The sequence below is a fragment of the Aegilops tauschii genome, chromosome 1, assembly GCF_002575655.3.
Source record: "Aegilops tauschii subsp. strangulata cultivar AL8/78 chromosome 1, Aet v6.0, whole genome shotgun sequence".
Lineage (NCBI taxonomy): Eukaryota > Viridiplantae > Streptophyta > Magnoliopsida > Poales > Poaceae > Aegilops > Aegilops tauschii.
The window spans coordinates 440,409,988-440,482,076 of NC_053035.3; the positions used below are offsets into that span (position 1 = coordinate 440,409,988).

The following is a 72,089-nucleotide window of genomic DNA, read 5'->3' on the forward strand; positions in this document are numbered from 1 at the left end:
TAGAAAATTTTGAATTTCCGCTACGTTCCCCAACAATAATATGGATATTAATGGCGCACCATGTGTAGGTACGCCATTAAACTCCAAATACTAATACATTTTTTTTTTAAAACCAGTAATGGCGCACCAGGGGATAGTGCGCCATTACTAGTTAAACTAGTAATGGCGCACCACACCGTCGGTGCGCCACTACTAACAATTTTTTTTATTTTTTTCAAAGTTTGTAATGGCGCACCGTGGGTGTGGTGCGACATTACTAACGTTGACCAAAAATTCCACCGAATGCACCCCCCCCCCTCGTGGACCGCCTTTTCAGTTAAAAAAATAAAAGAAAATGACGGAAATGTCAAAAAAATAAAAGAAAATAAGTTTCCCATGTGATATGTGGTCTACTTGTTGGGAAAATTTACAAATATGAATTTTGACTTTATTTGCAAAATCTCTCTGGAACTTGTAAAATGGGCATAACTTTTGCATACGAACTCGGATTAAAAAGTTTTTTATATGAAAAATCATCTACTCAAAAAGTTACATCCGAATTCAAACATTTTTAAAATCCCCAAAAACCTAACAGAAAAAAGTTACGATGCTTTTAAGATCTAGAGGCAAAAAAAATCGAAAAAATTTCAAACTTAGTAGTGGCGCACCATTTGCCAGGTGCGCCACTAGTAACAGAAAAAAAATTAGTTTCGATTTTTTTTGGAACAAATGTTCAAAATATGATACGTAATATGAACGGAAGTTTGAAATATTTTTTCAAAATTTTAGCACACTCATGAACATGAACAAATTCGTAGACATCAATAAGGTTTAATAGGATTGATATGCTAGATATATCAACAAGTGCCTGTTAAGTAAGCTGGTGCTGGGGTTGGATAGAACTCTGAAGTTAAGCGTGCTTGGGCTGGAGTAGTGTGAGGATGGGTGACCTTTCGGGAAGTTTGACCACGGAGTGCGATTTGACTTCAGATTAAGCATATTGACCCGAGATTTGAAAAAAGATCATGAATTCAAACAAAAGTTCATTGGTCATTTTGAAAAAATGTTCAGTAATTTTATATAAGTTCATAGATTTTAAAAAAAGTTTCACAAATTTGGAGAAGTTCGTCAAAAGTTCATCTTTTTTTAAAAAAAGCTCATCAATTTTCAAAAAAACGATCACAAATTCAAAATAAATCATCTTATTTCGAAAAAAGTTCAAGGATCTGAAAAGAGCTGATCAATTATGAAAAAAGATCATCAAGTTGAAAAAAAGTTCATCAAATTTGAAAAGAAAATCATGTTTCAAAGAAATTTAATCAATTCTGAAAACTTCACAAATTTGAAAAAAAGTTCATCGATTCGAAAACAAAGTCACAAATCTGGAAATAGTTCATGGATTTAAAAAATATGAAAAACAATTAAACAATTTTTGAAAATAGTCATGAGTTTAATTTTTTTAATGGATTTTGGTAAAAATTTCACAAATTTGAAGAAAACATTCACACATTTAGCAAAGAGAAAAGAAAGAAAAAAATAAAAATAAAAGAAAGTACCAAACAAAGGCCTTTAGTCTCGGTTTGTGCCACCAACCGAGACCAACGGCCTTGCACAGCGGCGTGGTGGTGGGAGTTTAGTCCCACGTCGCTAGCTGAGAGAGAGCCGCACCTGTTTATAAGGTGCGGTGCGCCTGAGCTGTTGAGCTCCTCTGTAAAGCAGGCTTATAGGCCTAGCCTCTCTGTACATGCCTATGGGCCTACTGGGCCTGAATCCTGGCCCATGGATGGGTTTCTAGTCGTATTCAGGCCGTGGTGGCCCAGTAGGTGGCTTAATTTTTATTTTTCCCTTTTTTTGTTTTATTTATTTTGTTTTGTTTCTACTTACAACAAAAAACTTATTTATTTTGTTTCTAATTACTTATGTATTTTACTTTATGATAATTCTTTTTGCTATTAAAGTTTCTAACAAAAAAAGTTCTTTATGAAAATTCTTTTTGCTTTTAATGATTTTGAACAGAAAATACTTTGATAATTTTAGTTGCGTCAATTTTATATAATTTTAGTTTCAATAATACTAGAGGTTGCTTATAATATTTTGAACAGAAAATACTTTGATAGTTTTAGTGTCATAAATTTTATTTATGTTATTAAAGTTTATTTTATTTTTTTGTTTCTACTTATATATTTTATTTAACTTTATATTATTTTGTTTCTAATTACTTATTTATTTTCTTTTATGATAATTCTTTTTGCTATTAAAGTTTGTAACAAAAAAGTTCTTTATGAAAATTCTTTTTGCTTTTAATGATTTTGAACAGAAAATGAACTCTGAAAAGGTTGAAAGTTGGCATGGTATCATCATTTCATCCACATATCATGTGCCAGATAGTTGAGAGGGTTACGGCAAAAACTGGATGCACTTCGTGTACAAAACGGACAATCTCTTTCGAAGTATCAGGATTTCATACGGAAACTTGTTTGTTACAACAGACATTTCAAATGAACTACGAAAAGGTTGAAAGTTGGCATGGTATCATCATAATAGTTGTGGAGAAAGTCTTCACTTTTTCTTCGTTTGTGTCCTTTCCTTATTGCGCTGTAACCATGGATAATTTTCATCATTTATCAGGATGCTTGGGTCAGCCTTGACTTTGAAGGGAGGAATTTCATGAAACTTTTCATAATCTTCTGACATGTCTGTCTTGCCCTCCACTCCCACGATGTCCCTTTTTCCTGAAAGAACTATGTGGCGCTTTGGCTCATCGTATGATGTATTCGCTTCCTTATGTTTTCTTTTTCTCGGTTTGGTAGACATGTTCTTCACATAGATAACATGTGCCACATCATTGGCTAGGATGAACAGTTCGTCAGTGTACCCAAGATTGTTCAGATCCACTGTTGTCATTCCGTACTGTGGGTCTACCTGTACCCCGCCTCCTGACAGATTGACTCATTTGCACTTAAACAAAGGGACCTTAAAATCATGTCCGTAGTCAAGTTCCCATATGTCCACTATGTAACCATAATATGTGTCCTTTCCCCTCTCGGTTGCTGCATCAAAGCAGACACCGCTATTTTGGTTGGTGCTCTTTTGATCCTGGGCGATCGTGTAAAATGTATTCCCATTTATCTCGTATCCTTTGTAAGTTAATACAGTCGAAGATGGTCCCCTGGACAACGAGTACAGCTCATCACAAACAGTGTTGTCACCTCTGAGACGTGTTTCCAACCAACTGCTGAAAGTCCTGATGTGTTCACATGTAATCCAGTCGTCACACCGCTCCGGGTGTTTGGAGCGCAGACTGTTCTTGTGTTCATCGACATACGTGGTCACCAAGGTAGAGTTCTGTAGAACTGTGTAGTGTGCTTGAGATAAAAAATATCCGTCCCTGCATATTATTGAGTCCCCTCCAAGCGTGCCTTTTCCAGTTAGTCTCCCCTCATACCGTGATTTAGGGAGACCTATCTTCTTAAGGCCAGGAATGAAGTCAACACAAAACCCAATGACATCCTCTGTTTGATGGTCCATGGAGATGCTTCCTTCTGGCCTAGCGCGGTTACAGACATATTTCTTTAGGACTCCCATGAACCTCTCAAAGGGGTACATATTGTGTAGAAATATGGGGCCCAGAATGACAATCTCGTCAACTAGATGAACTAGGACGTGCGTCATGATATTGAAGAAGGATGGTGGGAACACCAGCTCGAAACTGACAAGACATTGCACCACATCACTCCTTAGCCTTGGTATGATTTCTGGATCGATCACCTTCTGAGAGATTGCATTGAGGAATGCACATAGCTTCACAATGGCTAATCGGACATTTTCCGGTAGAAGCCCCTCAATGCAACCGGAAGCAGTTGCGTCATAATCACGTGGCAGTCATGAGACTTTAGGTTCTGGAAGTTTTTCTCTGGCATATTTATTATTCCCTTTATATTCGACGAGGAGCCAGTCGGGACCTTCATACTAAGAAGGCATTCAAAGAAGATTTCCTTCTCTTCTTTGGTAAGAGCGTAGCTGGCAGGACCTTCATACTGCTTTGGAGGCATATGCCGTCTTTTTCGTGCAAACGTTGTAGGTCCTCCCGTTCCTCAGTTGTATCTTTTGTCTTCCCATACACGCCCAAGAAGCCTAGCAGGTTCACGCAAAGGTTCTTTGTCACGTGCATCACGTTGATCGAAGAGCGGACCTCTAGGTCTTTCCAGTAGGGTAGGTCCCAAAATATAGATTTCTTCTTCCACATGGATGCGGGTCCCTCAGCGTCACTCGGAACAGCTAGTTCGCCGGGACCCTTTCCAAAGATTACGTGTAAATCATTGACCATAGCAAGTACGTGATCACCGGTATGCATGGCGGGCTTCTTCCGGTGATCTGCCTCGCCTTTGAAATGCTTGCCTTTCTTTCGACATTGATGGTTGGTTGGAAGAAATCGACGATGGCCCAGGTACACATTCTTCCTGCATTTGTCCAGGTATATACTTTCGGTGTCAGCTAAACAGTGCGTGCATGCGTGGTATCCCTTGTTTGTCTGTCCTGAAAGGTTACCGAGAGCGGGCCAATCGTTGATGGTTACAAACAGCAACGCGTGCAGGTCAAATTCCTCCTGTCTATGCTCATCCCACGCACGTACACTGTTTCCATTCCACAGCTGTAAAAGTTCTTCAACTAATGGCCTTAGGTACACATCAATGTCGTTGCCGGGTTGCTTAGGGCCTTGGATGAGAACTGGCATCATAATGAACTTCCGCTTCATGCACATCCAAGGAGGAAGGTTATACATACATAGAGTCACGGGTCAGGTGCTGTGATTGCTGCTCTGCTCCCCGAAAGGATTAATGCCATCCGCGCTTAAACCAAACCATACGTTCCTTGGGTCACGTGCAAACTCAGCCCAGTACTCTCTCTCGATTTTTCTCCACTGCGACCCGTCAGCGGGTGCTCTCAACTTCCCGTCTTTCTTACGGTCGTCACTGTGCCATCGCATCAACTTGACATGCTCTTTGTTTCTGAACAGTCGTTTCAACCGTGGTATTATAGGAGCATACCACATCACCTTCGCAGGAACCCTCTTCCTGCGGGGCTCGCCGTCAACATCACCAGGGTCATCTCGTCTGATCTTATACCGCAATGCACCGCATACCGGGCATGCGTTCAAATCCTCGTACGCACCGCGGTAGAGGATGCAGTCATTAGGGCATGCATGTATCTTCTGCACCTCCAATCCTAGAGGGCATACGACCTTCTTTGCTGCGTACGTACTGTCGAGCAATTCGTTATCCTTTGGAAGCTTCTTCTTCAATATTTTCAGTAGCTTCTCAAATCCTTTCTCAGGCACTGCATTCTCTGCCTTCCACTGCAGCAATTCCAGTACGGTACCCAGCTTTGTGTTGCCATCTTCGCAATTGGGGTACAACCCTTTTTTGTGATCCTCTAACATGCGATCGAACTTCAGTTTCTCCTTTTGACTTTCGCATTGCGTCCTTGCATCGACAATGACCCAGCGGAGATCATCATCATCGGGCACATCGTCTGGTTCCTCTTGATCTTCAGCAGCTTCCCCCGTTGCAGCATCATCGGGCACATTGTCTGGTTCCTCTTGATTTTCAGCAGCTCCCCCCATTGCAGCATCACCGTATTCAGGGGGCACATAGCTGTCATCGTTCTCTTCTTCTTCGCCGTCTTCCATCATAACCCATATTTCTCCGTGCCTCGTCCAGACATTATAGTGTGGCATGAAACCCTTTTAAAACAGGTGGGTGTGAAGGATTTTCCGGTCAGAGTAAGACTTCGTATTCCCACATTTAGGGCATGGACAACACATAAAACCATTCTACTTGTTTGCCTCAGCCACTTCGAGAAAATTATGCACGCCCTTAATGTACTCGGAGGTGTGTCTGTCACCATACATCCATTGCCGGTTCATCTGCGTGCATTATATATAATTATGTGTGTCAAAAGTAAGAAAATCAGACAAGTATCTATCTAAAGTAAGAAAATCAGACAAGTATCTATCTAAAGTAAGAAAATCAGAAAGAAGATAAGAACAAGAGGCTCACCACGGTGGTGCCGGCGACAAGATCGGCGCGCGCGATCAAAGGCGGTGAAAACGGGGACGGGGTGTGACGGACTGCTAAATCTAGACAAATTTCGGGAAAAATGGAGCTCCGAGGTCGAGTTTCGAGAGGAGAAAGCTTAACTAGTGTGGTTCGGGCATTTCGTCGAACACCTCATGTGCATAGGAGGTGAGCTAGAGCACCCAAATGCACTCCCCTCGCCGGCCAGAAAAAACAGAGCATTGTGGAGTGCTCTGCCGCGGCGATGGGTATATATAGGCAAATTATTTGTCCTGGTTCGTGGCAGGAACCGGGACTAAATTCCCCCTTTATACCGGTTCAAGGCACGAACCGGTACCAATGGTTGTGGGCCAGGAGCGTGGCCCATTGGTCCCGGTTCGTGCCCAGAACCGGGACAAATGGATCCAGACGAACCGGGACCAATACCCACGAGGCCCCGGCCGGCCCCCTGGGCTCATGAACCGGGACTAAAGCCCCCATGGGTCCCGGTTCGTGAAGAACCGGGACTAATGGGTTGGCCAAGCCCGAACCAAAGCCCTGTTTTCTACTAGTGGGCCAGGGTCCGAAGGGAGGGGGTCGAGTGTGATTTAGTGATGTTATCTTATTCTATTTTCATGGATTTTTCCCCGGTGTATTGAGATTCACATGAATAAAATGAATTGCGTGCATCGAACCATTCAAAGGGTAGGATAATGATCCTTCCGCTGTGTAAAAGTGTCGACAAGTCTTTCATATTTGGTCGCATCGACTTTTAGCTACCCGGTGATGTAGAAGCATGTTTCACTTCAGATTGAAATAGCTCGGCCTGACCTTGATCACGAAAATAGTAGGTTCCACTAAACAATTAAAAAAAAGTTATCTTCTATTACTCACCTGTCACCGTTCACAATTGCACATGTACTTAGAGCCATCAACATGGCACGGACAGACTTGAAAATAACTTCAGCATATGTGCAAACTTATTACCCCTGATCCCTGATCACCATTGATATATAATAGTGTCATCTTTGCAGTTCCTTTCCCAGAAGTCAGTTCAGGGTGCGTGTATGCACGCACACGTGAGATTCTTGCAACTTGTGATCCTAATCCAACACATGTTAGGACCTTTTGTTTGGTGAACGTCTGAAGAAAGAATCACTTGGAGTGAGTGGCATCGTGAAAACATTTCTAACATGCGAAGTCAGTCAAGCACGAATGGCTTGCCTGGGGTTGCACTTGCAAGTCAGTTGACTAAACACATTCCTCGCGCGACCGCGTCCGTCCCCCGCAGGCGGCTGGCCGCGCCGTCCATCCCTCTTCCCCAGCCCCACCCCCACCTTCCCTCTCCCCGCCGTCGCTGGCGTGCGTCGCCGGGCTCGGCTCGGCGGCGGCGGCCCACGGCTTTTCCCCTCCTGCGGCGGATCCTGCGCGGCGGCGCTGCTTCAGGAGGTGCGTCCAGGCGGCGATGGTGCGGCACGGCGGTGGGCTGGCTCGCAGCTGGCGTCGGTGGTCGGAGGCGTGGGGCCCGGCCGTTGGTGGCGGAGCTCCGCGGCGGCGCGGGCTCGGCCTAGATCTAGGCCCCTTCGGACCCCATCTGGGCTGAGGCGTGCCGGCGGCTGCGATCTGCGGCGTAGCTTCCTGGAGGCGGCGGTGGGGCGTCGGGATAATGGGTGGTGGCGGCGTCGTCGTCGGCTTGCTGCAGCGTGGCGGCGGAGTCTTTGCGGGCTCGATATGAGCCCGGCCGGGCCCGGGTGGCCTAGTTTGCCTCCTGCCGCGGCCTTCGGCCGGCTACCACGATGGCGCTGGAGGAACTGGCCTCTGGTGCGACGGTGGTGGAGGTTGTCCCCTCCCACTCGGCCGCGGTGCTGCCGCCCCCGGCTCCATGCGTTCTCATTTTCCGTCCTCTAGGCCTCGCGGTGGTGGCCTCAATGAGACGGCATGGGTGGCTTCAAGACCGTGGTGGCGTAGGCACACTACAAGAGATCAGGCCTACTGTGACGTGCCAAAATATGTCATCGAATAGCTAATAACGTCACAAATTACCATTGAGTGACGTTTTATGGGCGTCACAAGCATCGTCACGGAATCCCCGTCACAGATTACTCCTAGTGACGTCGCGCGCAAAAAAATGTCACTGGAATTGGGACCTTCAGTGACGTTTTCTAGAACGTCAACAACTTGCTATTTCCGTGACAGTCAATTAATGTCACATGTTAGGAGCAAATATGCCATATTGTACTATATTCAATGACAGAGCAACGTCACTGACTTCATGCCACGTCAACACCAAGCAGATTATACCACTACTAGCGTCGCTACTTTCATTATTGATGAAAATGACATCATCAAAATATATTTCTTTTATTTCAAATAATTTACAACAAATTATCAAATCTACTATATTGCAAATAAGATAAGAGTGAAGTCACATTATAATTGAAATGAAAGACAAATCATATTATACATTCAATCGTCTCAGCCAAATCATCCACCAAGTAGAAGTGATAATAAAAATAACACTGACTCAAGTTTGACACGACAATAGACAAGATAAAAAGTAATATTTTCATAACTGAAAGATCACATGTGTTGTCCTAATTATTGCAATGTATGATTCAGCAACTATCTTTCTATCACAAAAGGATGGCCTTCATGCACCATCAAGTTTGGGCTGACTTGCTTGCTGAGTTGCTTGAGCACTTGAGAGAATACCAATCAGGTTATCCGTCTCATGTTGCTTCTTTTCCCAAGCTTCATTCTTCTCTTGTTGGCTCTTCTTCACAACTTCCAATTCTTCTTGATGCTTTCCTCTACATCTCTTCAAATGCTATGTCTTGTGCTTCAAGTCTCACAGGTAACTCGTCCTTGTGCCTATAAATTGATGAAACACAACAGTGTGTTTCATCTTAATGATATAAAAACATACAAGATAACAAGGTCTAAGAGTACGAGTAAGAAGCTTACAAGCGGTCAAATTATGAATATGAGTTCATTATTAAATGTGAGGCAAGCAAGAATAACTCATAACGGTTCAACATGTACTCCCTCTACTAAATATAAGTCTTTTTAGAGACTCCAATACGGACTACATACAGAGCAAAATGAGTGAATCTACACCCTAAAATATGTTTATATACATATATATGTAGTTCGTATTAAAATTTCTATAAAGACTTATATATAGAAACGAAGGGAGTATAACCAAGTGCTAGATTTCAGCAACCCAAGTTACATGAAGCAACTATGCTAGCACAACAATTTTTTTAGTTCAAACTCTACCAGCCTACATCATTCTGCTAAAAACACATATTGATATCTGGATTAAAAAAGCTAAAATGTTATTCCCATGCCTTCGTGTTGCAGCAGCAACAAACCATATTTGTCATTACAACATTTTTTATGTTAGTTTGGACGATTGGATTTGGATCAACCCATACATGAACAACATAGCACTCCTTAGTGCAACTTTCAATAGAAGAACTGAAGATGAAGTCTTATTCACACACATTTGTTTTTTTCACTATCATGAGTGCACTGTGCACACAAAAGGAGGCAAACAGAACAACAAAAACACAAAGAGAAACAAGGCAAGTACCTAGCATTTGCATGTTTTGCCTCTCTATCCTTCTATTCAATTCTTTCTTCTAGAACTCGGATTTCTACTGATGAAGAAGAGCTCCCAGACCTTCAGGTACCTGCTGGGTCAAACACGTTAGGTAAAACAAGGCAGCGAGTCAACATTCACTTATGCAATGTCAACAGTAGTTCAAATAGGAATGTAGCGAACAGAAAAATCATAATCTAGATTACTTAGTACAAGAGTAAAAGAGTGGAGGAACAGAAACTATGAATCAATATTTAGTTAGTTATTTGTTATACTTATAGTGCACAGCGACATACGCATGATACGAGCAATGCAGAATTAAAGCCACTTAATCACAATTAAGTACATATTATTGAAGATGTATGTTCACACGATATATTACCATTGCTTTCGACATAGGAAGAGCGGCCTCCTCTTCATCTCCTTTCCTTCCTCCCCTTTCTTTCAAATATGCCTCGCCCTTTATTTTCCGTTCCGCAAGATATGCCCTGCTTGCTCTCTCAGTCTCCAGAACTGGTGGCATGATTTTAGTAACTGAAGCTGGACAAGATGACAGGGAGTGAACTGAATGAATTGCCAAAAGACCTAGATTGTGTAAAATAATGTTAAACATGCGACACTGCTAACAAGCAGTTCATGTCAGATTACATAAACAGAAAATGAAGATTTCATGCGTTGTGATGTAACAAGTGAAGCAAGCAACATGCAGGATGTAACCGCGGCACTGTCAAGGAGAAGCAGCCAACAAGCCTAGAAAAACAAGACCAGGAAGTTCAGAACAAAAAACAACAAAAATAATAACATTACTGTAGGTGCTGGCATAGTTCAGAAAACCAGAAAGTTTACTATACTCTTTCAAAACTAAGCCTCGATGGATGGTGCTCTATGTTTCTAAACTAGGAGCAGCTTATTCAAGGAGTGGACACTCCACTTACAACTAGACCTTTATGTAGCAAGTTAACAATCAGCTTGATTTTACCAGTTTAGTATGTCAGGATACAGTCACAAACTGAAGTTTAAGATTATGCATCTAAAGGAAAATTGAATGTTGGTCAAAGCTTATTTTTCGAAACTTGCAATGCATCTCCCAATTTCCATGAATTTAACTACCATTGAATCATTTTTTCACCAAGAGACCATGATTCCTCAAGGAAAAAATAAAGGAAAAGTCGTACTAGCTTGAAGTGTCGACATATGAGGAACAGAACAATCCAAAAGGAACAAATAAATTTACAGTAACCATAGGCAGCCATGCAAATATTGTCTACAGAAAGGTATGTCACTAGTGACTAATTCCTGCGTCTCTGCACTGGAAATCATGCAAGTGTAATCGATGATAATGGATCATAAGACCCAATGAAATGTACATCGACCATCCTAACATGCCATGGTGTCTGGCAAAAATTCAAATCTTCACAGTACCTGTGCCTACTCAAATATACAAACACCAAAATTCTAATCTGGGAAAGCCCATGAACATCATCTTCACACTAACATATAATTTTCTGTATGCAAGAGTATCCATACAAGCACATACCAAACAAACAGCATCTGTAATACGGCATCCGAACTGCCATCATGATTACATATATTTAATTTATATATACAATGTAAATAGTTAATAAAGTTGTGAAAGATATGAGAACCATCAAAAATCTTACTCTGATATTCTCACCATCGGTTTTCATTCTGTAAGTGTGAAGCAGGATATAGTGGAACCTGATAAAAATGCAAAAAAGATGACATTGTCAAACCACTGATTACAAAAGGTAACAAGGGCAAAGAATGTGAGTACAAAAAGAACTCTAGTTAAGCAAAATTTCAAAATCATTAATCTTAATTACACAACTGATAATTCGCTGATTTACTGCAATAGAATTTAGGCACGTCATTCTCCTTAGACACAGTTGATCAGGGGCTCTATCATACCCCTTTGTATCAGGACTGGGCAATAGCCCATTGGTTATTGGGAGCACTAGCGACTCCTTGGAGCCTAGTTCAAATCCCTATGGGCGAAATTAAAGCGTGTTGATTTGTTTTGTAGGATGAACTAGACATGCCGTAAAGAGATTTCTCAACTAAGGTCGTGCATCTGATAGTTAACTGAATTTTGCGTAATGTCTAACTGATTGCAGTAGCATATATTCAGATTCAGGCCTTTTTTTTACCATAGCAGCTGCAGCAAACGCAAAACCAGGTTCACTACTGCAGTTTTGCACAAACCTATCAATAGGATATCAAGTAAAGTTATCTAGTAGGAAGCTCAGACTTTTTACCATAGCAGGCTGTGGAAAATCCTAATTACAGAGAAGGGTGGGAAGATGAGTAGTATGCATGAACCCTAACCATTGAACATCAAGGGGTGGCGGGATGAGGAAATCACAGAGAGACGTCGCCGATCGCAGGGGAGAAGAGAGCCGGGTGCTCGCAAGGCGGGTTGATGCGGCAGATCTATGTTCGGCGGTGCTGCGGTGGGGCGGCCTCCTCCAATCTTCCGTAGCCGGTCGCTGCAATTGGGGGGAGAAGAGGGCCGGCTTCTCGCGGGGTAGGATGTTGGCGTGGATAGGAGCTCAGCCGGTGGGGCGGCCTCCCCCGATCCACCGTCGCGATCGCTGTAATCGGGGCTGCAGTCGTGGGGAGAAGAGAACCGGTTAAATCGGGGGAGAAGAAAATGCGGGGTAGGCGGTGGCTCTTCGCGGGTGAAATAGAAGGGAGGAAAATTGGCTGGGTCCTTGACGGGTGGGGACACAGGGTGGATGCGGGAAAATTTAGAGAAGTGGGGGGAAATAATATTTGGGTGGAGGGAGAGAGTTTTTTCGTTGGGGAGATGGTTTATTTTCAGAATTTAATTTCCACTTTAATTCGAAATAAATAGCAAATGATTATTACAAAATGTAAATCTTACATACACACTATGATGTGGTATTTTTCATGTAGTTTTTTTGGAATACTGTAAATAAATATGTGGAAGGTTGTACACCGGGGGTCTTAACTATGTGATTTGGTTCCTAAAAAAAACTATGTGATTTGAAAAAAAATCAAATGAGTGAAGCTTTGTTTTAACTCTTTTAGTCTAGGATGTATAAAACCCTTTTATAGATGTATAAACTCCTCTTTGAACACGAGATATTGTTGGCGGTGGCATGTGCAAATAGACATGAGGTCGTTCGATCACTCTACCCAACACACTAATCAATTGTCCTAAAATTGGACCTATTGTTCCTCTAATTATCCACGATACACATCTTTTTTCGCCGGCCACTACCTACCATTTTTATTTTTGAGATAAAACCAAGCAACTACAACGCCATATGCATCACTTCACGAATGCCCGTAATATCCTTTTTCTGCCACTGACTATTTATATTTGATATTACAAAATAATTACATCACTCGATGCCTGTGAAGAAACAATGGCGGGTCCCACTGTCAACATTGACGTGTGGGTCCTACCATTCAATAAGTTGTGAAGCAGTTGTGGTGGGTCCCGTTGCTAGATGTTACATGACAAAAAATGAGCATCACACATTCTTAATATTCGATGACTCTAATAGGTCCGTCATCAAAATTACCAAATCGTCACAGAAATTGGCAGACAAGTGGCACTCAACCGTGGAGGCGATTTTGTGACATTAACCGTCACTGATTAATGGAGATCGGTGACTCCACCTATAAAACGTCATACATCAGGTATTTGTGTGACGTTGTCCACCCCCGTCACGAGGATTTTCGTCACAGTATCTCATTTTTCTTGTAGTGGCAGGTGGGTGGCGTGCTGGGTGGAAGACTCCGGAGCGATTGGGTAGTGGTGTTCGAGGGGTGGGAGAAATCCATGTCGGCTCGTCCGACTCCGACGTGGTGACGCCTGCGGGTGCCACCACCACCCCCCCCCCCCCAGAGGGCGTCGGGTGACCCCTTTCACCTTCTTCCTCCGCGTGCCGGGGGAATCCCTAGGACAAGTCCGGGCAACATCGTCATTGTCGTCGCTCTCCTTCTGAAGGTGTTGCTTGATACGCGGCGCTCCGGAGTGTTGGGTGCGTGGTGGGATGACTTCGGAGGGTGCAGCGGTGGCGGGTCATTCACGTGTCGTCAAGCTGTCATTGTTGGCATTTGTTTCTCTCTCGTTCTTCTTGTTTTATCTTTATGCTTCATTTGTTGTTCACCCCAGCAATACGGTGATGATTGCTTTGTAATACAAAGTGGGAGGAAACCCTATTTTGAAAGAATGGCTTGCCTGGTCACCGTCCGTCGAGGCGAGAGATTAGCTTGGCCCGAGAGCTCAAAATCGAAAGCCTAGGCATGCGCCTGTTGCAGCCTGGATGCTACTCGGTCGTTTCAAAAAGAAGGAACTTATAGATGAGGAGCGAGGTGCAACCAAAAAGCTGCGTCCCGTCCGACAAGATGAACCGGCACCTCCTTGTCCCTGGGCGACACAGACCTGGAACAAAGCACTCGTCCCATACGACCTTCCGGCCTATTATGTTTCTTCGTTCTTCTATCTTCTTGTTCTACTAATAAAGAAAATAGGTATTCTTAGTCTGTCATGCTATTTTATAGAAAACCCCTGATGTTTCTGACATTAAACCCGCATATTATATATCAAATGATTTTTCATATCTTCTAAACCCTAACTCCAAATTTAATATGTTATATATGGAATTTGATTAGAAAAATATATAGAATCTGAATATGATATTATTTACTTGTTAACCATTAAAAAATATATTATTTAGGGTGCAATCTTAATCAACCGTGCATTATACGTCTTTCTTTCATATCGGTACTGATCCGGATTATGGACACACATCTCAGCAAAATCGGGATTGAAGACGAAATTGAAGGTCACTTGCCCGTTTCTTTGTACATATTAAATTTACATGCAAGCCGTGTTTAAATAAAAGACATGTGAAATTTTGAACATATGCTTTTGTAGGAAAAGACCATCTTTGTTTGGGCCGTAGCTACAAATACTTAGATTATAAACCATATTTTGAAAATTAAGAGTGTGTGGTATTCATTTCTCCCGTTGCAAGGCAGGGGCCCTTTTGCTAGTAAATTCTTATGGAACGTAACTCTATTCACATGGTCCTCAAGCGCCCTTCCAAACAAGAGTTGCAAGACTCGCTGCTGGTGTTAATAAAAGCGTGTTCTTAGGATGTGGCAAAACAGTATCCGACACAGGCGCCTCAAGAAAAAGACTGTGATTTCCAGAAGAAAAAAAAAGGAAAAAAGAAACATGAAAAGAGATTGTGTGTTAGGAAGGATGTGTGGCAAGAAAATACAACATGTTTGATTTCAGATACAAGGATAAATATAGGCAACCGCTAGGCACTGGCACGCCGGCCGAAATATTCGGCCGGTCCGTTTTAAACCTTTAGATTAGAGTGCTGATGGCCGTTAGATAGCCACGAGCGCTCGCACCCCATCTCTGAACTACGCGCCTCTGTCCATGTGCGCAGCGCAGCTCCGGCGAGGGCAACGGTCGCCGGCCACTCACACCTCACCGCCTTGCAGCACCGCCCTCCGTTTCTCGCTGAAGAAACCTTCCCCACTCGTCGATTTCGGTTGCAGCTTTGTCATCAAAATCGGATGCAATTTCCCCGGCTGTCCGGTTGCAACTCCTTGCCATCGACTCTCATGGTTGCAGCATCCCGGTGCGCCGCTCGTCGCCCTCGCCGTCGAGCTCGCCGCACAGGCTTCTGCAAACAACGTCATCAGTCAACCATGAATGGATGTTGCAAAACATTTCGTCAGTTGTAGCAGAAACGTCACCGCCGCCGTCGCGGGTCGCAACTCCGCCGTGGATGGATGTAGCAAAAAAATTTGTTGGTCTTAGCAAAAACCAAAAGCTGTTGCAGCAAAGACGTCACCGCCATCGTCGCGGGTCGTAGCTCCGCCTTGGATGGATGTAGCAAAAAGTTTCATTGATCATAGCAAAAACCAATAGCGGTTGCAGCTTTGTGCTATGTGGTTGCAGCAAATAAACATCGTGACCCGGTGGTCGCCATGGCTACCGTCGAACTAAGAACAAAAGTCCGTTCCAGCAATTCTGACGGCTGTTCCAGCAAACGACGTGGCTGAAGGCAGGACACGTGTTTGTGTGGAGTCAGAGAGCAAGAGGAGAAGAAAAGAGATGTGATCGAGACGAAAGGACGATGGAGGATTCTGGAAGAAAGAGGAAGGATAAGGAAGCTCTGCTGGGGTCCACAAAACACATGGCTGGTGTAGAGTTTGTTTTGGTGAGTCGGCTCTTTAACATCATTGGAAATGTAATGTTTATGGTCTTCTTTCACAACAATCCAGTGACAAAACAGTGGTTTGTATTCTGCCATTAAGGAGGTGAGCCACCAGATAGTTGTCTCTGGAAGAATGATCACCGATTATCCACTTTCTGCCATAGAATCGACCAGGGGTCTTTAGGCAAGCGGTGTGTTTTTTTAACCATCGTATCATCCAATCCTGATACGCTTACTGGGTAAACTGAAGACAAGAGTGTAAGAGACAGCGATCCTGAGAATATAACCATCGAAGATCTCTAGCACAGTTGTGCTTGTTACCCTGAATCCTCTAACCCAAACTCTTGTGAAACTGAGGGAACAGAGTGAAATAAACTTCCCTGGTAAAGCACCTAACAATGTGCATCTACTGGCGATAAGTTTAGTATTTCCATAACTGGTCGATCTAGCCTTAGGCTTCTTATTGGTTGATGCTGGTACCCAGCATTGGAAAAAAAAAACAATATGAATGTTTTCATGGCTGGCATGTACCCATCATGATCTCAAGGACATGGGACAATTACAAGAACAGTACGACTGAGCAGATCAGCAAAAAATGGGATATAAAACAGTTGACAGTGGAGATTTGATGCATTTCACACTCGAATGAAGAGAAGAAAATTAGCAAAATACGATAGAACATGGCGACGCAAATCAGGCAGCATCTTCCTCCCAGCTAGCACGACACTGGCCTCGTACATTTTACTTACTAGTACTTCTAGACCATAGCACTATACTCATGGCTGACAGCATGTTAATTCATCATACATCAATGGGTCACAGGTTAGATAGCAAGATAAAATGCTGAAACTTTCTACACCTAACAGGTCCAGCAAAATATAAATCCAGCTTGGCGTTCACCAAGACCACCAGACATGTTCTTTGTATTGAAACAGAATAGCTGTGGCAATCATTTCTGGAGGAAGTCTCTCATCTTCTTCCACCAAACCACGTACTCCCTCTCATCCTTGCACATCATATACTCGTGCAGCCAGTCATGCAGTGAGTCCTTGATCCCCCTCACCTCAAGACACCCGTGCAGGGACTTCCGAATGCTCTCCTTCAGAACACTGTAGAAACAGTGAGCAACTAAACATCAGAACAAAACCGTAAGATGCAATGTGCTTCAGCAGTAATCTATGTACTTCAGTAAACAGAAGACACGGGTGAATAATCAGCAAGGGGAGAAACACATACTAGAAAGAAATATTAACCTTGTGACCAAGGATCCATGTTAGTATCATTCAAGGTATTACCATTTTATTTGATTATTATTCAGCAGCCCTGGTTGGAGCTTATCATGACGATTGAAATTGGAGGAACAATACAACCTAGATGAGAAAACTTGAACTTACGAGAACTGTGGCCCCTCGTTCGCATACTTAGCATCAACGCTGCTGCGATTCAGCATCCTCATATTTTCAATTGCCAGTTCCTTATCTTTAAAGTTGCACACAAATTCCAGGACTGGAACTTCTGGTCTTTCAACAGTGACAACCATCTGAATCACAGGCTTAAATGAGTCAATATGATACTCAGCATGAGAGTCATCATTGTTCACATCTTCGTCAGTATCAAAATTTGTGTAGATAATTGCTTTGACTCTCTCTCCTGCAAGCTCTCTTTTGAGAACTATGGCTTGATCACCAGGGTTATCAATTATCTCAAAGGGGAAGTCTTCTGGTAGTTCAATGAGCTGTTAAAAACACAAATGAAAACAAGTATTACAGTCATGTCATTTTTTTAAAATATCAGAGAAATATTTACAGAAAAAGGTTCTTTTGAAGCAAAACTAAAGCGTTTCTGCCAAGTAACAAGACAAAACAATCTGGTTCTTGCATAAGAATAGCAAGGTATAGTATAGGACGTCATAGCCTTGTACCCATCTTTACATGATCGCAGCTATAAGATTTTTCACACTGATATATATAGCTTATAACTAGAGTTTATGGATCTCGGACAACAATTAATACTATCGTAATACTCAACCTGTTGCAAGGAACATGTACATTTCAAATGTTCACAAACTTTCTCTATTAATGTCCAATTGACTCTTTAATAATGCAGCAGATCAATAACTTGAACATCTCAAAAACTAAGCTACCAAAGTCAAGTTTGTGAACCTGTTAGCAATGTACTGCCAAGTTTGATTTTTACCATCGGCACCGCTACCACCTTAATACTGTAGTGTTTAATGAGTTCTTTAATGTTGTATAGCCAAAAGCAGAGATTGCAAGTACTAGTTTGTACCACATAATAGGCTGCCTTAAACCGATACTCACCTACATACAAGATCAGCAACCTACTAACTTTGGCTTCCAACTGTGAGCTGTAACCAGCAAAATAATCACCTTAATTTTGGTTATGTTCCTAATATTTTCCAAATATGCGGGATCAAGGCATTTGTCCCAGTAATCACACAAGAAAGAACAAAGCTCAGTAGCTGATAAATGGAGTCGCAACGAAAAGAAAATGCAGGGGCGGTGTTAGGGAAGTCAAGAACCTTCGCGGAGGCCTCCGCCGGCAGGAAGACGCGGTCGATCTCGTTGCCGATGAGCCGCTTCAGGTTCTCGTCCGGGCAGATCTCGGAGGGGGCCACCGAGGACTGTGACGCCAAGAAGCGGCGGCTGGTGATCCGTGAAGGAGGGGAAGCGGCGGCGGCGGAGGCGCGGAAACGTGCCAGCGAAACGGGTGCGCGGAACGTGGCGGAGGAGGGGGCGCAGCGCTGGGACAGGGCGTAGACCTCGACGAACAGGCGTCGCGGCGGAGGAGCCCGGCGGCGAGGGACGCCGACGACATAGTGGCGACGCTTTTTTTTTTTGGGAGTGTTTGCTGGATTCGACGACGGCTTGTCGCTGCGAAGACTAGGGTTTTACCGGAGTTTGTTATAGGGCCGGAGAATGGAGACTTGAGGAAAGGTGGTAAGAAAGGCCCAGCCCAACCCAGTTCACTTGAGAACGACCCTCCAGCCATACAGCTCATTCTTCATTTTTTTTGCTGGCCCCCAAATACAGCTTATTTCTATTTCTCAAAAACAAAAACATACAGCTTATTCCTATTGTGTTCTATGACAATGCAACACACTTTCGCCGCATACTCATAGAGGAGGTTCTTCAGGCGGTTTAACTCTGGAGTACTAGTTAGTGTGCATGTGCAACACACGTCTCCCTTAAAAAACATGTCAATGCAAAATCCAAACTATGATTACATGATCATATATTTTGCTGTTCTTTGTCTCGCTCAAGATTGCTCCAAATTCAAAATTATATTTTTCACTGTGAAATTTTAATATATTTGAGAGACTTTACGATAAGACCAATTGAGTAATCATATATTAATAGCAACGGCTGAGAACAAATATTACCACACCGTACCCAAACAAAAACGATCAACAAAATAATCAGGAATGACACGTGCTTCTCTTCTCACCTTGGAGTAACATGAAAAATAATAATTATATTATTACTTATCATCTCCTTAATATCTTTACTATAAAAAACATAAATGATGCAAACTCTGTCTTTGATGTAACAAAATAATAAGCACCACCTGCAAATATACAAGTACACAGAGTCAAAGTGACAAAGTCTAGAGATTTAAATTAAGATTTTACTCACCTCTACACCACCGTGGTGGTAGCTTCATCTTGCCGCGGCATCGCAGAAACAATCATCTTCAGCTAAAATGGCCCTTGTTTTTCTACTCTGAAATCTTTTGATATGCAATGGTGTTGGCAACAAGTATCTTATAAATGGTGTTCTTGTTGAAGTGGAATCTTATCAATGTGTGCATATAACGAATGAGGTTGTGGGCATGCCTTGATCAACCGGTCAAATATAACTTCCACCTCGATGTAAAGTTCCTTGTTCTCCATGAGACAATAGCATTCATCTCCCCATACGGCTGCACGTGAATATCCGCATCATCTGATTAGCATATACAATTCAAGTTTCTCCAAGTTGCATCAAAGGAACCATGCTTGATTGTTAGAAATATAATGTTCCGTGTAAAGCTAGTTGTCGCTATTTTCATAGCAGCAATTAAAGAGTTGATGTTCTTCTCATAGGCTCAAGAGTATCTTCTCGATCAGAATACAGTGGAAAAGAAGAGAAATAAGTAACCAAGTAAGCATCATAGGGAATTTCTACATTGTTCTTTCATTTTGTAAACCATTAACAGTTGGACTCTATAAAAACTGTATACTGTAAAGTTCGAGTCATTTACCCAAAACCACCACACTTGGGGTTAGGGTAACAACTTGGTACCACATTGAAGGCAGGGCACAAAAAACCACCGAAAATGCGCCTAATGCGTAACGCGGAACACTGACACTCGAATTTAGTCGTGAAAACAACAAAACCGACAGGTAGTGCCCGCCTGTCAGAGCTGATGTGGCAAAGACCAAGCACCAAACAAGCTTTGACCAGCTGAGGTGGCAAATGAGACGCGGACCCCGCCTGTCTGTGACTACATGATCATCTTTATCCCTTTTTTTCTATGCGACATTACATCGAGCACCAGCGGGGGTTCTCGCGCCCGGACAGAAGGATGCCCATGGATGCGCCGGGGATGGCGGCGACGACGCGAGGTCGCCGGCGCCCAAAGGGAGCTCGCCGTCGAGATTATTGTTGCGGGTAGTCCTCCCCTGTCCCGCGCCGGGGCTCCATGCCTGCGGCCAACACCCTGCCACCGGCGGTGCGCCCGTACGACAGAGCCCCAGGAGGTGGTGTCGGGGGGAGAGAGAGATGGGAGGAGGAAGAAGGAGATGGGTGGATGACACGTGGGGCCCATGCCTCCTCTGCTAGCTCATTTGCCACCACAATTGGTTAATCTATTTTTTGCATTTAGTCCTTGCCACGTCAGCCCGACAAATGGGCCCAACTTGTCAGTTTTGCTGTTTGTGTGAGCTTATCAGACAATCAGTGCTCCGTGTTACAGGTTAGGCGCAATTCTGGTGGTTTTTTGTGCCCAGGCTAGAATCTGGTACCAAGTTGTTACCGTAGCCTCAAGTGTGATGGTTTTGGATAAATAACTCGCAAAGTTCAAAAGGTTAACCTTGTACTCCTTCTCTCAAACCATACATATGGAAGAAATGAGTTGAAAAAATTCAACATTAGGTGCTAGCAACTACCGGCCAAAAGGAATTAGATGGTGCCCATGGTGCCCGCACGGGAATCGGCCCAATAAAGAAACAAAAATAGCTGAAGAAATCAAGCATTGGACACATATATATGCCGTCGTCCCGCCACACATGTCGTCGAGGGTGTTGAAGCACAAGCCGTCTAGGGTGCTGTTAGACTGTATATACGTAGCCCGTATACATATTGTATTGTATCTTTTGATACCTCTATATATATAATGAGATAGCCACACCCTGTTTAGGGCGTCGAGCAGTTTCTCAAAACATACGTTTTACATGGTATCAGTTTAGAGTTATGATGTCTTCCGCTGCACCCGCCGCCTCCGTCGCATTGGCCCCCGCCGCCGCGGCCGCCTCCTGCGCCGGCCTCTGCCGTCGCCGTTCCTTGCCTCCCGGCCTCTAGCTACGGCCAGGTGGCACAACCAGCCTCCCGGTGGAATCCCTTCGGGCTCCCAGATCGGATCGGGGCGTGGCCATGACGATCTGCCGCCGCCGGTCTCTTTCGGCGGCCCGTCTTCCTCGACCACCGCAGTTGCGCCGCCGCCCTACCAGGGTCCGCCGCCCGCGTATGGCGCCGCCCCTGCCTCGACCTACGTCGCCCCGCACCCGTACGGTGCCTCGTCATCGGCCTATAGCCCCCCGTGGTACAGCGCCCCTGCATCAACCCATGGTGCCCTACCACCGCCACGTCCGCCTAGCCGGCGCCTCTCTACGGCGCGCTGCCCCCACAGACCTACGCGGCGGCGTCGCACCCTCAACCCTACGGGGCGCCGCCGCCTTCACTGCCCTACGGGGCCGCGCCTCCTCCGTCACCAAGGGACCCGGCGTCGCCGTACGCTGGTCCTATGACCGGCTGTGGCGCACCTTTGGCGATCGGCCCGCCCCAGGAGACGGATCCATCGATGGGTCTCTACGCGCCACCGACACAGGATCGTGCTGCGGCGCCATCGCCGTTTTATTTCTCGCACCTCCTTCCGGTGAAGCTCACGCCGGACAATTACCTGTCATGGCGGGCTCAGGTGCTTCCTCTTCTCCGCAACCGCTACCTAGAGGGGTACGTCGATGGCTCCATCCCGTGCCCTCCGCCGTATCATCCGGCTTATCATGTATGGGTGGCCCAGGATCAGGCAATCCTCTCCGCCATCCAGTCGTCGCTCACTCCGAGCGTGTTGTCGCTGGTCATCTTTGCCGCGACGTCTAGGGATGCTTGGTCGGCGCTTCATAGCAGTTTTGCCTCAGTCTCATGCGCGTGCTCACTCTATACGCATCGAGTTGGGGGAGACCAAGCTTGACGGCCTCAGCATCACGGACTACTTCAACAAGATGACTGGTCTCGCCGACACGTTGGCCTCGATCGGTCAGCCGCTTGGTGATGAAGACTTCACCACCCATGTACTCAACGGCCTTGATGACGACTATGATAATCTCATCAAGAATGTCCATGCTCGCGAGGCTCCACTTCCGCCCCGTGAGCTCTACGCGCGCCTTCTTGGCCGCGAACAACGCATCAAGGCACGCCGTGCCTCCCCGAGTTTTGCCTCCGCCAACGCCGCAACTTGTGGCAAACCCCAGAAGCCGTCGCCGCTTGGTGGTAAAACGGCGGCCTCGCCTTAGTCGGCTCCGCGGGGCGCGGCGCCTTCCACCGGCGGCAACCGGCCGGTTGCGTGTTGTCCCTGTTGCGGCGCTCAGCAAGCCTGCCAGCTGTGTGGTATTGAGCACCACATTGCCTCCCGCTGTCATCGTCGCTTCAAGCAAGATTTTCTGGGCCTAGGCAACACTACTAGGGAAAACCTTATACATAGAAATTTAGCAACAGCGCGGGTCAAAAAAGGGCGCTAGTGCTAGATAGCAGTAGCAATGCAGAAAAAACCGCCCTGCAGATACAATCGTAGCAGTAGCGCGTGTAGCTGTAAAAGCGCTACTACTAATATTCCCATTGGTAGAACGATAGGCTACGCATAGTAGTAGCGGGCTTGGAGGAAGCGCGTTTCCTAAGAAGAGCGCTACTGCTAATGGAAATAAAATAAAATGAAAAACAAATAGAAAAGTAAATGAAAATGAAAGAAACAGAAAAAGGAGAAAGAAAAAAATAAAATGTAAAGCAAAATAAATGAAAAAGCGAAAAAAAAGAAAGGCATAGCTGTAGCGTGTGTTCGTAAGAGGCGCTATAGCTAACGTAGCTGCAGCGCGTTTCCTAGACCCACACTATAGAAACAGAAAAGGAAATCAAAAAATGGGAGAAAATTACATAGCACTACAAGACATATGTCAACTTGTGACCCTAACTATTGGCCACTGAAAGGTCACTGTTTTTCATTTGCGACCCTTTTTTTACCAAAAACAGAAGGTCAAAAGCTGGCAGTCATAAACTGAAATTAACGACCTTCTGTAAAAGGTCGTTGGTTCTTCGACCAAAATTTTGGTCACTAGTAGCCTCCCCAGACCACGTAGGCATCCAGCGTGGCAAGCTGATGTGGCACAAGAATCAGCCCGGTCCAATTCGGTGTTTATATGGGCCAAGCCCATTAATTCAGCCCATTTATATATTTTTTCCTATGAATTTTTTGTCAGCTTCATGGATCAAGCCCAACGTTGCAGCCTTTTTATTTTTGGGCCAGGGCCTTTTTGTCTCAACAATTTCATTTTTTCTTTTTTTTTATAGAGTGGGTTCACTAGTCAGGTGGGTCCCCATTGTCAGGTTCTAGTACTAGGTCCTAGCCGTCGAGGCAATATTCTTCAATTTAAATACCTAGTAATTAAATTGGCACATAGAATACATGAAATACTTCAAATGTTATCAACCATCGAAGTGCTACATCATATAACACACATACAAATGTGATCAGCATCAAGTTTACAATCAGATAATTACAAGCTCCACAAGTGTACAATCACACGAGCCAGATTCTGCTACATCATATAACACACATACAAATAGGAGCAGCATAAAGGACTCCATTACTCTTAGAACTAGCTCAAATGAGCTAGAACTATTCTTCCTCCGACTTCTTTGTACTGATGCTCACGAAGAAACATGAAAGCCCAGCATCTGCACGTTACAAAACAAAATATTTAGGAACAAAATAGAAGTAGATCTAACAACATATTTAACAATAAATAACAGAATAATGAAGTTCATGAGACATTTTAGAATCAACTTGACAATGTTTGCATTGGACACATCCAAAACTAAAATTACTAAGATATATCATCAACAGCCATATAGCTTTGTTTAATATTACTAAGATATATAGCCATTAGTTTGTTTTAACATGGAACCCAAGAGTATGTGACTCTAGCACCCTGAGAAAGATGTTAATATGCCATCATACTAGCTGATAGACAAACATTCCAGGAAGAATTGATGCTTGTTTAACAGGTACAATCGATACTGCTATCTCTAACAGACAAATTTAAAGTTTTTAATACATTTTTTCTATTAGCAAATCTGAATATGTTACTTCCTGATTCATGGCTGCATAGTCCAGCTAGCTACACCAGTTTGCTCTCATGCAAAAATTAGAAAAAAAATGTATCATTGGTAATTATGCAACTCTGTTTGGAGTCATTTCTCCAAACAGTTACTGCTGTTATAGTTACTGCTGTATCCTAATTAATAGTACTTTACAGTAGATAAACATTTGTTGATGCTAAAAAAGACAAAGGCTTGTACCATGACATGTCCAGCAAGCCTAATTAATAGTGTCAAACTGTAGCAGGACATAAAAGAACAGTACAGTAGTAACTTAAGCATGCTCCCCTGTAGACACACACACACACGCACACGATCAATTCAAACCCAAACAAATCAAATCACGCTCTTCATCTGGACCGCTACAGATCCATGTATTAACGCTTAGCATCAAGCATTAGGCCATGAAGCATCTGTCCGATTTGTTCAATAAGACGAGTACATACCTGACTCTAGGTCGATGTGGTGGATGGGGCTGTACTTGAACATCTGGTCCAGGGACGAGCCTGCTAATCCAAATCGAACAAACAAATTCATTAGGAGGGGATCGGAGAGACAAGGAAGAAATGAAGTAAACATACATACATGTCTATATATAAGCAGCAGAAGCAAGTAATATAAATACATCCTCTTTCTTCCTCTACAACACTAACTAGAGCAACATCAATCATTGTACACAAGGAGCAGCAGCAACAAGCCGATAAAGAAAGCTCAAGATTTGTGTCTTTTGCAAGTTTTAGCACACTAGTACATGCATTAAAATGGAAGCGCCGCTGCTGGGTTGCAACAGCCAACAAACTATAGGGTTACCGTCAAGTTAGCATTACAGAAAGCGAAAAGGAAAGTGGAAAAGACATGGCAACCTATAGTTATGCGGAGAACATCGACAAGTAGCCAACAGGATGAGCATTGTGCAGTTTAATAACACAGTGTATTAATCTGAATACACGTGAATAAAACTAGCAGTGTTATTAATACACTGCTAAATGAGCATTCAGGATGCTTATTATACATGTGAACAAAACTAGGCCAAAACATAGTAAAAAAACTGCTAAATGGACACTAGCAGTAAAATAAGCATTGTGCAGCAAAAAAAGCAAGCAGGAGCTAATGGCCTAGGAACTACTAGTAGGACAGTGAAACGAGGTGAGTATGGTAGATCTAGGCGGGTGGATACATATGAACTAGTATAGGCAGGCAGCAGCATCTCTTCTCTGAATCTCATGTCCCCGCCCCCACGGTGACCGATTTACTAGCTGTTGTTTGCAAGCAGCGAATCACCGGATGGTCTTGTCACCGTTCGTCTGGCCATCAGGCTACAGCAGGGAACAATGAGGTGTTTAGTTGGATGCAGATCATAATTTCAGAACACATCAAAACTGACCGTGGAAAGCATGATAATGGCCTAAGTAGATCTGAGATTTCACACAAAAGTGGCAACTAAACTAGTGCAGAAGTGTATTCATTTCTCCTGAAAAATGCGATCCTAGGACTCCGATTGCATATCAGATCTAAAATACAAAACGAAATGACTAAACATCACAGGTCGGAGGCTTAAATTAGGGACTACGAACAGTTCATGTTCCTGACCAATTCAGAAGGGTCGCGCGGATCGAACACTAATTGCCGCATCCTCGCGTGAAAACAACTAGACCTACACGGAAAGGTAATCGAGTAATCCCATCACAGCTCAAATCGCGCATCAATTACAGCCTAAATATTCCAAACCAGAGAAGATCCATGACGGGAAACCCTCTCCAACCAATCAACACATCTGAGAAACCGCATACGAGTCGACATGAGAAGGGGCAAGAGGCGGGAGATGGGGTATGACGAACCTGGATGCCGTGCTCGAGGCAGTAAAGTTCCCAGCACGCGTTGCCGACCTGGATGCCAGCGTGCACAGGAAAGATCCATCAACTGGGAAAATCATGGCTCCACGGGAGGCTTGAGCCTATCAGCCTCCGGACCCTGTCCTTCTCCGTGTTCTCCAGCAGCCCCTGCATGCATCATCCACAACAGCAGACCACCACATCAACCGCAGCTCAAGGAAAGGATTTTACAACAATATTAGGTTGCAAAAACAACTCTAAGAGACTGACATTGTAAGTTCATTGACATTCACAAGCCATTTGCATTTTTATTCAAAACTGTGCAACACCATTGACATTACTTTCACAACAGAAACAAGAAACCATGGTGCATTGTAAAATGACTACATTGAAGTTTTGAATCACTGGATTTAGAGAAACTAGAGAACATCCCGCTGGCATGTGTACAAAAGCAAGTAACTAATCCAGTATTAATTATGTACAATGGGATATGTGCAAAGCAAGCTTTCCAGCGCCAAATTAGCAACTCCACTGAGAAAAAGCTGCTGACGAATTGATGTTATAGTTTCTGAATTCATAACGGGTGCACGGCAGCTACGACTTGCAAATAAGTAAAATTTATGCACCAAGTAACATACAGAACTGATATTCAGCTAGCATTCATGTACAGTATGATGCAACTCACATACTGAACTAGCAACTTAATTGTTCAGTTTACTCCTTCACCATGGCAAAAAAAACATGTTATAGTTTCTGAATTCATAACATACGCATGACAGTCGTGACTTGCAATAAGTAAAAGTATTTTCTTCTACAACTACGTGTAAAAACAGAGGATGATGTGTTGTAAAACAGTCCCTAATCACCATCTCCCAGAACTACCCATGTCTTGAGCATTCAGCTAACCCTAGGCCAAGCTACAAAGGCAGATGCCGACGTAGAGCTTGCCCATGGTTGGGCGTCTCCTCTCCCTGCATCCAAGTCGAGTTGGTGATGTTGCAGCCTTGCAGGCGTGCAGCTGCTCCTGCACATCGGGGAGGGGAATGGAAGGTAAGGGGAAGAAGAAAATGAAAAGGAGAGGAGATGATTGGGGGTCTGACCTTGATGGCGTCAGGGTAGCGGTGAAGCTGCATCGCTCATGTGAGGGAGACAAGATGAGGTGAGGAGGAAGACTTCCCATCGATAGCGTCCCGGTGCTCGAGCAACGACGGCGTGTTGGATCTGCAAGGGAGACAAGATGAGGTGAGGAAGAGAGGGAGGGAGATATGTGACGAGGACAAATGGAGGGACTCACCTGAGTCGCCGGAGCAACGCCGGAGCCACGCCGGCGAGGTGCCGGAACGCAAGAGGAAGATCTGGTCGGGGGAAAGGGAGCAACGGAGGTAGTGGAGCTCAGATCTGTCCTGCATGGATCTGCTGCTGGAGGTGGCTGGGTTGGGGGAGGAAGAGAAGGGGTCGCCGGCTGTGGAGGAGGCCGGGGTTGGGGGAGGTCTGCGGCGACGGCGGCTGGGTTGGAGGGGATCGATCCAGAGAGGGGGAAGAGGTGGGTTGGAGGGGATCGATCCAGAGAGGAGGAGGAGGAGGAGTCGTGGGGATTTTCCCTCTCGTGTGAGAGAGAGATGGATCTCGCTGCGCGCGCACGGATCTCGCCGGTCGTCGATTCCCGCCTGAGGTCGCCGGAGGTGGCGGCAGGCAGTGAGGGGTGGAGCGCTAGGGTTCAGTTCGAGAGAGAGAGAGGAGGGCACGACGGGTTGGGTGGGGTTAGCAAGAGAGAGAGAGAGAGAGAGAGAGAGAGAGAGAGGAGGGGGTTTGCTGCGGTTGGTTGGATGGATCGACGGACGGATGGATGATGTATGGATGGACAGATGTTTGCCATGTCATCAATCCATGCCATGACTGATTGCACCAAATAGAATGAAGCTTATGTAGTATTGTTTTTTTAACCTCCTATTCCGGATAAACATTTAACATGGCACCCTTTTATACTTTGTTAAAATGAGTCAATATTGTGCACATGTGTGTATCTTGGGATGACAAACAATGTTGGTTTGGGGGGCTTTCATGTTCCTTGCACAAATAATAATTTTCCATTTTTTGAGTGCCCAAAGTGAGCTTTTTTTTATGAAGGACCTACCATATATTTGTTGCAAAATTGGACCAAATCAATTTTCTAAATTATTAGGTCATATTTCATGTATAATTGACCAAATGGTTGGGTGTCAAAAGCCTTGATCCACCTCTGGTGAAAAAGACAAATTCCCGCCGATTCAGTAGGAAGCGGGTCAAATTTGAACTGTAGCTGCCTCATAGTTTGCTCTTTATTTTTTCCAAAAATCATTTATAGGTACATAAGTATCTATTTAATCAAAGAAACACAAAAAAAACAAGATTCAACCACTAGCTAGGAACGGTCAAGCCCACCGTTTTGACCGCATTTCGAAATGGGCTTAAAAAATTCAAAAAAAATCAAAAAATTAGGAAACCTTCGCATTGTGTCATTATATGTGGCCAAGTTCCCAGGAAAAATAATAAACTTGTAATACGGCAATTATTTTAAAAAAAGTGTTCTCAGAAACGAGCTATCGCGTGTGGAGATCAATGGCTTTCAAGCCAAATGATCAATCTTATGGCCACATTCATGGCATAGTTTGTTCAAATGATCTCATATTGTGCACAAGGGTGCATATTGGAATGGAAAACAATGTTGCCTAAGGAAGTTTTCATTTTCTTTGGAAAAAAAAACCATTTTCCATTTTTCAAGTGCCCAAAAGGAGGTTTTTTTGTGAAGGACCTCCCAAATAATTGTAGCAAAATTGGACCAAATCATTTTTCTAAAATACTAGGCCATATTTAATGCACAAATGACCAAATGGTTGGGTGTAAAAAGTTTTGATCCACCTCTCGTGAAAAAGACCAATTTCCGCCGATTCAGGTGGAAGCGGGTCAACTTTGAACTGTAGCTGCCTTGTAGTTTGCTATTTATTTTTTCGAAAAATCATTTTTCGGTACATAAGTATCTATTTTATCAGAGAAACACCAAAAAAATTCAAAGATTCAACCACTAGCTAGGAACGGTCATTCCCGCCGTTTTGACCGCATTTTGAAACGGGCTTAAAAAATTCAAAAAAATCAAAAAATTAGGAAACCTTCGCATTGTGTCATATATGTGGCCAAGTTCCGAGGAAAAATAACAAACTTGTAATACGACAATTATTTTAAAAAAGTGTTCTCAGAAACGAGCTATCGCGTGTGGAGATCAATGGCTTTCAAGCCAAATGATCAATCTTATGGCCACATTCATCGCATAGTTTGTTCAAATGATCTCATTTTGTGCACAAGGGTGCATATTGGAATGGCAAACAATGTTGCCTAAGGAAGTTTTCATTTTCTTTGGACGAAAAAATCATTTTCCATTTTTCGAGTGCCCAAAAGGAGGTTTTTTTTTGTGAAGGACCTCCCAAATAATTGTTGCAAAATTGGACCAAATCATTTTTCTAAAATACTAGGACATATTTAATGCACAATTGACCAAATGGTTGGGTGTAAAAAGTTTTGATCCACCTCTCGTGAAAAAGACAAATTTCCGTCGATCCAGTTGGAAGCGGGTCAAATTTGAACTGTAGCTGCCTTGTAGTTTGCTATTTATTTTTTCCAAAAATCATTTCTAGGTACATAAGTATCTATTTAATCAGAGAAACACCAAAAAAACTTCAAGATTCAACCACTAGCTAGGAACGGTCATTCCTGCCGTTTTGACCGCATTTTGAAACGGGCATAAAAAATTCAAAAAAATCAAAAAATGGGAAACCTTCGCATTGTGTCATTATATGTGGCCAAGTTCCGAGGAAAAATAACAACCTTGTAATACGGATTTTTTTTTGAAAAAGTGTTCTCAGAAACGAGCTATCGCGTGTGGAGATCAATGGCTTTCAAGCCAAATGATCAATCTTATGGCTGTTGGAAATATGCCCTAGAGGCAATAATAAATGGTTATTATTATATATCTTTGTTCATGGTAATTATCTATTGTTCATGCTATAATTGTATTGTCCGGAAATCGTAATACATGTGTGAATACATAGACCACAACGTGTCCCTAATAAGCCTCTAGTTGACTAGCTCGTTGATCAACAGATAGTCATGGTTTCCTGACTATGGACATTGGATGTCATTGATAACGGGATCACATCATTGGGAGAATGATGTGATGGACAAGACCCAATCCTAAGCATAGCATAAAAGATCGTGTAGTTTCGTTTGCTAGAGCTTTTCCAATGTCAAGTATCTTTTCCTTAGACCATGAGATCGTGCAACTCCCGGATACCGTAGGAGTGCTTTGGGTGTGCCAAACGTCACAACGTAACTGGGTGACTATAAAGGTGCACTACGGGTATCTCCGAAAGTATCTGTTGGGTTGGCACGGATCGAGACTGGGATTTGTCACTCCGTATGACGGAGAGGTATCTCTGGGCCCACTCGGTAATGCATCATCATATTGAGCTCTATGTGACTAAGGCGTTAGTCACGGGATCATGCATTGCGGTACGAGTAAAGAGACATGCCGGTAACGAGATTGAACAAGGTATTGGGATACTGACGATCGAATCTCGGGCAAGTAACATACCGATTGACAAAGGGAATTGTATACAGGATTGACTGAATCCTGGACATCGTGGTTCATCCGATGAGATCATCGTGGACCATGTGGGAGCCAACATGGGTATCCAGATCCCGCTGTTGGTTATTGACCAGAGAGGCGTCTCGGTCATGTCTGCATGTCTCCCGAACCCGTAGGGTCTACACACTTAAGGTTCTGTGACGCTAGGGTTGTAGAGATATGTGTATGCGGAAACCCGAAAGTTGTTCGGAGTCCCGGATGAGATCCCGGACGTCACGAGAGGTTCCGGAATGGTCCGGAGATGAAGAATTATATATAGGAAGTCAAGTTTCGGCCACCGGGAAAGTTTCGAGGGTTACCGGTATTCTACCGAGACCACCGGAAGGGTCCCGGGGGTCCACCGGGTGGGGCCACCTATCCTGGAGGGCCCCGTGGGCTGAAGTGGGAAGGGAACCAGCCCCTAGTGGGCTGGGCGCCCCCCATGGGCCTTTCCCCATGCGCCTAGGGTTGCAAACCCTAGGGTGGGGGGGCTTCCCACTTGCCTTGGGGGGCAAGGCACCCCCCTTGGCCGCCGCCCCCACCCTAGATGGGTTTGGCCGGCACCCCCCCTCCCAAGGGGGCCTATATAAAGGGGGGAGGGAGGGCAGCAACAACACAGCCTTGGGCGCCTCCCTCCTCCCCTGCTACACCTCTCCGTCTCGCAGAAGCTCGGCGAAGCCCTGCCGAGACCCGCTACATGCACCACCACGCCGTCGTGCTGCTGGATCTCCATCAACCTCTCCTTCCCCCTTGCTGGATCAAGAAGGAGGAGACGTCGCTGCACCGTACGTGTGTTGAACGCGGAGGTGCCGTCCGTTCGGCACTCGGTCATCGGTGATTTGGATCACGGCGAGTACGACTCCGTCATCCACGTTCATTGGAACGCTTCCGCTCGCGATCTACAAGGGTATGTAGATGCACTCCCTTCCCCTCGTTGCTAGTATACTCCATAGATGCATCTTGGTGAGCGTAGGAAAATTTTAAATTATGCTACGATTCCCAACAGAGGCATCATGAGCCAGGCCTATGCGTAGTTACTATGCACGAGTAGAACACAAAGAAGTTGTGGGCGTTGATGTTGCCAATTCTTCTTGCCGCTACTAGTCGTTTCTTGTTTCGGCGGCATTGTAGGATGAAGCGGCCCGGACCGACCTTACACGTACGCTTACGTGAGACAGGTTCCACCGACTGACATGCACTAGATGCATAAGGTGGCTAGCGGGTGTCTGTCTCTCCTACTTTAGTCGGAACGGATTCGATGAAAAGGGTCCTTATGAAGGGTAAATAGAAATTGGCAAATCACGTTGTGGTCATACGTAGGTAAGAAACGTTCTTGCTAGGAACCTACAAACCACATAAAAACTTGCAACAATAATTAGAGGACGTCTAACTTGTTTTTGCAGCATGTGTTATGTGATGTGATATGGCCAGAAGATGTGATGAATGATATATGTGATGTATGAGATTGATCATATTCTTGTAATAGGAATCACGACTTGCATGTCGATGAGTATGACAACCGGCAGGAGCCATAGGAGTTGTCTTTATTATTTTGCATGACCTGCGTGTCATTGAATAACGCCATGTAAATTACTTTACTTTGTTGCTAAACGCGTTAGCCATAGAAGTATAAGTAATCGTTGGCGTGACGATTTCATGAAGACACGATGATGGAGATCATGGTGTCATGCCGGTGACGAAGATGATCATGGTGCCCCGAAGATGGAGATCAAAGGAGCATAATGATATTGGCCATAGCATGTCACTATTTGATTGCATGTGATGTTTATCATGTTTTTGCATCTTATTTTCTTAGAATGACGGTAGTAAGTAAGATGATCCCTTATGATAATTTCAAGAAAAGTGTTCCCCCTAACTGTGCACCGTTGCGCAGGTTCGTTGTTTCCAAGCACCACGTGATGATCGGGTGTGATAGATTCTAACGTTCGCATACAACGGGTGTTGACGAGCCTAGCATGTACAGACATGGCCTCGGAACACACGCAATACACTTAGGTTGACTTGACGAGCCTAGCATGTACAGACATGGCCTCGGAACACGGAGGACCGAAAGGTCGAGCATGAGTCGTATAGAAGATACGATCAACATGGAGATGTTCACCGATCTTGACTAGTCCGTCTCACGTGATGATCGGACACGGCCTAGTTAAATTCGGATCATGTATCACTTAGATGACTAGAGGGATGTCTATCTGAGTGGGAGTTCATTAAATAATTTGATTAGATGAACTTAATTATCATGAACTTAGTCTAAAATCTTTACACTATGTCTTGTAGATCAAATGGCCAACGTTGTCCTCAATTTCAACGCGTTCCTAGAGAAAACCAAGCTGAAAGATGATGGCAGCAACTATACGGACTGGGTCCGGAACCTGAGGATAATCCTCATAGTAGCCAAGAAAGATTATGTCTTAGAAGCACCGCTAGGTGAAGCACCAATCCCTGAGAACCAAGACGTTATGAACGCTTGGCAGCAGCGTGCTGATGATTACTCCCTCGTTCAGTGCGGCATGCTTTACAGCTTAGAACCGGGTCTCCAAAAGCGTTTTGAGAAACATGGAGCATATGAGATGTTCGAGGAGCTGAAACTGGTTTTTCAAGCTCATGCCCGGGTCGAGAGATATGAAGTCTCCGACAAGTTCTTCAGCTGTAAAATGGAGGAGAATAGTTCTGTTAGTGAACACATACTCAGAATGTCTGGGTTACACAACCGCTTATCCCAGCTGGGAGTTAATCTCCCGGATGACGCGGTCATTGACAGAATCCTCCAGTCGCTTCCACCAAGCTACAAGAGCTTTGTGATGAACTACAATATGCAGGGGATGGAAAAGACCATTCCTGAGGTATATTCAATGCTGAAATCAGTGGAAGGGGAGATCAGAAAAGAACATCAAGTGTTGATGGTGAATAAAACCACTAAGTTCAAGAAGGGCAAGGGTAAGAAGAACTTCAAGAAGGACGGCAAGGGAGTTGCCGCGCCCGGTAAGCCAGTTACTGGGAAGAAGTCAAAGAATGGACCCAAGCCTGAAACTGAGTGCTTTTATTGCAAGGGAAGTGGTCACTGGAAGCGGAACTGCCCCAAATACTTAGCGGACAAGAAGAAGGCCAGCAACACCAAAGGTATATGTGATATACATGTAATTGATGTGTACCTTACCAGTACTTGTAAGTAGCTCCTGGGTATTTGATACCGGTGCGGTTGCTCATATTTGTAACTCAAAACAGGAACTGCGGAATAAACGGAGACTGGCGAAGGACGAGGTGACGATGCGCGTCGGGAATGGTTCCAAGGTCGATGTGATCGCCGTCGGCACGCTACCTCTGCATCTACCTACGGGATTAGTTTTAAACCTCAATAATTGTTATTTAGTGCCAGCTTTGAGCATGAACATTGTATCTGGATCTCGTTTAATTCGAGATGGCTACTCATTTAAATCCGAGAATAATGGTTGTTCTATTTATTTGAGAGATATGTTTTATGGTCATGCCCCGCTGGTCAATGGTTTATTTTTGATGAATCTCGAACGTGATGTTACACATGTTCATAGTGTGAATACCAAAAAATGTAAAGTTGATAACGATAGTCCCACATACTTGTGGCACTGCCGCCTTGGTCACATTGGTGTCAAGCGCATGAAGAAGCTCCATGCAGATGGACTTTTGGAGTCTCTTGATTACGAATCATTTGACACGTGCGAACCATGCCTCATGGGTAAGATGACCAAGACTCTGTTCTCCGGAACAATGGAGCGAGCAACCAACTTATTGGAAATCATACATACCGATGTGTGCGCTCCAATGAGTGTTGAGGCTCGCGGAGGATATCGTTATGTTCTCACTCTCACTGATGATTTAAGTAGATATGGGTATGTCTACCTAATGAAACACAAGTCTGAAACCTTTGAAAAGTTCAAGGAATTTCAGAGTGAGGTTGAGAATCAACGTGACAGGAGAATAAAATTCTTACGATCAGATCGTGGTGGAGAATATTTAAGTCACGAGTTTGGTACACACTTAAGGAAATGTGGAATAGTTTCACAACTCACGCCGCCTGGAACACCTCAGAGAAACGGTGTGTCCGAACGTCGTAATCGCACTCTACTGGATATGGTGCGATCTATGATGTCTCTTACCGATTTACCGCTCTCATTTTGGGGCTATGCTTTAGAGACTGCCGCATTCACTTTAAATAGGGCACCGTCGAAATCCGTTAAGACGACACCGTATGAATTATGGTTTGGGAAGAAACCTAAGCTGTCATTTCTAAAAGTTTGGGGATGCGATGCTTATGTCAAGAAACTTCAACCTGAAAAGCTCGAACCCAAGTCGGAAAAATGCGTCTTCATAGGATACCCCAAGGAAACTATTGGGTATACCTTCTACCTCAGATCCGAAGGCAAGATCTTCGTTGCCAAGAACGGGTCATTTCTAGAGAAGGAGTTTCCCTCAAAAGAATTGAGTGGGAGGAAAGTGGAACTTGATGAGGTGATAGTCACCCCTTCCGAACCGGAAAGTAGCGCAGCGCGGGAAGATGTTCCTGTGGTACCTACACCGACTGGGGAGGAAGTTAATGATGATGATCATGAAGCTTCGGATCAAGTTACTACTGAACTTCGTAGGTCCACCATGACACGTTCCGCACCAGAGTGGTACGGCAACCCTGTCCTGGAAATCATGTTGTTAGACAACGGTGAACCTTCGAACTATGAAGAAGCGATGGCGGGCCCGGATTCCGACAAATGGCTAGAAGCCATGAAATCCGAGATAGGATCCATGTATGAAAACAAAGTATGGACTTTGACTGACTTGCCCGATGATCGGCGAGCCATAGAAAACAAGTGGATCTTTAAGAAGAAGACAGACGCGGATGGTAATGTGACCATCTATAAGGCTCGACTTGTCGCTAAGGGTTATCGACAAGTTCAAGGGGTTGACTACGATGAGACTTTCTCACCCGTAGCGAAGCTGAAGTCAGTCCGAATCATGTTAGCAATTGCCGCATACTATGATTATGAGATATGGCAGATGGACGTCAAAACGACATTCCTTAACGGCTTCCTTAAGGAAGAGTTGTATATGATGCAGCCGGAAGGTTTTGTCGATCCTAAGAATGCTAACAAAGTATGCAAGCTCCAGCGCTCAATCTATGGGCTGGTGCAAGCATCTCGGAGTTGGAACATTCGCTTTGATGAGATGATCAAAGCGTTTGGGTTTACACAGACTTATGGAGAAGCCTGTGTTTACAAGAAAGTGAGTGGGAGCTCTGTAGCATTTCTCATATTATATGTGGATGACATATTATTGATGGGAAATGATATAGAATTCTTGGAAAGTTTAAAGGCCTATTTGAATAAGTGTTTTTCAATGAAGGACCTTGGAGAAGCTGCTTATATATTAGGCATCAAGATCTATAGAGATAGATCAAGACGCCTCATTGGTCTTTCACAGAGTACATACCTTGACAAGATATTGAAGAAGTTCAATATGGATCAGTCCAGGAAGGGGTTCTTGCCTGTATTGCAAGGTGTGCAATTGAGCACGGCTCAATGCCCGACCACGGCAGAAGATATAGAAAAGATGAGTGTCATCCCCTATGCCTCGGCCATAGGGTCTATTATGTATGCCATGATGTGTACCAGACCTGATGTAAACCTTGCCGTGAGTTTGGTAGGAAGGTACCAAAGTAATCCCGGCATGGAACACTGGACAGCGGTCAAGAATATCCTGAAGTACCTGAAGAGGACTAAGGATATGTTTCTCGTTTATGGAGGTGACGAAGAGCTCGTCGTAAAGGGTTACATCGACGCTAGCTTCGACACAGATCTGGATGACTCGAAGTCACAAACCGGATACGTGTATATTTTGAATGGAGGAGCAGTAAGCTGGTGCAGTTGCAAGCAAAGCGTCGTGGCGGGATCTACATGTGAAGCGGAGTACATGGCAGCCTCGGAGGCAGCACAGGAAGCAGTCTGGATGAAGGAGTTCATTACCTACCTAGGGGTGATTCCCAATGCGTCGGGCCCAATGACTCTCTTCTGTGACAACACTGGAGCTATTGCCCTTGCGAAGGAGCCCAGGTTTCACAGGAAGACCAGGCATATCAAGCGTCGCTTCAACTCCATTCGTGAAAGTGTTCAAAATGGAGACATAGATATTTGTAAAGTACATACGGACCTGAATGTAGCAGATCCGTTGACTAAACCTCTCCCTAGAGCAAAACATGATCAACACCAGGACGCAATGGGTGTTCGATTCATCACAATGTAACTAGATTATTGACTCTAGTGCAAGTGGGAGACTGTTGGAAATATGCCCTAGAGGCAATAATAAATGGTTATTATTATATTTCTTTGTTCATGGTAATTGTCTATTGTTCATGCTATAATTGTATTGTCCGGAAATCGTAATACATGTGTGAATACATAGACCACAACGTGTCCCTAGTAAGCCTCTAGTTGACTAGCTCGTTGATCAACAGATAGTCATGGCTTCCTGACTATGGACATTGGATGTCATTGATAACGGGATCACATCATTGGGAGAATGATGTGATGGACAAGACCCAATCCTAAGCATAGCATAAAAGATCGTGTAGTTTCGTTTGCTAGAGCTTTTCCAATGTCAAGTATCTTTTCCTTAGACCATGAGATCGTGCAACTCCCGGATACCGTAGGAGTGCTTTGGGTGTGCCAAACGTCACAACATAACTGGGTGACTATAAAGGTGCACTACGGGTATCTCCGAAAGTATCTGTTGGGTTGGCACGGATCGAGACTGGGATTTGTCACTCCGTATGACGGAGAGGTATCTCTGGGCCCACTCGGTAATGCATCATCATATTGAGCTCTATGTGACTAAGGCATTAGTCACGGGATCATGCATTGCGGTACGAGTAAAGAGACTTGCCGGTAACGAGATTGAACAAGGTATTGGGATACCGACGATCGAATCTCGGGCAAGTAACATACCGATTGACAAAGGGAATTGTATACAGGATTGACTGAATCCTCGACATCGTGGTTCATCCGATGAGATCATCGTGGAACATGTGGGAGCCAACATGGGTATCCAGATCCCGCTGTTGGTTATTGACCGGAGAGGCGTCTCGGTCATGTCTGCATGTCTCCCGAACCCGTAGGGTCTACACACTTAAGGTTCTGTGACGCTAGGGTTGTAGAGATATGTGTATGCGGAAACCCGAAAGTTGTTCGGAGTCCCTGATGAGATCCCGGACGTCACGAGAGGTTCCGGAATGGTCCGGAGGTGAAGAATTATATATAGGAAGTCAAGTTTCGGCCACCGGGAAAGTTTCGGGGGTTACCGGTATTGTACCGGGACCACCGGAAGGGTCCCGGGGGTCCACCGGGTGGGGCCACCTATCCCGGAGGGCCCCGTGGGCTGAAGTGGGAAGGGAACCAGCCCCTAGTGGGCTGGGCGCCCCCCATGGGCCTTTCCCCATGCGCCTAGGGTTGCAAACCCTAGGGTGGGGGGCTTCCCACTTGCCTTGGGGGGCAAGGCACCCCCCTTGGCCGCCGCCCCCACCCTAGATGGGTTTGGCCGACGCCCCCCTCCCAAGGGGGCCTATATAAAGGGGGGGAGGGAGGGCAGCAACAACACAGCCTTGGGCGACTCCCTCCTCCCCTGCTACACCTCTCCGTCTCGCAGAAGCTCGGCGAAGCCCTGCCGAGACCCGCTACATCCACCACCACGCCGTCGTGCTACTGGATCTCCATCAACCTCTCCTTCCCCCTTTCTGGATCAAGAAGGAGGAGACGTCGCTGCACCGTACGTGTGTTGAACGCGGAGGTGCCGTCCGTTCGGCACTCGGTCATCGGTGATTTGGATCACGGCGAGTACGACTCCGTCATCCACGTTCATTGGAACGCTTCCGCTCGCGATCTACAAGGGTATGTAGATGCACTCCCTTCCCCTCGTTGCTAGTATACTCCATAGATGCATCTTGGTGAGCGTAGGAAAATTTTAAATTATGCTACGATTCCCAACAATGGCCACATTCATGGCATAGTTTGTTCAAATAATCTCATATTGTGCAAAAGGGTGCATATTGGAATGGCAACCAATGTTGCCTAAGGAAGTTTTCATTTTCTTTGGACGAAAAAACCATTTTCCATTTTTTGAGTGCCCAAAAGGAGGTTTTTTTGTGAAGGACCTCCCAAATAATTGTTGCAAAATTGAACCAAATCAATTTTATAAAATACTAGGACATATTTAATGCACAATTGACAAAATGGTTGGGTGTAAAAAGTTTTGATCCGCCTCTCGTGAAAAAGACAAATTTCCGCCGATTCAGGTGGAAGCGGGTCAAATTTGAACTGCAGCTGCCTCATAGTTTGCTATTTATTTTTTCCAAAAATCATTTCTAGTTACATAAGTACCTATTTAATCATAAATACATGGTTTGGTGGTGATACGTCGAGGTTTGGGCGGTGGTCGAGGGCCCCAACTCTAGAGCGCGTAAACTCGCATGCCCGCCGCGTGGTCACCGCGTGACCGTGGCGTTGCCATGTGTTCTGGGCGGCCTAGGCATGTCTAGTGGGTTGGGCACTCCCCAGGTAGGTGTTAGGAAGAAAATTACAACATAAGATTCTCACGAGGAGACCGATCGATGCTCAAACATGAATTTGCAGCCAAGTGTTTGATTAGCGGTACGGGAAATGTACATCGCTAATGGGCGTGAGTTTGGCTGAGGATGATCAGTTACTAAGAAGACCGTCTTCACAACTTTTCAGCTCAAAAGGAGGAGCCTAGGTGGTACTTGCTTTGCAAAGTACCACACTGGACATAAATACGATTGTTGAAGCTGGGCTCAAAATAATGAATGGATTGAGCTGGCATTTGGTGGAGGATGGTTATTTGGGCATAGGAAAGCACTGTAAAAAAGGATACTATGTGGACATGCCAAAGTGGTACTTCCTTCACAAAGTGTTGTTCTGAACAGAATAGGAAAATGAATATCGTTGAATTATTTTTGAACTAGGCAAGGAAGGTTTTTTTACATATTTGACGAAGATATGACCCAAAGAATTTATGATATTTTTTTGGCAATTTTGGGAATGACAGAAATATAGGTTGCATCACAACCTGGGGCAAAAAATGCCACATGGACATGACACATAGGCAAAACTGATGAGGTGGCGCCTAGTCATAGCAACCCACCACAATTTACAAGGTTATGACCATCTATATTGGTCGTGATCAACTAGAAATAAGGCAGCGGACCAGTGCTATCTGCTTTATGACCATTTCGTGTAAGGAAATTATGACCTTTCTGACCAAAATGGTCGTTATAGTTTAGGGTTTGGAGCCCCCCGAACAGCTTTTGACCAATTGGTCTGAAATGGTCATAGATCTATGACCAATTCTTCCAGGGTCACTGCCAGAAGGTCACTAGTTGACATATTTCTTGTAGTGTAGCTATAGCAGTAGCGCGTTTTGTAAAAAGGGCTATAGCTACCTTAGCTATAGCGCGTTTTGCGAAACGTGCTACCGCTAATTTTTACTTAACCAAAAAACGTTTCCCCCCGGCCACCACTTCTCCCCCAAATCCCTCGACCCACCCCGCCACCGTCTCCCCGATTCGCCGTCGCCCCACTTCGCCGCCGTCTCCTGCCGACGTCGACGCCCCCGGAGCCACCAGAGCCGTGCGCCGTCGACGCCACCGGAGCCGCCCCCAACGCCACGGAGCTGCGCGGCCTCATCAACGCCACCGGATCCTCCCTCGCCGTTACCGGAGACGCCCCTGCCTCCCTCGCCACCACTGCTCCCTCGCCACCACCGGAGCCATCCTCTGTAAGCCCCCACCCCTCCTCTCTCTCATGCATAGGTTAGCTAGTTTAATTAGGTTAATTATCTAGGTTAGGGCAAAAATTTAGTTAGGGCTTTGACAGAGAAGTAGTTAGGTTAACTAGTTGAATTAGGTTAATTATCTAGGTTAGTGCAAAAATTTAGTTAGGGCTTTGACAGAGAACTAGTCAGGTTAACTAGTTTAATTAGGTTAATTATCTAGGTTACTCAGGCAAGTTTTATTTTAAAGATGATCCCTTCCTAGACTTTTATTGTTGATTATATCTTTTCATTGAGTCATGTTATATCTTTTCATTGAAGTGGTTCGATTGTGCCCAAGTGGCTATGTTGTTTCCAGGGAATGAAGCTGAGTGGCCTATGTTTTGCCGGAATGTTGATTCATTTCCGTTCCGGCAAATTTCAGGTTCTCGATTTGTCCACTTTTTAGCAAAGGTCATGCCGAAATTTTCCGTGAATTTCGGCATGACTTGTGCTACAAACTAGGACATATCGAGTGCCCGGGATTTGCCGCACCAGGAAGGAGTCAACGTTCCTGCAAAACAATAGGCCTTTTTATGTCATTATTCATTTTATTAGGTCTAGAATTAATTGACTAGATTTAATCATAGGAAACATGGCTAGCAACGATGAAGGACAGGGTTCTGGTGATTGCGACGACGTCTACCGGGCGGCAGACGAATTTTTGAGCCTTGCCGACGATCAACCGATGTTGTTGTTGGGCCCACCGGTGGCATCGGGGACTGAGACCGACACGCAGACCGGTGCTGAGACTGAGACCGGCGCTGAGACTCAGACCGGCATCGAGACCGGCGCTGAGACTGAGACCGGCGCTGCCTCGGGGAGCGGAGCCAGTGTAGAACCGAAAGCAAAGAGGCAACGACTTCCTAACAAACTCAGGACTACTAGACTGGTGGTCATGGAGGTGGACGACGGCAATTTTGAGCCAAAGGCGCCCGAGGAAGCACGCTCATGCTACGACAATCAAATAGGCTGCATCGTACGGACAACCGCCACCATCAATGATGAGAAACTACAGAAGATAGATAATGTGAGGCCCTCCCTCCTAAAGAAGTTTCACCAGATATTCTTGTTCCCGGGCCGGAATGAGAAGGATTATGAAGATCCAGATAAGGACCCGGCAATGAAGAAGATAAACAAACACGCCATGACCAAGTTTAGCGACGCGTTGGCCGCCTGGAAAAATCGAGTGAAAGCAAGGATCATCGACAAGAAGGAACCCTACTCCGAGATTGTAAAGGATAATCCGACAATCACGGAAGAGCAGTTTCAAATTTTCAAGGAGGCTTGCGAGGCGAAGCTGCCAAAAAAAGTCTAAGTACATGAAGGGGCTTCAAGAGAGGAACATTGGGAGCCACCACCTCGGAAGCCGTGGTTACGGCGGAAAGAGGTCCAAATGGGCCAAGGAGGACGCGGAAGCCGCGAGTCTGGGCATCCCAGACCCCTTGGCGGAGTTCACCGTCCCGCAAGAGCGTGACGTCCTCAGGGCCCGGCACCGTTGGGACCCAGTGAAGAAGGTTTACGAGACAAACCCGGTCACGACGGAGTTCATGAGACTGCTGGTAATTTTAGTTTCTGATCAATTCGACTGCACACGTTAGTCATATTTGTAAACAATCCTTGTGCCTTTTGCAGAGAGAGCAGCACAGGATTGCGGCCGAAAGCGACTCGCCGTCTGAGGCATTTGCGAGGCCCAAGTGGGACACTCCATTCAACCGGCGTTGAACATATTGAAACGACTCCCGGTGGATACTCGACTGTCGTATGGACGCGTGCACAGTGTCGGAGACGGCGCCACGTGGAAGAAGTACTACCGTGAGACCATGGAGGAGAGAAAGGAAAGACGGGGGTTAACTGAAGAAAACATCGACAAGAAGGTTGAGATTGCGGTTGAGAAGAAATCATCTCAGACAGTCGCAACAGCGGTAGCTGCCGCAAAACAGGTGGTTGCAGATATATCTACTTCCTTGGTTCCGGCCGTTTTCACTTGGACCAGGCAAAATCCAGAAAAAAATGCAGAGGACTTTCCGCTTGCTGACTTCTTGGGGAGCAGCTCGACTAGCGTTGCACCAGCACCTGCTCCCGCACCGGCTCCCGCACCAGACGTGCTCGGCGGTGCTTCGTCTTTGGCTGAGCTCGACGCCCTCACGGTATCTGTCACACCGGCCCCCTTCAATAAATGTATAATCTCCCGTTTTCGTTGCCTTTCGGATGTCTCACGTCGCAGACTTTTCTTTGCAGGCCGACGAAACCCCGTGCACCATATTGTACACCATCGGCGACCAGAAGGTGGACGTGGGGAAGGCGACAATAATGGAGCCGAAGGAACCATTGTTCCACAGCCGGCCGATCCCCCCGAACGTCTTCAAGGTTTCCGTGGCCAGTGCCAAACCGGGTCACGAGAATTTGCCTCCTCTGATACTAGTGGGGGATGACGACGAGACACGCGGCGGCTTGGTGATTCTTGCAATGGGTGGGTCCCGTTGTGGCCAAAGAGTCTGCTTCGTCTGGAGGCGGCCGGGAGCACACCCACGAGCACGCAGCCTCAGCAAGGTATGAACATCAACACCCCACCTACCCAATTAGCGTCGGGTGTCCGGTTGGATGATAGCAGACGGGGTAAGGAAGAGGCTCCATTAGTCGCTGATGACGTCGCCATGGATGAGGATGAGGATGACGATGGCACTCAAGAGTATGTCTATACTGGCGCCAACTCAGGGTTTGAGCGTCATGAGTCGGTGCCTGAATTGCCGTCTCCGAAGGCTGAACGTATTATGGACGACCTTCCGGTAGTAAAGAAATCTAGGAAGAGAACGAGGAAAGGCAAAAAAGCCGATTCTATGATCCAGCCGCCTCAGCAGCCTCGGCTTCAAGACCGTATAGATATCCCCGGTGCGGATAAATGGCATATCCCCGGTCAACCAATCCTACCTGCAAGAGTGCTAGGGACCAGATTCGGCGATCTAAGGAGACTTCATGACGATGTGCTGCGGATAGAGAAAGGCCTCATCGCCTCGAAAGATCCAGGGTACCCACTCTACGTGGTTAACGTTCCGCGGCAATTGTCGTACGTCGACTTCTTCCCCGCGGATAAGTTCTTCCTTCGATTCGATTACATATTCGACATGTTTCACGTGAAGAAGCTGGATTTTACGTTTGTCCGCCTTTATGCCTTGCACATGAACTACATCATCGGGGTTGAGCAGATACCTCATATCTGTGTCGCTGACCCGTACTACATGCACGAGGGCTTCTTGGGAGTCTGCGCAAAGCACCGTTAATACGCGAGGGAATACATCGTCAGTTTCATGCTCGCCAATAAGGACAAGGAGGCGATTCTCGTGCCTTATCATCCCGTGTAAGTCATCCGCGCGACTATCCTTCCTTCGATTTCAATCATTCATTTGCACGGTGGAGGCTAATTAATTTGAGGTGTACTTATTTTGCGCAGCGGCGGGCGCGCCGTCCTCATCATCCTCTACCCTCGATACTCCCACGCTCTTTACTTGGGCTCGTCGAAGAACATTCACAAAAAGGATTACACCCACATCAAGGATGTTCTCGACAGTGCTATGTTTTACTACCAAGCACGGGGTGGAGAGGTCAAGGACAAGAAGAGAAGGGGCGGCAGGCTCGCCTTCGGCCATAAGACCGACTTCTGCTGCATCCAGCAACCGAGCGATTCTCTTAATGATGGATTCTATGTCCTACACCACATGCTGGAGTACAGACGGGATCACCAGAACCTTCACATGTCACCTAGATCCGGCGATGCCCATATTCTGCAATGGGCAAAGGACATAGGAGATATCGAGGATCATCGACTTCGAGCTGAGTTCTATAACATCCAGCGCGAACTTGCCCAAATCATCATGAAGGAGGTCGTCGAAAAAACAGGGATGTTCTATGGAGAAGGACAAATGTCGCGGGAAGACGTCCGAACATGGGTAGCCTCTCAGCGTCTCGACATGAAGCCTTTCACTAAGCTCGGGGACTATCTCCCTGACATGGATGGATGGCACGACATGTTGGAGTGATTGTCGATATATGACAATGTGTCCGTTTAGTCCATACTTTCTGTATGACAAAACTTTGAGTTATGCACGGCGAAACTTTATTTGTGATGTAATTAAACCGTCCTCGTCCTCGACTAGCGAAGATCACTCTAGTTAGGGCATTTTGGGTACGATGAACTTTGTTATTTATGCTTATGATATGTTCTTTCTATTTTTGCCAAGTCTGTCTCTTTCTGTTGCTCAACTATATATGTTGCATATCATGGACTCATGTGATGATGCAGGTGCATAGATCATCGATGGTGAAGAAGTGCTACACCAGGAGTATATATACGACGAGTGGTCGGAGTGTCAGGTCCAGGTGTACCGGTTTCCGGTTTTCGAGCGACAGGTAGTAGTTAGTTTAGGTTCACGCTAATGCGAGAGAGGGATACGAACTCATGTACTGCATAGTTCCGCTCTCACTCAAAGTGATAGCTCTTCTCGTGTATATCATTGTTTAGATGGATGACGATGTATTTGCAAGTAATCGAGACTTGTATCGCTATTTTCGAGATGATGACGAGAGACCACTTTGTGTTGGATGATGATTATGATGATGACATGATTTGATGAGACTAGTTGTATGTATATGCTATGATTACATTTGTATGTGTATGATATGCTAAAGATTATTGTATAAAGCCTATTCAAATACAAAACAAAAAAACTAATAAAACTAGTAGTAGCGAGGGGAAAAAGTTAGCAGTAGTGCCGCCTTACCAGCAGCGCCTCCCTGTAAAAAGCGCTGCAGATAATATCAGCAGCGCTCTTCTCTGAAGCGCGCTACAGCTATCCATGTATAGCAGTAGCATGGGATGACAGGCGCTACTGCTATACGTTAGCTGTAGCGCCTTATCAGTAGCGCATCGTCCCGCGCTACTGATAGGCCTAAAACCCGCGCTGCTGCTAGGCTTTTCCCTAGTAGTGCAACAATGGCAAATGGAATGATAAGCAGGCTGCCGCCACGGTGACGAGTCATGATCACGGCCGCACTCCGTCCTACTCCATTGATCCTACGTGGTATATGGACACGGGAGCTACCAACCACCTCACCAGCGAGATGGGCAAGCTCTCTAGTCAGGAACCATATCGTGGTCATGATTAGGTGTACACCGCCAATGGAGCAGGTATGCTTATCTCCCATGTTGGTCAGGCCTCTCTCCTTGCACACAATTTTCGCAAACTGCATCTTTCAAACGTTCTTCGAGTTCCCTCTGCTACGCTTAGTTTGTTGTCTATTCCTCAACTTACTCGTGATAATAATGTCCTTGCTGAGTTTCATCATTTTCATTTCTTTATCAAGGACCGGGACACGAGGGCCGTTCTGCTTAGCGGTCGTCTTCGCCATGGCTTATATGCACTTGACGCGCCGCCCACACCTTCCATGCAGTCTTCTCCTCAGGCGTTCAGCGGTGTTTGTGTGTCACCTACGCACTGGCATGCGCGCCTTGGTCACCCTGCTGCTCCTATAGTTCGTCATGTGTTGCATCGTCATGAACTACCAGTTGTGTCCAATAAAACTGCTGAAACTATCTGTGATGCCTGTCAACAGGGCAAGAGTCATCAACTTCCGTTTTCAGAGTCTAGTCGTGTTGTGAAACATCCTCTTGAGCTTGTGTTTTCTGATGTATGGGGCCATGCCCAAACGTCTGTTAGTGGTCACAATTATTATGTCAGTTTTATTGATGCTTACAGTCGGTTTACTTGGCTGTATCTTATTAAGCGCAAGTCTTATGTGTTCAATGTTTTCATTCAGTTTCAAGCACACGTTGAGTATCTTCTTAAGCAGAAAATCATTCATGTTCAATCTGACTGGGGGGTTGTATACCACAACCTCAACTCGTTTTTAACAAACTTGGGATTTCGCATCGTGTGTCTTGTCCTCATGCACATCAGCAGAATGGAACCGCTGAACGTAAGCATCATCACCTTGTAGAAACTGGCCTTACCTTGCTTGCTCATGCCTCCGTTCCGTTCCGGTTCTGGAGCGATGCTTTTTCCACAGCCTGTTTTTTGATAAATAGGCTTCCCTCATGACTTCTGAAAATGCAAACCCCGCTTGAACTCTTGCTCAGTGAAATTCCATACTACACATTCCTCAGAGTGTTCGGGTGTGCGTGATGGCCTCACCTACGTCCGTATAACAAGCGTAAGCTAGAGTTCCGGTCTAAGAAGTGTGTTTTTCTTGGGTATAGTTCCCTTCACAAAGGGTAAAAGTGCCTACATGTTCCCACAAATCGCGTCTACATAGATGAGGCTCGTGACCGGGACGTTGCACCTGTGCATGGGCCATGCATGTCGGGTGGCGCCCGTCAACCCGCCACCACTCCGCCCGTGGAGGCTGCCCCGCGGGCGCCGGCCTTGCCCGACCTGCTGGTCGCCTCGCCTGGGCCGGTTGACGCCTCGCCCGGCCCGACGACGGCCTCGCCCGACCTGGTGATCCCTCCGCCTGGGCCAGCTGCTGCTTCGCCCGGCCCAGAGGTCCAGTCGCCTGCACCGGCAAGTCCCGTCTCGGCCTCCAGTGGGCTAGCCTTGCCCGGCTTGACGCCACCGGCCTCCCCGGCGCCCGGGAGTTCTGGCGCGAGCTCGTCGGGTGCCTTGGCCTCGCCGCTGTCACCTGTGACGAGCCCGGCGTTGCCAGAACAGCCTGCTGCAGTTGCCCTTCGTCCTCGAACACGTAGTCAATCCGGCATTTTTTGTCCGAAGGAACGAAAGGATGGGACTGTCGCATGGCTCATACCGCTGCCGATCCGACTGCAGAGCCTCATCACTTTCGGGCTGCACTGAGCATTCCTCGCTGGCATGCTGCAATGGAACAGGAGTTTCAGGCTTTACAAAAAAATGACACTTGGCAACTTGTTCCTCCAGTGACTGGCGTCAACGGACATGCTGATGGTTCTATAGAATGCTACAAGGCGCGGCTAGTCGCCAAGGGTTTCAAACAAAGGTATGGTCTTGATTATGAAGACACGTTTAGTCCAGTTATCAAACCTACTACCATTCGTTTGCTGTTGTCTCTCATTGTTACTCGCGGATGGTTTCTTCGCCGGCTCGATGTGCAGAACGCTTTCCTACATGGCATTCTAGAGGAGGAGGTTTATATGCGTCAGCCACCTGGTTTTGTTGATCCTGCACGTCCTCATCATCTCTGTCGTCTGGTTAAGGCACTGTATGGACTCAAACAGGCTCCTCGTGCATGGCATGCCCGCCTCGGCTCTGTTCTCCAGGCTCTTGGGTTTACTCCCTCCACTGCTGACACGTCCCTGTATCTCCTTCAACGTCTTGAGGTTACGATGTATCTGTTGGTTTATATTGATGATATCATCCTCATCAGTTCCTCTGATGCTGTTGCTGATCGTCTTGTGACTGCCTTGAGTGGTGACTTTGCTGTCAAGGATTTAGGTGCTCTGCATTTTTTCCTTGGTCTGGAGGTTTCACAGTCTTCTACTAGGTTGACTCTTACTCAGAAGAAGTATTCTTTGGACTTGTTGCATCGTGCTGGAATGCTGAAATGCAAACATGCTATCACTCCGATGTCTGCCACTGATCGGTTGTCTGCTCTTGATGGAGACCCTCTTTCACCTGATGATGCTACAGAGTATCGCAGTCTCGTTGGTGGTCTGCAATACCTTACTATTACCAGGTCGGATATCTCTTATGCAGTCAACCGTGTGTGTCAGTACCTTCATGCACCCAGGACATCTCATTGGTCAGCTGTCAAGCGTATTTTGCGTTATATCTGTCTTACTGCCTCCTATGGTTTGCTTCTTCAGCCTGCGCCGTCTTGTGAGCTCTCAGCTTTTTCAGATGCATATTGGGCTGGTAGTCCTGATGACAGGCGATCCACGGGGGGTTATGCAGTATTCCTCGGTTCTAACTTGATCGCCTGGAATGCTCACAAGCAGGCAACAGTGTCTCGCAGTAGTACTGAAGCTGAGTATAAAGCGGTTGCTGATGCGACTGCTGAGATCATATGGGTACAGTCTCTATTGAGGGAGTTGAGAGTCTCTCCAGCTCGTCCTCCAGTTCTTTGGTGTGACAACATCGGTGCTACATATCTTTCATCTAATCCGGTGTTTCATGCTCGGACGAAGCACATTGAGGTTGACTATCATTTTGTTCGGGAACGCGTTGCACAGAAGCTACTTTGTATCAAGTTCATCTCGTCAAAGGATCAACTTGCCAACATCTTCACGAAGCCTCTTCCACAACCAAAGTTTGTAGGCTGTAGGCGCAATCTTAACTTGCTTTGTACTTCAGGCCATAGTTAAGATTGAGGGAGGGTGTTAGACTGTATATACGTAGCCTCTGTATACACATTGTATTGTACCCCTTGGTACCTCTATATAATGAGATAGCCACACCCCATTTAGGGTGTCGAGCAGTTTCCTAAAATATACGTTTTACCGGTGCCGTTGTGGCACACTCCAAAGACGACCTCATGTAAGGAGGGCGCTGAAGCGTACGGCGTCCAGCAACTCGAGGCGAACTCCGTTGAGGGCAATGACGTTGTTGTTGTAGCCTTGTAGGTGCTGCACACGCCATAGAGGCCGCCAAGTGTGTGGTATATAAAGCCGCGCTGGACGAGGCAGCCGCGAGCGCAGTGAAGAAGTCCAAGACGTTGTGCCCGAGAGAATGCGCCACGGCCTCCCACGGCAACACGCAGGACGTCGGCTCGTCGAAGCCGGTCGAGAACATGACGCGCCACTAGCTGCAGGTCTATCATGAACGCAAACGCCGGGTGGCCGACCTCCACGGGCGGGCCATACGCCGCCAGCTCCGATGCGCGACGGGGCATGCCGAGGACAGCGTCCCGCAGCTGCGGCCAGCCAGCCACAGCGCGTCTCCGTGAAGCCGCATGGACGAAAGCAGGTGTTCGACGCCAATCCCAGGCCGTGGCCACGGAGAAGGCAATCGATGTATGCGACGACCGTGTCCAGCCGATGCGTCATCACTCATCAGCAGGCCGTACCGTTGGGCGAGGCGTCCTAGGGATCGGCGCGGCAGCTTGCCTACGGCGTCGAGGAGCTTGCCGATGACCGGAAGCAGCCTCGCCCAGGACCCCAGGTGGAAGGCGTCGGGTTCTCAAACAAATCTGCGTGATTTTTGGACCGGAGGGCTGGATGCATATAGCTCCTGTAACGTCTCAAGCTTTTAAAGATTTCCTTGCATGCAGAGTCATCAGTTAATCTCCATCAAAGAAAAAAGTGAGGAAAACGCTTGCCTTCAACCGACCGGTTTCTAGGTGGGCGTCCGCCATCTTCATCTTCGTCAGATTGGTTCCTCATCGGACGATCGGGAGCTAGCATCCACCTTCTCCATATTTCTTGCAACTCCACCCTTGTTTTAGAAGGCAAAACCGCAACTAAGCCTTTGTTGCAAACCGACCTGGGAGTTAGATCCTGCAGCGGCTGGGACTGGAGAGGGCGAGGGCAGTTGGATCCCCGCCGAGCTAAGCGGCAAGCCAACAACATTATAAATTTGTCCGATTGTTATCATTTATATTAGTTAAGACGTGTATTGCATATGCACACTTACTATTTACTTAACAGGCGCCACTGGTGAGACGGCGTAGTGGCCGGCTCTGCAAGGCCATGGGGACGCGGCGTACAGCGTACTCGTGTGATGTTTGGGAGACGGTAGAGTAGAACACGGCGTGGCGGGCAGGGCCGGACGTATCGGGAGGTCTCGTAGGAAGCGGCGCTATTTTTGACCCCTCTGTCTCTCGCGCACGTTTATGAGTGGATCCTTTCCAAATCTCATGGGATCTCTCGGTTATTTTGAGGAGGAAGAGAGCGTGATCAGCGTCATATATTGTAGGCCAAAACCCGATGGACTGTTGGCTAAAAATCCGGTGGGAAAAAAATCAAAGCGGAAAAGGGCTGCGAATTTGTACGTGTCGGCTTCCAGGTGGTCGTTTCCGTGGCCGGGTCGACGGTTTGTTGTTTCCATGCCCGAGTCGGGCTGGGGCTGGACACGGCCGGGGAATCTATATCCATCTAGTATATAAGCCTCTCTAGATTTGCCCTCGGTCTATTATTATCTCTCTCCAACGGAAACACCTACGTAACGAGACTGATTTGGATCACCCTGCCATGGCGGCGGTGCTTCACGCGGCGAGGATGCTCGGCAATCGCGCTGCCCTCCAGCAGGGGCGACAAGCCGTCGCTTCTGTTGCGGTGGAGGGACGACATCGATTCATCGACAAGTGCGAGGTTGCTGCCAAGGTATATATATATATCACATCCATCTCGCGCGATCTATCTTTCAGTTAACTGCCAATTGTGTATAGCCCTAGCCCGATTTTACTTGAACGACATTACATGCCCTAATCATATCATGAATAGGGATCCTACAGGAACAAAAACAGTCCCTATAAAAATACCAATATGGACTCAGCACCATCGATTTCATATCCCGTGGAGATCTTGGCTAATTGATACTAGTTTCCTAATAACGTACGGTAATAATATGCATAAGCAACTTATTAATGCGTGTTTCTGACATGCACGCATGCATTGGCCCGCAAACACAGTGTCATCCGGACTATGTACGTTGGGCTACTATGAGCAGACAGGAGCAACTGGCGGCATTGCTCTGCTTTGACCCATTGACGGTGCCGGAAAATATCCGAAAGACAGTAGAAGAGAGGAACAAACTTTGTATCCTAATCTTGGACAAGTACCCGCACATGATCCGGCACGTCGGTCGTCTTCCTGACGAACCTTGCTTAGCATCGCGCGCACTCTTTATAGTGTCTACGGTGGCTTCGGGGATCCTCCTTCAAAATAAATTGGGCCGGAAGGGAAGTACAGAAGAGACTGATCCAATCATACATGACAGTGCTACAAAGAGTTGATCTGGTGCCCGGATGTTGCTCAAATTCGTGTGTGTGTGTGTCTTTACTTTTTTGCTTTTTGGTCTTTTTATATCTTGAGAGCAAAAGACTTCTGTATTACTCCCTCCGTTCCTAAATACTTGTCTTTCTAGGCATTTCAACAAGTGACTACATACGGAGCAAACTAAGTGAATCTACACTCTATGTCTACATACATCCGTATGTGGTAGTCATTTGAAATGTTTAGAAAGACAAATATTTAGGAACGGAGGGAGTAGACATTATCTTGATAATAATATATCACATGTTGAAAACAAAAACTTCCTCTGTTCCTAAATATGTGTCGTTTTTATAAAGATTCTAATATGGACAATATAGGAGCAAAATGAGTGAACCTACACTCTAAAATATGTCTATATACATTCGTATGTAGTTCATATAGAAATCTCTAGAAAGACTTAGGAACAGAGGGTATCTTTGATTGATAGTATTTCCTGGCTTTGATGGTTTGCCGTTATTTTATAGGATCTGCTGACAAATTGAATATGTATTTAGTATTTTGGCTCTTTTCTCTTCTACTCCTAATAAAGGGGGAGTCTGTACCTCGTTTCGTTCGTCCTTACCCCATCGATCGATCCACGTCCCCACTTCCAATCCGATTTTTAGCTCGGCAACGTATCAAGTGAAAACCAACTATCAGTGAAAATCAGGAAACTTGCAGACTGGCGCGTTAGATGCTTCTGTAGGCACTTGACGCTAACTTTTCACACAACCCCTTCTGTTTCCCATTGGGACGGAAAGCCCTTGACGCCAATCGCCCCACCTCTTCGTCTTCGATCTTGCGCGCCGCGGTCCAACAATCAATTTAATCCCATAAGAGTTTCCGTTTTTTAGTCAAAACGATAATCCCTAAAGTATTCACGTTGATCCAACGTGTCCTCCATTATCAAGTTGAACAGGGTTATCTCGGAATTATCAAAGTAATGTTTCCATCTCCATGAGTAGCAAGTACAACTATATTTTTTGTATTTTGTGTTCCATATCCATAACTAAAGATATAAAATAAATTAGAACTGAAAATAAAAACTACTTAGTAATGAAGCAAATAAGCACACACAAGAATATTCACCCCACGCTATTGCTCCCCGGCAACGCCGCCAAAAAAAGGTCTTGATAACCCACAAGTATAGGGGATCAATTGTGGAGTGTCGAATCCAACGAAGAGCTAAAGATAGAACAAATATCCCCCCAAATTCAATCGACCACCGATACAACTCTATGCATACTTAACGTTTGCTTTACCTAGAACAAGAATAAAACTAGAAATACTTTGCGAGAATAAAACTACGAATAATTTGCAAGATAATAAAAGTTAGTTGTTTAGGAGAAACCTTTTGTCGCACAAGAAAGTTATTTGTCCCTAGGCAATCGATAACTAGACCGGTAATCATTATTGCAATTTTATATAAGGGAGAGGCATGAGGTAACATACTTTCCATACTTGGATCATTTAAAAACATTATAACTGTGCACCCTAGGAGCTCTGATTTTGGCCGTCAAATCGCTCATCCCGATCATTCTTGGACGTCCGATGTGCTTCTTGCTCTGGTGGTGTGGGCCGCTATTCCTGGCACAAAATCGGAGGCCCCTCCTTTGGTGGCATGAGTTAACATCCGATCCCCAAAGAACGGTACAGATATGCCCCCGTCCTCTCCCTCCCCTCCCTGAACCCTACGTCCCTACCCCTCATATCTCCCAAACTGACCGCCGTTGTCGTCGCTTCAAGAGAGAGATGGAGAGGCTATCTAAAAGGTGAGGACGGTGGGGGCGAGTTGTTGAAGAGAGTTGAGCCACCCTTGAACTAGTTAATTCCCCATGTCGTCAGCAAGATCTTGGTCCATATCCGTTCATCTCGCGCTAGAGGTATGGTTGGTGCTTCGTCACGGATTTGTGAACAAATAGGTGCCTCCTCTTGATTCGTATAGGTTAGGATTTGTGCAGATGGGGGAGGCGGCGGAGAAGGATGATCGAGGACTCAAGGAGGGGAAGGAGGAGATGGTGACCAGCACGGTTCCTCCGACCAGGAAGACGCGGGCACTTGCGGGGGTGGATGAGTCTTCTCCAACGGTGCGCCGAAATCCAAACCCACCTGCGATTTTTTGCCCCCAATTTTCTCTTCTTCTGGAAGTATTTCGGTTGTGTTCAGGTGGTGTTGGTCTCGACCACTTGACGCTTCTTGCTCTTAATTGTTCAGTTGCTCTGAATTGGTGTAAATTGAGATGCTTTTGGACGCCATGATAATGGAGGCCAGGAAGGGGTTGATGGAGAGGGAGAGGGAGAGGGATCAGCTCCCAGTCGGCATGCAAGGTCATGGCCGTCCGGGCGTCGATGATGGCCCCGTGTGCGGTGTGCCTCAAAGTTTTGATGGTCCTCCTCCGATGCTGCCAGAATCATGGTCAGAGCCTGCTTGCACTTCATCGTGTATATTTTTATGAGAAACTTCATTGTGTTGTAAGACATATTATTACCCCCACGAGCAAACGCAGTCACATCAACATCTTCAAGGCCAAGATCAACGTGCTCCTGCGCTTCAGGCCCTTTGTCATCACGCTTCACTACCTCTCCCAAAACCACAGTAATGACAAGTATAAATTAATCTCCAGTATACAATAGAGTTGTGCAGTACGACTTGCCCTTTCATGTTTTATTTTTTCTATATATTTAGTGGTACTTCTGAATCTTTCATAGCACAAGCATCCGTTTCTTCTTATGCATTCTATGTCACGTTTAGTAGCAGGAGCAAGACAGTGCTTTCTATATCCTCAATTTGCTATTTTCAAATGCTTCATAGCAAGGATGCGTTCTCTCTTTGTGTTCACACCATTTGGTGAGAGATTGGAATATGTAACCAAGTAAATGCCAGTGATCTGACTTGGATCTTCAATTGGATACACATAAAATTAAAATTTTCTGAACATCTGTATGTTCTACGCATCATCCTGTAGTGGCATCTTGGGTGCTACCTTAGTCCAACACGTATGTGATTTGATTTGATTCCAGCATAACCTTCCAATTTAAATATTGCCTTAAGCATATCATGAAAGATTTGACCTTTTTCAAATGCAGCCAGGAGGGACTTCTAAATGGTACTGGAAATGTGACGAAGATGATTATTTCAGTATACACTGAATAATGGAATGATTTGTGCCATCCAACAGCCACTACTATACTAGGATCTATATTGTCAAAAATATTGTTAGCGTGGTGATGTGCTTCCTTTGATGGTGGGCTTGCCCATCCTAACAATAAAAACAGTTGCTATTTACATATTTCCAATAAAATCCACATATTTTATCTTAGTATAGCCTTCATTATGGTTTGGTTTAGCCTAAATGTTGGCGCACTATGGAAAAGTTGAAGTTTCTCTTTCAAGGTATAGTGGCAGCATCATGACTGTACATTGCTAAGCTCCTGCACTTGCAGCTCTTGCATTTTTTGGTAGCATTGGGCTTAGAAAATATAAAAAGTCACTCGGCTTTCACTTAGTGAGAGCACCAAAACTGCTACTACATTTTCTGATGTGCTTTCCCATTATTGTGTTATAATGATCGTCAGATCAAAGGAATTCAAGGTGCATATCTTTGACAAGCCAAGTGGGATTGCGGCTCAGGTACTCATCAAGCATAATCTCCTGAGACTTCAGGAAGCACCTCTCTGATCCTTGTTTTGATTCCAAGCTCTAGGTGCTTTCTGACATACATGTTTTCAGATTCCGTCACAGTCCATGACTATACTGGAATTAGTTAATCCTCTAAGAAAGCGAAAAATAAAAACTTCTAGCTTAAATTTGTTCTCTATTAAATCTTGTCATTCTAAACATTGTTGTTTGAATTAATTAATATACATGTAGCATTTATGCCATCACTTCTTCAGTATACCCGTTTGAAGCCTGATTCTCAAATTACTTGAGCCAAATTAATAGTAAGAAATAGAATCAGACGATGGTCTGTTTGTTGTACCCATTCAAAAAACATTATGGTTCTTCTCTGTCCACATAAATTAAATTGGGTGCCCTCAACCGTTAGAAGCCTCATTGCATGATTAAGGGTTCATGTAAAGATTAGATTTGTGTGCACGTCCATGACATATGGCATTGCATGACCCTACTGCAAATTCAAAATGACATTTAGTTCAGCTTTTCAAGTTAGTCTATACGACTGCATTATGACTTCATATAGTTACAGAAAATTCTACCATTTTAAAGAAAAATGATAGGCGCAGAAACGCGCGCCAACATGGTAGTTCTTGTGTGATCAGGTCCCAATAATGCTCCTACGCGAGAATGATCCAAATGTAACCCTTATTATGGTTGCCACTGGCACACTATTGCTTCCTACCATGGATACCTAAGCATGTATGTTCAGCGGAGATCTCCCCAAATTACAGAGTTTGTGGCCTTCCTCTTGGTGTGGTTAATCCCGACAACCTTTTTAACGAAGAAGAACTTTCATACTAACTTAAGGAGTACCAGACAAATTCAGGTTATGATACCTCTTCCTTGATACCTTGTTTCATTTATTATCTTACACATGCCCAAAACGTGGTTTATAAAATGCTTTGTCATTGTAGGCCATTATTGATATTGAGTATGCCACTGGAATAAAGTCGAGTCGAGTGTATTCATTGTGCTGGTAGAATATAGGTGAGTGTATTCAATTTTTAGGCTTGTCAAAGCACTAAATAAGGAGCAGAAGAACAATAACGGTCACAAGATGGACATTCAACGTTCAGGGTACACGATCGATGGTTACAAGGATTAAAGTTTTAACCTTTGGATGGCGGCATGCACATCTTGTTGGGGATATAACTATTGAGTATAAACCGGCCAGGAGGGGCCGGGTTATGCTCATAAGTAATCATCTGTATTGAAGCCCATGAAGACAAGGAGTATGGCGCTTTACTACAAGAGATTTAAAGGCCCAGGGCCCAAGGGCGGATTAGGGCCCGTAGATATAAACTGCCATATATTATGTAACTTATGTTGTAAGATAGGAAAGGGTAGAAACCGAGCCGGACACGTGTATGAGCCGGTGTTGGGATTCTGTAAACCGTCGGGCGTCAACCTGTGTATATAAAGGGACGACCTGGCGGCGGTTCAAGGACAAGAACACAACAACTCGAGAGCCAGGTAAAGCGGATTCGCTCCCTGATCATCGAGACCCCATCAATTCCACCACAATTGGATCGTAGGCTTTTACCTTCACCGCAAGGGGCCGAACCAGTATAAACTCCCCGTGTCCTTTGCCGGTTTAACCCCTTTAAGCTAATCTCATTGCGATGGCTCCACGACTAAGTCCTCACACTAGGACATCTAACGTGATAATTCCACGACAGTTGGCGCCCACCGTGGGTCTATCGCACGATGGTTTCGAGTTCTTAAAGGGAAATTTCGAAGGACTCCAGGGATACGCAGTTGGCCGGATGACCAAGAGTCGTCGCGGCAAGCTCTACATCGACGATGCAGGCTGGGGCCCCGAGGCCGGCTCAATCGAGTACGGGTACCGGGTCCCCTTCGGAGGAATTCATGTCTTCATTGGCAAGATCGGCGAACCGGGCCCTGAGCCGGACATCTGCACCGACCTCGTCGAGACAGCTCAGCGTGCGAGCCCCGCCCGGGTTCAGCCCGCCATGAAGCGTGCGTTCGAAGGATTCATCAATGGTGCGGAGTCTGAACCGGTGTCCGATGGTGAGACGGTCGTTTATTCAGATGGCGAATCATCCACCGGTGAGACCGAGTCACTGTACCAACTGCAAGATGGCCGGTTTGGGGGCTGTTCCGATGGCGACAGTATTCCGGACCCCCTTGAACCGCCAAACCGGGTTGCGATCTTGATGGCCGGTACGCAGCCCACGCAGCACTCATCGGCTGCAGCGGCGATGATTTCCGGATCGGCAGCCGGGGCAGGAGGCCCCGCGCGCCGGCCGGCTCAAGTCCTGTCCGGTTTATTGGACGCTTGGACGACATTGCTGGCCACCGAGGTTACCCCGGATAATCAAGATCAGCATAACGCGGAGGTCACAAAGCTGCGAGATCAGATAACTCAGGCCAAGGAGGACTTGGCGGTTGAGGAAACCAGGATGGCTGAGGAGCGGGCCGCTTTGGATGCTCAGGCGCAGCGGATTCAAGCAGAAAATTACCGGCTCATGCTGGATCAGAACGCTTCAAACGACGTGTTGAGGAGGAGGCATCGGTCTCGTCTACCACCGGTTTATGAAGCAATGAATCTCTTCAACACACCAGGAGCAGGAACCAGTAATCCGGCAGCGGTAAACCGGACTGAAGCACCTGGGACAGGAGCGCCGGATCAGCCACGGGCGACAGACCCGCCTCGACGAAATCATGACCCGCCTCAGTACATGCCGACACCGCCGGGTCACTTCTCCACCCCTTTGGATAACATGATCGCTGCGGCGTCGCGATTGGCAGCTATTCCAATGGAAGGCGAATCCCGAGCAGCGATTGAGACGCGACGGGCCAGAGATCTCCTTCAAACGGCTATGGTTTAGCAGCAGGCCTATTCGTATAGTCGAGACAGAATTCATTCAACCCCTCGCCTGAGCCAGAGTTACAGCATGCTTATCGATGAACCGGCTGTGTCGAGCAGTGCGCGGAACCGTGACGCCCCTCGAGGACCTAACCCGGCGGGAGGTGGTGCAAATGCTCAGGATGTGGTGGATAATGGTAGAGCGCGTCGAGAAGCCGAGTTAGCAGCACAGTACGTGGGCCGTCAGCTTACTCCGGCTCGTCCGACCACTTGAGTGGAACGAGGTGCTGCTTTCAGTGCTTGGGGGGTGCCGTGTCTCACCCCGGCTCTACGCAATGTGCGGCTGCCTAAAGATTTCAAGGGTCCGCGTAAAGTACCCAATTATACTGCTGATCAACCCCCCGAGTCATGGGTCGAAAGTTATGAGATGGCAATGGAGATGATGGATGTGGATGAAGCGGCATGTGCGAAGTACTTCACCATGATGTTGGATGGAACGGCTCGCACTTGGTTGAAAGTTTGCCAGCTAACTCCATTGGGTCATGGGCCGAGTTAAAGGCCCGGTTTATACTGAATTTCAAGGACACGTGCAAGCAACCCATGTCAATTGTGGATCTGGCCGCCTGTGTCCAAGAGGAAGGCGAGTCGACGACTCATTGGGTGCGCCGGGTTTCGGAGATCTTGCACTCATCGGACCGTGTTAATGTCGATTCAGCAGTCATAACGTTGGAGGGCAATTGACAGTTTAAGCCTCTGAAGTTGAAGTTGGGACGGCTCAAGTGTCACTGCAATGACATGGGAACACTTATGGCAGCTCTGGTTAAGTATGCCGATTCTGATAGTACCAAGGATCCCGAGTCTGACGATGAGAAGTCGGGGAAGGGAAAGAAGAACGATGGTGCAAAAGGGCAGCAGCATAACCAGGCGGGCCATGGGAACAATGGTAAGCGTAAAGCGGATAGTAATTCAGATTTTGTGGCTACCACCAATGCGCAGGACAATGGCCAGCGCCGTAAGGGTAAACCGCCCCACAGAGTGGAGGATCAGGTGTTAATCTTGAGCGCCTGTTAAATCAGCCTTGCCCGAGGCATGGGACGCGAGAAAAGCCGGCTACGCACCTCTGGAAGGATTGCTTTATTATGCAGGAGTTCAAAAATTCGGATCTTTTCCGATATGATCATGGATCGCCCGGCGGTTCAGGACCTGGGTCCCATGGGCCGGGTTATGGTGGAGGAAATTCCGGTTCAGGATTTCAAGGTAATCAGAGTGGACATGGTCATCAAGGCAATCAGGGCAACCAGGGTGGTTATAATCAACAGGGAAATCAGCAGCAGCAACAGTCAGGTTACCAGAGTCACCCGAAGCAGTTGAATAGTGGGCAGTATCATGTCTTCACCACTAGCCCGTGCAAGCGCGATCAGAAGCTTCATAAAAGGGTAGTGAACTCCGTTGAACCGGCGGTTCCCCGTTACTTGCGCTGGTCCGAACAACCTATTGTGTGGAGTCGAGAGGATCATCTGCCCGGGGTTGATAATCCGGGTCATCTGGCGTTGGTAGTGGCGCCTCAGGTTGGAGGTTATAAGTTTACCAAGGTGCTCATGGATGGAGGGAGCAGTATCAACATCTTGTATTATGAAACCTTCCGTCGCATGGGGTTAACAGATAAGAATCTTAAACCGTCAAACACCGTTTTCCATGGTGTGGTGCCCGGTAAATCGGCTTATCCGGTCAGTAAGATAGCCCTGGAGGTTGCCTTTGGAGATGATCATGATTCGAGATCAGAGACATTGACTTTTGAAGTGGTGAAAATTAGGAGCCCGTACCATGCCCTGTTTGGACGGCCGGCTTATGCTAAGTTCATGGCAAGGCCCTGTTATGTTTATCTGCAGCTCAAGATGCCGGGTCATAAGGGAACCATCACAGTACATGGGAGCCGAAAGATCGCTTTGGAATGTGAGGAAGGTGATGCGGCCTATGCTGAGTCGGTTTGTGCAACCGAGGAGCTGGAGTTCTACAAAGACAATGTTGATCCGGCGGATATGACTTCTTTGAAAAAACCTATTATAGAGCATGATCCGGCTTTGAAGTTTAAATCGGCTGATGAGACTAAGTTGGTTGATTTTGTTCCTGGCGATTCATCCAAGCAGTTTAGCATCAGCGCTAACCTGGATCCGAAATAGGAAAGCGCGCTCATCGAGTTCATCCGTGAGAACCGGGACATCTTTGCATGGAAACCTTCTGACATGCCAGGTGTACCGAGGGAACTCGCTGAGCACACTCTTAATATCGATCCTAAGTTCAAACCAGTTAAGCAGTTTCTACGCCGGTTCAATGAAGAAAGACGCAAAGCCATCGGTGAGGAAGTAGCCCGGCTCTTGGCAGTAGGGTTTATTGTGGAAGTTTTTCACCCTGAGTGGTTAGCTAACCCGGTGCTGGTACTCAAGAAGAACGGCACTTGGAGTATGTGTGTGGATTACACAGATTTGAACAAGGCTTGTCCAGCGGATCCCTTTGCTCTCCCTCGTATTGATCAGATCATTGATGCTACGGTGGGTTGTGAGCGTTTGAGCTTTCTGGATGCTTATTCTGGTTATCATCAGATCAAAATGGCAGTTACGGACCAGGAGAAGACAGCCTTCATAACCCCCTTTGGAGCCTTCTGCTATGTGTCTATGCCTTTTGGGCTCAAGAGTGCCCAGGCGACTTATCAGCGATGTGTGCAGAATTGTCTTCATAATCAGATTGGGCGCAATGTTCATGCTTATGTGGATGATATTGTGGTGAAATCCAGGAAAGCAGAGACATTAATAGTTGATTTGAAGGAAACCTTTGATAATCTTCGGGTTTTATAAGATGATGCTTAATCCGGCTAAGTGTGTTTTCGGTGTACCGGCAGGCAAGCTCTTGGGTTTTCTGGTGTCTAATAGGGGCATTGAGGCTAATCCGGAAAAGATCAAGGCTATTACGTCCCTGGCTAAACCGGCGTGTATCAACGATGTTCAATGTTTGGCGGGTCGTATTGCAGCGCTAAGCCGGTTTATCAGCCGCTTGGGTGAGAAGGCCATTCATCTATATCAGATGATGAAAAAGACAGACAACTTTGTCTGGAGTGATGCTGCCAATGCAGCGTTTGAGGATCTGAAGAAGCAGTTAGCCGAGCCACCTGTTCTTGCTGCCCCCATTGATAAAGAACCATTGCTGTTATATGTGGCTGCTAACACCCGGGCTGTCAGCGTGGCTATTGTGGTGGAGCGTAAGGAGGCGGGTAAGGAGTATCTGGTTCAAAGGCCGGTTTATTATATCAGTGAGGTGCTTATTGAGTCAAAGCAGAGATATCCACATTGGCAGAAGCTGGTGTATGGAGTTTTTATGGCAAGCCGGAAGCTTAAGAAATACTTTCAGGGCCATCCCATCACTGTGGTCAGTTCCGCTCCTTTGGGAGATATCATCCAGAACAGGGAAGCAACTGGCCGGGTTGCTAAGTGGGCTATCGAGCTTGGACCTCACGGGTTAAAATATATGCCCCGTACGACCATCAAGTCCCAAGCGCTCGTGGATTTCATCAATGACTGGACAGAGTTGCAGGTGCCAGAGGATAAATCGGATAACACATACTGGACTATTCACTTCGACGGGTCCAGCAAGTCTCTGGTACTTGGGATTCTAAGGATCCACTCATGGCGGCTTATCGACGTGAGGTGGATGTCATTGCTGGTCACTTCAAGGGTTACCAGGTCGAGCACATTGATCGGCGCAAGAATGAAGCGGCGGACGCTTTAAGCCGGCTGGGGTCTCAGCGTAAACCGGTGCCGCCCAATGTCTTTCTTGACGTTTTGCATAACCTGTCGGTCAAGCTACCGACGGAGGAGGATCTGGCTGTTCCTGACCCGGAGGCTCAATTGGTGGCGGTTCTTCATGCTATCCCTGATTGGACGGTGCCATACCTGGCGTATATGACCCGGGGCGAGTTACCTGAGGACGAAGTTTTGGCCAGACAGATAATCCGGCGGTCCAAGTCCATGACTATTGTCAATGAACGAGTTACATCACTGCAGTGTCTCGGGGGCGTTTCAGCGCTGCGTTTCCCCTGAAGAAGGCTGTGAGATTTTGCGTGAAATCCACGAAGGGGATTGCGGTCATCATGCTGGTTCAAAATCCCTTGTGTCTAAGGCTTTCCGACATGGTTTTTACTGGCTAACAGCTCATGCTGATGCTGAGGATTTGGTCAGGAAGTGTGACGGTTGTCAGAAGTTTTCACGCCGGGCCCATGTTCCGGCTCAGGAATTGAGAATGATTCCAATCACCTGGCCGTTTGCAACTTGGGGGCTCGATATGGTTGGGCCCTTCAAGAGGTCCAAGGACAAGAAGACCCACCTTTTGGTGGCGGTTGATAAGTGCACCAAGTGGGTGGAAGCAGAGCCAGTCAGCAAGTGTGATGCAGCCACGGTGGTTCAATTCATGAAGAAGGTGATTTTCCGCTTTGGTTTTCCACACAGTATCATAACAGATAATGGCACGAACCTCTCCAAGGGTGCTATGGAAGAGTTCTGTCAACGTGAGCACATCCAGCTTGATGTGTCATCAGTGGCTCACCCCCAGTCTAATGGTCAAGCGGAGAGAGCTAATCAAGAAATCCTGAAAGGCATCAAACCCCGGCTTATGGTTCCTTTGCAGAGGATGCTGGGTTGTTGGGTGGAAGAGTTGCCTTCCGTATTATGGAGCATTAATACCACCCCCAATAGATCTACGGGCTATACACCCTTCTTCATGGTTTATGGAGCAGAAGCAGTTCTCCCAAGTGATATTCGCCATGACTCGTCCCGAGTGGCAGCTTATGTTGAAGCGGACAACGAAAGAGCATTGGACCTGTTAGATGAAAAACGGGACATAGCGGCAGCTCGTTCGGCGATTTATCAGCAAGACCTGCGGCGTTATCACAGCCGCCGGGTTAAAACTAGAGCTTTTCAAGAAGGTGACTTAGTGCTCCGGCTTATCCAAGATCAGACCGACATGCACAAGTTATCCCCACCTTGGGAAGGGCCCTTTGTGGTCAGCAAGAATCTGAACAACGGGTCATACTACCTTATCGATGTTCGAGAGCACAAAGACACACGCAAGTCGGAGGAGGAGACCCGCCGGCCGTGGAATATTGCTCATCTTCGGCCTTACTACACCTGAGCCATAGGCTCCTATTATGTACATATTCTTGACAATGTATATATTATGATCAATATAATAAACCGGTGTCCTTGCTAAAGCGGGGCCTCTGCCGTTCGTCTTTAAATATCTTCTTGGTTACATGGGAGCTTCTGCTTATAAAGCGGAGTTTTGTTTGTCCATTAATCCGGCTTATAAAGCTACAAAAAAAGAGAGAAAGAGCACAGCTAAAACATAAGCTTGGGGGCTTAATACCCAACATCATGAGGAGCCAAAGAGAGTTTATTGCAAAGCACAACGCAAACATAGGCGTCCACTGAGCACAGCTCAAGATATTGCTTGGGGGCTCTTTGCTTCTACAAGAACATAGAGTTTACACCCTTGTGATAGGCTATCAAGCCAGGCTTGGAAGCCAGGTGTATTCACCTAAAACCCCGGGTTAACCTGCCTTCATCAAGTAAGTCACTCCACCCAGGTAATCCTGGTATGACCCGCCGAACGTTTGACAAGTCAATCTTATACAGACCCTGAACTTGTCAAAGTTAAAATGACGATTGGTTAATGTGAGGTCCATCTTAAAAGGCTTTGTAAAATGGTTTAACTCAGTGGCTTGACAGCCCATGAAAAGCCTCGATTTTGGGCCTGGCAGCCCATGAAAAGCCTCGCATACTCTTTTTATGCTTTTATTTGCCAAGTCTTTTCTCTTTTGAAGAAGATTTATAACATGTTATGATAAACCGGTGTTTATTGACCCGGTCTGGCTTTTGAGTTGCCAGGTATAAATTTACAAAGATGACCGGTGTCATTTGACCCGGCTTGGCTTTCAACTATAAGTTGTCAGTACACGATCAATTATAATCCGGTGTTTTTTAACCCGGTCTGGTTTTGACTATAAGTCACCAGTATGATCACCCGGTGTTTATTATAACCCGGCATGACTTTATTATAAACCAGCAAAGCATGGTGGGAGTTATCAGCACTCAAGATTTGGGTTATCACCTTTACTACAATAAAGTTGGTAAACCAACGATGTGATGCAATGTCACAGGTATGATGAATTTCATATTAAATTATTCTTGAAACTACAACCTTGGTTATAAACCCTGGCTTTATATTGGGTGTTATGACCCGTCCGGCGGTAAACCGCCACGACAATTTAAGTTTGCTACGTGCAGAAACAGGATTGCATAAAAGCTGCTAAGGATCATAAGCAGACATGGCATAATCATGACGGATTAAAAATATCATGCAGAGTGAATATGCACGATGGCATAGCAAACCAACTGTTTCAACTAGCCTATTACAAGGCGCTCTGACGGCCCAAAAGAGTAATTGTTTATCACACGGGTGGCACTATGCAGAAGCTAAACCGGCCGCCGGATCATGATTCTTCACCAGGCTGACGTGAAGGTTGTGGATCATCCTGCGCCGGTTCACCCTCCTCCTCTCCACCCAGTGGCTGGAAGTCAATGGTTGCCCAGTCAATCCCAGTTAAGGCGCGGAAGACAGCTTCATCGCTTATAAGATCAGACGGTTCAACATCAGGGGCGTAGGTATGCTTACGGATTGGCGGGATAAGATTTTGCACATCATATACAGATGCATCAATCCGTTTGTTGTCTGCGTCATAAATCGACCGGTGGAAAGAGAAATCAGTCTCTTCAGCCAGTTTACTTGCAAGTGGACGCATTTCCTTCGTCAAAGCCCTGAGGTCGTCATTGTCAAAATCTGACCCATCTTCTTTTTGGCTGGGATAGCCGTTTCCAATGTCTTCCGGATCAAGATCAGATATCCAGGCCTTGGCCCGAGTCAGTGCAGACAGAGCACCGACCCTTGCAGCAGATCTCTTCAATTCCTCAAGCTGGGCATGCGTCATGGATAATTTTGCCAATGTTTCCTTGATTAAAGTTGGGAGCGGTTTATTATATGAAGCTGTGAAGATGACCCGTTGAACGCCGGTATATGACTGCTCTATCAATGTATAGGCAGCCTTCAGTTTTTTGCGCATATCCGAGCCAAGATGAGTAACACGGCTACCTGCAATGGTCAAAGTATTATTAAACCGACAGTTTCATGGCTGTTATTTGTTTAAAGCTTATGAAGAGGTTATTTACCGAAGATAGCAGAGGTCATAGCATTGATTTGCCGCTTCAAGCCAGTCAGTTCTTCTCTCACCGGATTAAGGGATGCTTCAGCATCTTCTGCCCGCTTTAGCAAAGTTGCTCTTTCAGTTTCCCAGTCTGCCCGTTCTCCTTTAAAGCCATCCTTCAGTTTTTCCATGGCTGTTAAAGCGCCGGTCAGCTCTTCTTTAGCCTTGGAAATTTCTGCTTGCTGGGACTTAATATTTTCTTGAAGGTCGGCGATTTGAGATTCCTTTTGGTCAGATCAGCCTGCAAGGGACAGTTAATGAGTTGGTAGTACATCTTTGAAGTCCCAAGCACATAACAAGTTATACACTTGGCACTTGGGGGCTAATGCGGATTGCTTTTTATCAACTGACATTTTAAGTCCCAAGCATATAACAAGTTGTATACTTGGCACTTGAGGGCTAATGCATATCGAATCAACTCAAAGTTATGGAGTTTTGCCCAGTAAATCGGATTACAAGAAAGGTGGTTATTAGAAATTTTTGAACCTTCATGACAGGAAAGGTACCGGTTCATCCTAAAGGTATAAACCGGCCCTTGGGGGCTACGCAAGCAAAGTTCAATATTATTCTACTACAAGTCCCGGTTCACATTAAGTGCCTGCCAAGTTTCATCAGGGAATAACATTCGTGGGTGCCGTGGCAAAAAAAACAATCAGCACTCCAAAATAGATTATTTTTTTGCCACGACTTCCACGAATGTCATTCCCTAATGAAACTTGGCAAGCACTTAGAACATTTGTTGTTCTTCGCCACCATATTTTTTTTGAATTTTTTTGAATTTTTTTTAGTTCACTATTCATGGTGGTATCAAAAGAGCTAAAACTCGGATGTGCACTTTCCAACACTTTTTTCATGAATGCAAATGACACTAACATATAGGTGATGTTTTTCTGAACATTTTGGTATCTTATTTGCATTTTTGTGATTCAGTATGAATTATGAAGTTTTCAAACTAACGGTCAAACGGTCAAAGGGCAAAAGCATAAGAGGAGCAAAGCGACTCAGACATAACCGGTGACTTTTGGGAATTAGGGGTAAAACAGACGAGTGGGACACAACTAGGGGCATAAATCTAATTATCCCTTAATAATATGCACCGGTACTTGGGGGCTACTGGAGTTGATAATTTAAGCCGGTTCTAAGGAAAAAGAACTTGTGCGAAATAATTACCTCGTATCGCTTCTTCATCAGACCTACTAAACCGGCTTCATAGTCGCGGCTTGTGTACAGACGATTTAAATATCCAGAATGAATATCCTGAGTATTGAGGTGGGCATAGCTTGATAAGTCTGTTTTCCACTTGCCCTTATCCATAGCAGAAAACTCTTCCTTGGCACTATGCTTTGATAAAGCGACAGGGTTGCCAGGAGCAGTATGACCAAAACCGGTAATCATAACATCATCCGTGGTGTCATCAATAGTTTTGGCTGGGCTTGGCGGTTTAGCAGTTGTTTTTGCTGGGCTTGGTGGATCAGCAGATGGGCTTGGCGGATCAGCAGACTGGCTCGTCGGATTTATCTCTACCGGTTCAACAAAAGTGTCCTAAACCTGAGGTACCGGATCATCCAAGATGGTATCAGCATTTGGATCAAAGGTTTCGGGGATCTTCTCCTGTTCAGTGACCGAATTATCATCGGTCGGTTTACTCAACTTGGCTTTCTTGCTAAGTCTGGCTTTGGCACTGGAAAGGACAGACACAAAAAGTTAGTATAATAAACAAACACAAGGCATACAGGGTTAAGTGTAATATGCTTACCCAGGAACAGTTTTGAGGGGAGGAAGTTGTGTGGCTGATGACTCACCGGATGATGAATGGGAGGTTCCCTGATAATTTGAGTCAGATGGATTAAGAGGATATCGGAAGTAACCCGCTTTAGGATAAAGTGTGTCAGGAGTATAAGAAACCTCTTGACGGTGTTTACGAACAGGAGAGTTCGGTAAACCGGAGGAGGTCACCACTTGGCCGCTATGCCGAGTTGTGCGGCGAGCTTCATGCTGCCGTGTCTTCAAAAGAAAGTGCGGATCCGAATAAGCAAGAGGGTGTGAAAATTTTACTTTCCGGACTGCTTGACGGATTTTTGGTGTTGGCACAGGATCTGAGTCGGAAGAAAGAATAATTACCTCTACCTCACCAGCACAGCTAGCCTCCGCATCATCCTGATAATGATCATTGTCAATGAGGTGTATGAAAAAAGAACCAAGAGAGTCAAGTTCTACCTCTGATTCTAGATTATCAAGTTCTTCCTCATTTGGCATGTCAGGGGACTCGGCGGTTCTCTTCTTCGCAGGTTTCTTTGTAATTTTGGTTTTGATGCGAGGCACTCTCACCGGTTTACCCTGAGGCTTCGCTGGTTTATCCTGCGGTTCCGCTTCCAAAATGGATCATCACCCTGCAAAGATTAGCAAAGGTTATAATGGAGTGTTTACAGGAGGACGGATTAAAAAGAGTGATGCAATTCTTACAGCTGGCGGTTTGTTTGAAGTACAGAAGGGACTGAGCCCTACTTTGTTGCATACAGCCACCGGTTCATCAAGCATTTTCTTGACAGATTCAGTGACTTCATCATCAGTGAGCTGGATGTCAATATGACGCTGAGTGTCTTTTAGATCCCCAGTGTACTCACACATTAAACCGGGGCGCCGGCTTAAAGGTATAACGCTCCAAGAAACCCAGCATCGCACAAAGTCAACGCCTGTCAGACCGTTTGCAACAAAAGCTCTGAGTTTTGATAGCTGAGGGGCGTATTTTGATCGTTCCTTAGCAGTTAGCCGCTGGGGAAATGGATGCGTGCTGGTAAGCCAGTGACCACGGTAACCCAGCAGAGGGTTCTCATCAGGTGGAGATGTGTCACGACAGTAAAACCAAGTCTGATTCCAGTCCTTGGGATGACTATGATGCTTGGCGTGAGGGAAGCTGACATCTTTCCTCTTCTGAATTGAAACCCCGCCCAGCTCAGTGTTGGGCCCATCTGTGAACTCAGTACGGCGGTTCAAATAGAAATAGTCTCTGAACAGCTCAACAGTGGGTTCTTCTTGCAGATAAGCCTCGCAAAAAACTTGAAAGTTACAAATATTGGACACAGAGTCAGGCCCAATATCTTGAGGGTGGAGTTGAAAGCTAGCAAGCACATCACGGAAGAATTTTGAACCGGGCGGGCTGAACCCTCGACCCAGATGGTCAACAAACACAACCACCTCTCCATCCTTGGGCTCAGGAGGATTTTCTGGACCGGGAACTCTCCAGTGTATGACTTCCTTCTTCGCTAAAACGCCAGTGGTAACAAATCCATTTAATTGCTCTTCAGTAACTCGGGAAGGGATCCAATTGCAAGCATAGAACTGTTTGGCCATTTCAACGAAAAGCTGGAAAAGAGGATCAATGCCGGTTTAAGATTCATGACTGACACGTATAAACCGGTGCAACGACGGAGGGAGAAGACATTGAAACGTTTGTGCATGTTAAACCGGGTTCTGACATTAAAGGCGAATTGGCGGTTTAAGAGAGGGCTAATGGTACCTGGAGGGTTATCATTTTCTAAAGGTTAAACCGCCTACAATGGTGTGGTAGTTACAGATCTGAAAAATTGCTAAGTGTTGCATAAATAGGTTTTACAGGTTGATATTATAATTTTGGATCTACCGCAGTTCAAAAAAGGGAGAAAATTCCAAAACCCTAAGTGGTGACAACGGAATAGTTAAGGACTTGATGGGATCTTTTCACTGAAAAGGAGATGCTGTGATGAGGAAAAATGGATTATGGCTATGGCCGCATAGGGAAAATATCAATTTTTATCAAGTGCTCATGTGGCAGCGAAGTGCAGCCATGAACACCGACGAACACCGAAGAACACCGAACCCTAGTGGTAGATCTGAGGTGAAAAGGAAGAAGACCTACTGAGGTTGAAGGAGTAGCGGAGAGGCGCCGCGTTTTTCTGATCGAATCAGGTTGATGCCGCGGCCGTTGTTGGGGCAGAGACAAAGGTCGCCGGCGGCTGCTGTGTTCGAGCACTGAGGCAACGCGAGGTGGAAGAAGGATGAAGGATGAAGAGGCAAGGGGAGAAAAGAAAGGGACCCTCGGCCCTATTTATAAGACGAAGGGATAAGCGACAGCGCGGGAATCGAGGAGCCCAAAAAAGGGATATGTGACAAGAGTTGTTGCCTCGATTTTCGGAGGCTCATCAATAAAAGGGAAGTATATACGGTATTTATAAGCAGGTGATGTCATGACAGTTTATTACAATCTTGGAAGATGAAGTCATGGCGGTTTACAAGGTTCACATGAAGATTTTCAAGAAGAAAAGTTCCTAAGTGTTGAAGATTGACATGAACAGGTTCAAATCAATCTGGGGCCTAATGTTGGGGATATAACTATTGAGTATAAACCGCCCAGGAGGGGCCGGGTTATGCTCATAAGTAATCATTTGTATTGAAGCCCATGAAGACAAGGAGTATGGCGCTTTACTACAAGAGATTTAAAGGCCCAGGGCCCAAGGGCGGATTAGGGCCCGTAGATATAAACCGCCATATATTATGTAACTTGTGTTGTAAGATAGGAAAGGGTAGAAACCGAGCCGGACACGTGTATGAGCCGGCGTTCGGATTCTGTAAACCGCCGGGCATCAACCTGTGTATATAAAGGGATGACCCGGCGGCGGTTCAAGGACAAGAACACAACAACTCGAGAGCCAGGTAAAGTGGATTCGCTCCCTGATCATCGAGACCCCATCAATTCCACCACAACTGGATCGTAGGCTTTTACCTTCACCGCAAGGGGCCGAACCAGTATAAACTCCCCGTGTCCTTTGCCGGTTTAACCCCTTTAAGCTAATCTCATTGCGATGGCTCCACGACTAAGTCCTCACACTAGGACATCTGACGTGATAATTCCACGACACATCTGCTTGTGCGAATCGAATGGAATGATTCCAGAGATCCATGATACACTCAAGAAAGTTGCAGAGCAGGAAGAGCTTGGATCAGAGGTATACTAAGATTTGAAAAATGTTTGACCATCTAGATTGCTCTGTTATGCGATAATGTCAACAAAAGGTAGAAAATACATATCAATTGCTTGTTGTGGTGTTGCAAAATTATCAAAGTTTTTTTATGGGAGAATCATACAACCATTTATTTAATTGATAAGATTCCACATGAAATCTAGCATGTATTCTATTTGAAACATGCGAGGAGTTTAAGCAGTTGTGCTTCATTGTTTTAAGTTATTATTATGCAAAATTTCTTACGCATGTGTGGACTGGATTTTAAAATCAAGATTCTTGATGTTTGAAATTTCTTGCATGGGGACTAAACATGTGCCCTGGGACACGTACACATATGATTTTCCAATCCATTTTGGTGCGCTATCATGGGTCTCATGTAGCTCAAATTTGATTTTTGCGCATTAAATCCCTAGGAAATCAATCAATGTATAAAAACAGACAAATGATCTCCGTTTTTATTTTCAATTTAGAACACTACACTCCTTTGGTCGCATGTTCGCTGCAGAAAAAGTTTGACATGCATCTTTGGGACACATGCACGTGGTGGTCCTAGAACACTCACTCGCGTGTGACTATACCTGGCCAAACCTCGGGCCGGGTCGGGCTTTGGGCCAGGCCTAGCCAAGCCCGAGGCAAAAAACCTAGGCCCGGGCCCGGCCCGGCTCGGTCATCGGGCCTGGTTTTTGGTCCGAAGCCCGGGCCGAATGTGTAAAAGCCCGCCAGGCCTCGGGCCGGGCCCTTTCAGAAAAGCGCAAAAACGACGGGCCCAGCCCAGCCTGGCCATCAGGCTCAAAATCTAGGCCCGAGCCCAGCCCGGGAGCAGCGTCGGGCCGGGTCAGGCTTTTTCAGGTCGGGTCAGGCTTTTTCGGGCCGGGCCGGGTCAGACTTTTTCGGGTCAGGTCGGGCTTTTTCGGGCCGGGCCGGCTGCGCATGGCCAGGACTACATGTGACGCTCTCTGTGGGCCTGCAAGGTCGTCCTCCATCACTATGACCTATTGCGAGAGAGGTTAATTTGATCAACAAGGATGGTCATTTTTTGTTTATGTTATGTACGGTAGGAGTGTGTGTGTATGTGTGTGTGTGTATTACACGTCAAAGAGGGTGGGGGCAACATATACTATGCGTCATATAGGACAGTCACTCGTGTGCGATGCTTCCATCTGTGGGCCCGCGAGGTCGTCCTCCGTAACTTTGACCCAACAAGAGAGGTTAAGTTGACCAACAAGGAGGTTTATTTTTGGTTTGTGTTACAGTAGGAGTATGTAGTACGCGTCGAAGAGGGGAGAAGGGGATGTCCAGTTTTGTGAATACAATGCACAAATTTCTTCACATGCCCTCAAAGTATATTATGTGATCTCACAGCATGAAGCAAAGTATATATATAGACACAGACACACACTATACGCGTCGTGAACCCTCGCTCCGTGTGGGGACTTTCCAGTTCCAAAAGCATGGTGCCACAT

General features: G+C 46.0%; 3 long non-coding RNA genes and 1 pseudogene across 5 annotated transcripts; all 4 read right to left on the reverse strand.

The window, feature by feature from the left end:
• Window positions 1–8,449: 8,449 nt before the first annotated feature.
• Window positions 8,450–12,352, reverse strand: LOC109744124 (uncharacterized). 2 transcript variants are annotated; one of them, XR_002228241.4, is made up of 5 exons: window positions 11,986–12,352; window positions 11,301–11,358; window positions 10,022–10,173; window positions 9,631–9,730; window positions 8,450–8,906 (listed from the first exon to the last, which is right to left on the reverse strand). It is a non-coding gene; the product is annotated as an uncharacterized lncRNA (long non-coding RNA). The 2 variants fall into 2 exon arrangements; XR_002228242.4 differs by having other exon boundaries at window positions 8,450–8,940.
• Window positions 12,353–14,764: 2,412 nt separating this feature from the next.
• Window positions 14,765–15,843, reverse strand: LOC123494082 (uncharacterized). The gene is made up of 2 exons (XR_006663912.2): window positions 15,412–15,843; window positions 14,765–15,338 (listed from the first exon to the last, which is right to left on the reverse strand). It is a non-coding gene; the product is annotated as an uncharacterized lncRNA (long non-coding RNA).
• Window positions 15,844–16,460: 617 nt separating this feature from the next.
• Window positions 16,461–18,713, reverse strand: LOC109744119 (uncharacterized protein At2g39795, mitochondrial-like; annotated as a pseudogene).
• Window positions 18,714–23,828: 5,115 nt separating this feature from the next.
• On the reverse strand, window positions 23,829–28,121 carry LOC109744116 (uncharacterized). Of its 2 annotated transcripts, none has more exons than XR_012186030.1 (7): window positions 27,653–28,121; window positions 27,459–27,579; window positions 27,265–27,382; window positions 26,365–26,526; window positions 25,704–25,842; window positions 24,973–25,032; window positions 23,829–24,103 (listed from the first exon to the last, which is right to left on the reverse strand). It is a non-coding gene; the product is annotated as an uncharacterized lncRNA (long non-coding RNA). The 2 variants fall into 2 exon arrangements; XR_012186036.1 differs by having other exon boundaries at window positions 24,973–25,035.
• Window positions 28,122–72,089: the final 43,968 nt, after the last annotated feature.